The sequence below is a fragment of the Abrus precatorius genome, unplaced genomic scaffold (genome assembly GCF_003935025.1).
Source record: "Abrus precatorius isolate BTA unplaced genomic scaffold, Abrus_2018 Scaffold7, whole genome shotgun sequence".
Taxonomy (NCBI): Eukaryota; Viridiplantae; Streptophyta; class Magnoliopsida; order Fabales; family Fabaceae; genus Abrus; species Abrus precatorius.
Genome location: NW_020874417.1, coordinates 6136022 through 6208110, shown reverse-complemented (window position 1 = coordinate 6208110; position 72089 = coordinate 6136022). Strand labels below are relative to the sequence as shown.

Below are 72089 nucleotides of genomic sequence, written 5' to 3'. Positions count from 1 at the left end.
TTTTAGATAAATTGAATATTTAAAAATATAGGATTTTATAACAGATTATGGAATCAGTGTACGTTATTTGATGCACTAAATAATTGTTATGGGATAAAAATTTGCAAATCTTATCTTGTCTATTGTTATAAATTAACCAATTTTATGTACTTCCGACTCAGAAAGCCTAATAGTATCTCTCGCTTTCTACAATACCATCCCCTGTTTACAAATTTAAGAATCATCTGCTAAATCAACTACATAATTTCGAGCTTTATTCATTCTAAGAAAAGTAAGATCATATATTCTTTTATTATACTACCATCAATGTTTTCAAATCCACAAATTCATATAATATCGTTCATAAAAAAGAAAAATCTGAAACATATCAGTTCATATAAAAAATTCAGCCCACAAGATTATTCTGAAAAATTGGCTCATAATACACTAAACCTTTATCAACTGACCCATCTCTGAAAGCAACGATTTTCGATTCACGTTGTGGTGGATTACAGGTCCAACATCATGAGAAAATCCGCGTGCATCCTCATTTTCATACTCATAACCCTCATCCTTTCAATGGCATCCCTTATGGGCTATCTCTTTTGGTTCACCAGGCAGCCAAACATGATTAATTTCTCTGTCGTTGATGCTAATCTCAACCGATTCAATATCATAGACAAGACCCTTCAGTATAACTTCACCGTCAACGTCAGAATCTCCAACCTCAACAATAATGTTGACATACACTATAACTACATTGAAGCAGCTACGTTATACCATGATCTACCGTTCGGTTCCCAAACTTTAGGAACATTCTTCCAACCCCACGAGACCGCTACGTCGTTGACTGTTGTCTTTAAAGGTCAGGACATGATGCCTTTCGATGAAGACCAAATTTCTGAAGTGAACAAGGACAAGAGTTCTGGTGTTTACCCTGTTGATGTGGAATTTTTTCTTAAGGTTAGGTTTCACATTGTTCGGTTCGTAAGTAGAAAGGTGAAGCCCAAGGTTCATTGTCACCTGCTTGTTCCTCTTGTATCCCAGAATGAAACATCTCACGCTCGGGGGTTTAATCCGATCAAGTGCACATGGAATTATTAGTAGATGTTTTTGAATTAGTTTCAGTTACAATTTTTTTTTTTTTTTTAATCTTTCCTTATTGTTATTTTTCAGTAATAGTTTTAGGTGATTGATTCATATTTTCTTGAGCACACTTGTTCCTTGATTGGACCATACATAATCATGCTCTAAGTTTTTTATTGTTTATATTATGGATTTAATTTATTTATTTTATATCATTATTGCTCGCGTTTCTTTCTATTTTATATTTTATATTTTATATTTATTTAATTTATAAAATATCATTAATAAGTGTGTTCTGATATATTGATTAAAAAATAAATTATTTACTTTATTAAAAATATGCTCCATAATTATTTTTAGACAAAACTAGTATTTTTATTTTTTAACTTTAAAGTATATTTTTATTTTATTTTATTTTAATCTTTTAACTTTTAAAAAAAATAAATTTAAATTCTTTTCTATTAAAAATGTTAAGTATTGTTTATCTTTTCTGTCACATATATTGTTTTGTATTTTTAATTTCAAGTCTTTATACTGTTCATCTTTTTTTCTTCTCAATTTTTTAATTTTATTTTTCTTCTACTCACTTAAATTAATTTTCATTCAAAAGTTTATAAAGTTGTTTTCAGATTATTTTTTAAATACGCAAATCATTTGTTCAAGCCATTAAATTTCTAGTGCCATTACAATATCTATTCCCGGAAATCATTACATTAACCTTAATTCTATTTTTTTAGCATTTATATTAACACAAAATAAATACAAAACCATTAGAATAATATGAAATAATAATACATAGTAATATTAAAAAATTTAAGATATTAAAAAAAATTAACAACTCATTGTTCAGTTTTCTTCCTTTAATTTGTATATACACGCATCAAAATCCCGCGTTTGGATATTGACCTCATTATATAATTTTTCAGATAGGCCTCAATATCTATTAGAGGTGTAGTGAAATTAAAATAACTAAAATACTATGTTATTATTATAACAATATATGTGCAAGCATATGTTGGAAAGTAAAGTTTTAAGTCGGTGCTAAGTATTATATGCATTGCTCTGTAGATTGGATGGCGGGTTATAAATAATTTAGTTGACTAAAAGTGTTGCTTTCTTTTTTAGGGTTATTTTTTTATATGTGGGTTTTTTTTTACAATTTAAAAAATAAAGAATTTTTTATAAAATTACGGAAATATAATTTTTTTTAAAAATTTCCATTAACAATTTTTGGCTAAAAACTATATTGACGACTTTTGATGTATTTTTAAATATTTAATTATTTTTTAAAAATTGTTATTGACAACTTTTGATTTTTTTAAAAGTTTGTTAAATTTTTAAAATTTTATTACTTTTTTTTTTATTTATAAATTTTTTGTACTGCATTCAATGGCGATTTTTAACTCCATATTCTTGTAATTTTGTAAAAAATCTATATTTTTTATATTTTATAAAAAAACCATATAAAAAAAAGTAACCTTTTTTTATTAAATCCTTTTTCACTCAATTAAAATAAAATCTTGAAATTTGATTAAGCTTAATGATTGTACATTTTTTTATCTTATTGGCATCAAAATATGGCCAAAAATTTTAAAAATAATTAGTTAAAATTCATAACTTCTTTTAAATTTTGTCTTTAAAATTAATTTTTTTAAGTAATACATATTACTCGTGCCTTTTAACACCAAATTTAGTAGTTTCTTTGCATATACAACATCATGTGTTGACTCGTGTGCAACCTCTTGATCTCTTGAGCATTGTCTCAACTTTCCTCTTTCTAATTTGGGGGCACTATATTTTGGCCATGTAGCCAAACATGATTCATTTTTATGTCACCGACGCTAACCTCACCCAATTTTATATCATCGACAAGACCCTTCACTATAACCTCGTCCTCAACATCACAGTGTACAACCCTAACACGAGGGGTGCATGACATCTACTATGACTACATCGAAGCACTTGCATTGTATCATGATCTCAGGTTCGGTTCTCAATCCTTAGGAACATTCTTTGATAACAACAGCCTTATAAGTTTAGGCCCAAATGCTGATAAGTTAGATGGGGCAAGTAACACCAACGAAGGAAACATGAAGGAGAGGCCCAAAAGGGGATACAAGATGCCAAGTTACCTCCGTGACTATGTCACTAAGTAGAAATATCTCTAAGTAATTTAGCATTTCCTATTTTTTAGTATTCCTTATATTGCTAAGTTGTATTTTCTGTTATAGATTCCTTATGGTATGTAATATTTTCTGTTTACACAAATCACGGGTAGCCAATCATGGGTGACGTGAGGATTGTTAAATACCAAATGAATGAAATGAATGAACAAGAAGAAGTATTTTCACTTTCCTTCTCTGTTATTTCTAGGAGGCTCCTTGATCCTCGAAATTAAGGCAACTTATCCCTATCAATTTGGTGCTTTCATTTCACTCCTTCCCATGGCCGAACACAACACCCGCTCCAAAACCATCGATGATGCCATCCTTCACCTCACCCAAAACCAATCCCTCCTTACCACCTCACAAAATGAGCTTAACACCAAGCTCGACTCCATTCTCTCCCAACTTTCTCAGTTTGACTTCTCCAGCCCTCAACCTCCTTCCCCCAACTCCCACACTTCCACTTTCTCCAAACCCCATATGAAACTGGACGTTCCTCGATTCGATGGTCATGACGCTATCGGTTGGATTTTCAAGATCAACCAATTTTTCGAATACCACTCCACACCCGAAGACGATCGACTCAAGGTGGCTTCCTTCTACATGGATGGTGCCGCCCTAAGCTGGTTTCAGTGGATGCACAAAAATGGCATGATTTAGTCCTAGTCTGGTTTCCTCCAGGCCCTTCAAACCTGCTTTGCTCCGTCCTATTATAAAGATCATCGTGGCCTCCTTTTCAAGCTCACACAACGAGGTATGGTCAATGATTACCTTACCGAATTCGAGAGGTTAACTAGTCGTGTTGTGGGTCTTGCTCCTTCCTTTCTCTTAAGCTGCTTTGTTTCTGGTCTCCTTCCTGATATTAAACGGGAGGTTTTAGCTTTGCAACTACTAACCTTTACACAGGCTGCTGCGTTGGCCAAGTTGCAAGAGGATAAGTTCCATGACCTGCGAAAGGGCTCCCAGAATCGTTCTTTGTTTCTGCCATCGCTCTCCTCTACTCAATCGCCTTCACATGACCGCCCTCTTCCACCTCTACTCCCCACATCTGTCAAGACCAATTACAAGAAGCTCACCCATGAGGAAATGTTAGCTCATCGTGAGAAGGGTTTGTACTACTACTGCGACGAGAAGTTCCACCCTAGCCATAAGTGCAAAGCCCGTTTTTTCCTCTTGGTTGCAGAGGTACCAGAGGATGACACCGCCACTCCTTCTGAATCTCTAGGGGATCGCGACCCGGATCCTCTAATCTTGGATACTATGCATAACGAGCTCTCTTCAGCCCAAATCAGCTTCAATGCACTCTCTGGCCTGCCTGCACCCGAAGCCCTTCGTCTTTTGGGCCTCATCTCTAAGAAGCAAGTTACTATTCTTGTGGATGGTGGTAGCACGCATAATTTCATACAGGCCCGTGTGGCTAAATTCCTTAATCTGCCAATGCAACCCACTCCCACATTAAAAGTGATGGTTGGCAATGGTAGTGTTATTGAGTGTCACCAATTTTTCCCAGCTATTCCAGTTTCCATACAAGGTCACATTTTTGCCATCGATCTTAATGTTTTACCCATTAGTAGGGCGGATATAGTGTTAGGCATCCAATGGCTTAAACCCTTGGGCCCAATTGTTACTGACTATTCTAAGATGACCATGTGTTTCATTAAGGAGGGCCATATGGTTGAGTGGAAAGTCGATGCCCCCTCTGGGCCTCATGACATTTCAGCCCACCAACTCAAACTTATTTTCCAAACGAATTCAGGTGCTGCTTATTTCCACATACAGGTTTTACCTTCCTCACCCACATCTCAACCACCCACTGTTACTCCCCCTAATCCCCTCATCTCCTCATTGCTACACAAATATTAATCCCTTTTTCTTTCCTCTACCTCATTACCACTGCCACGCCTAACCGACCACCATATTCACTTTTTGCCCAACTCTTCCCCCGTCAATGTGCGACCATACCGTTACCTCCATTTTCAGAAATGTGAGATTGAGAAACAAATCGATGAGATGCTTCATGCTGGGTTGATCCAGCCAAGCCACAGTCCTTTTTCTTCCCCGGTGCTCCTTGTCAAAAAGAAGGATGGTAGTTGGAGGATCTGTGTAGATTTTCGGGCTCTCAATTCCATCTCTGTGAAGGATAGATTTCCCTTACCAACTATCGACGAACTTTTGGACGAATTGGGTGGTGCCAAATGGTTCTCCAAATTGGACCTTCGTCAGGGATTCCACCAAATCTGTATGCATGAGGCTGATGTTCACAAAACAGCCTTCCGCACCCACATGGTCCATTATGAGTGTAGGGTCATGCCTTTTGGCCTTTGCAACGCTCCATCTACTTTCCAAGCAACCATGAATGATTTGCTGAAACCTTTCCTTCACAAATTTGTCATTATTTTCTTCGATGATATCCTGGTTTATAGCACTTCCTTGGAAGCCCACTTGCATCATTTGGAGCGTACTTTTTAGACCTTGATTGAGGGTCAGTTTTTCCTCAAAGAGTCCAAATGCATTTTTGCCCAGCAGCAACTTAAATACTTGGGCCACATTGTTTCTACTCATGGGGTGGCAGCGAATCCTTCTAAAATACAGGCAATGGTGCAGTGGCCATCTCCCACCTCCATAAAAGCTTTACGTGGCTTCCTGGGATTGACAGGGTTTTATCGTCGCTTTATTAAGGGATATGCTTCGATTTCTGCCCCCTTGACTGTCCTATTGAAAAAAGATAATTTCATTTGGTGTCTTGCTGCCTAATCAGCCTTCGACTAGCTAAAAAAGCCAATGGCTGAAGCTCCGGTTCTGGCTCTTCCAGATTTCACGCTTCCCTTTCAACTTGAGACAAATGCATCAGGTTTTGCTATGGGTGCTATTCTAATGCAACACGACCATCCTATCACATTTTTTAGCACACCTTTCTGCCCTAGACTACTTCGTTCCTCCACTTACGTCCGTGAATTACATGCTATCACCTCTGCTGTGAAGAAATGGCGACAGTACTTATTGGGCCATTCCTTTGTTGTTCTCACGGATCATCGTAGTCTTAAGGAACTGATGTCCCAAGTGATTCAGACCCCCAAGCAGCAAGTATACATCTCCAAGTTGTTGGGTTATGACTATACTATACAGTATAAGGCAGGGAAACATAACATGGTTGCTGATGCCCTTTCTCGTCCTAATGACCCTGCCCAAGGACATTTCTTCATTCTCTCTATGCCTCGGTTTTTTTTCCTGGACAAGTTACGCAAATCCCTTCAGGATAGCTCTGAATTTGTCTCACTGTTGGCTGATGTGCGTGCCAATCCTGCTACTTTTCCCCTTTACAGCATTTACAATGATCTTTTATTGTATGATGGCAAGCTATGGTTGAATCAGGACAACCCTTTTATTCCTCTTCTTTTGGAGGAATACCACACTACACCCTTGGGTGGTCACATGGGTCTTTCAAAGACCTTGGCACGTATCCAGGGCAATTTCTTTTGGAAGGGCATGTGCACTACTGTTCATACTTATGTCTCTCAGTGTTCCACTTACCAAATGACTAAGTATGAAACTCAGAAACCAGCTGGATTACTACAGCCCCTCACAATTCCTTATGATACTTGGAAAGATCTTTCACTTAACTTCATTACTGGGTTGCCACCTTCGTTGGGCCATATGGTAATCCTCATTGTTGTTGATCGTTTCTCTAAGGGCGCTCACTTTGGTACCCTTCCTACCCATTTTACTGCCTTTAAAGTTGCTCAACTCTTCATGGAATGGTTTGCAAGCACCATGGTATCCCATGCAGCCTGGTTTCTGACCGTGACCCAATCTTTATTAGCAAATTCTGGCGCGAATTGTTTCGTTTATGTGATACTAAATTACACATGAGTACTTCTTACCATCCTGAAACAGATGGACAAACTGAAGTTCTTAATCGTACATTGGAGCAATATCTTTGTTCTTTTGTTCATGCTCAACCTTCGCACTGGGGTCGGTACAGTTCACTTGCTAAATGGTCTTATAATACTTCAATTCACTCGGCTACTAGAACCACTCCTTTCCAGATCACCTTTAGCAAACCTCCTCCTTCCATCCCTTTCTATTCGACGGGATCCTCTTCTGTGGGGTCGTGGATTCACTTCTTACCACTCGTCAGGATCTCATTGCTCAGTTGCGCAAGAAGCTCGAAAAAGCACAACTAACCATGAAATTGATTGCTGACCGTCAGCGCAGGGATGTCTCTTTTCAAGTTTGTGATTGGGTTTATATTCGCCTACGTCCCTACAAGCAACGTTCCCTGCATTCTCCTTCTTTCCCCAAATTGGCCAAGCATTTTTATGGTCCCTTCCCCATTATTACTCGCATTGGCCCTGTTACTTATCAGCTCGATCTTCCTTAGGGTTCCAAAATCCACCCTGTGTTTCACTGCTCCCTTTTGAAGCGGCACAAGGGACCAATTCCATCCACTTCACCTGACTTTCCTCTTCTTGCACAGGATAATATGCCCATCATCGAGCCACTTGTAATTCTGGCCACCAAAATGGACTCCTCTACTTCCCCACCTACCAAGCTTGCTTTGGTTCAATGGAAAGGTCTTGTGCTTGAAGACACAACTTGGGAACTTTGGACTGACCTTGTTTCTGACTATCACCTTGAGGACAAGGTGCCTTCCGCAGTGGTGGGTATTGATAACAACAGCCCTATAAGTTTAGGTTCAAATGCTGATAAGTTAGATGGGGCAAGTAACACCAACGAAGGAAACATGAAAGAGAGGCCCAAAAGAGGATACAAGATGCCAAGTTACCTCCGTGACTATGTCACCAAGTAGAAATATCTCTAAGTAATTTAGCATTTCCTATTTTTCAGTATTCCTTATATTGCTGAGTTGTATTTTCTGTTATAGATTTCCTTCGGTATGTAATATTTTTTGTTTACACAAATCACAGGTAGCCAATCATGGGTGACGTGAGGATTGTTAAATACCAAAGGAATGAAATGAATGAACAAAAAGAAGTATTTTCACTTTCCTTCTCTGTTATTTCTAGGAGGCTCTTTGATCCTTGAAATCAAGGTAACTTATTCCTATCATTCTTCCAACCCCATGATAGTAGTAGAGTGTTGAGCGTTGACCTCCAAGGTCAACACAAGATGCTTTTCATCACTCTAGACCAAATTTCTGAAGTGAATAACAACATTGCAGATACACTGGCTTCTCTTCCATTTCCTTTTTCTTTCCCTTCATTTTTATGGTTAATGAAAAAGAAAAAAACTAAAAAATTCCTACTCTAACTCACTCACTCTATTATTAACAACATTCATTGATAACAAAAATTTTATTTTTAACATGGAGCTTCTTCACCTCTTATTTTTCTGATTTTTTTCGACGAGAATGAAAGAGTAAGAAAAAAAATAAATAGCAAAAAAGGAGGAAAAAGAGACCTATTACTCAAGAGTAATTCTAATTAAGATAGACACTAAATTGATACTATTTAAGATTACTTCATGTAACAATTTTCATTTCTAGTTGTTGATTTAAATTTTTAAAATAAATATCGGTCCTTGTCAGACAATACTCGATTAAAAAAATAAAAAATCATTAGGGGATGATACTCATGCTATGTTTAAAAAATAACCTGTTTAAGTTTTTTTTTTTTTTAAATTAACCCTAAACAGGGGAAAAGCCCTACATCTTATGTAAAACTCGTGTGAAAAACGTGCAAAAGAAGATAAATAAAGAGGCCAGAGATTAGAAACGATGAGGCCCAAGCCCACTTACTCACAGGAATTAGATAATATTAGAAACGATTCTTAAAGCAAAAACAGTCACGACAAAAACCAAAAAGAAAAAACAGTTATTGACAATAAAATATGGACAAAAATAGTTAAGGAAAAAAACATAAACATAAACCAAAAGATGAAAAAAGGAAAAGCGTACGACACTTTTAATAAAGAGAAATGAATAAAGAGAAAACAAGAAGGACGTGACCGTTCAGTGGCGTCACCTTTTAACTCAGAAATCAGAAACACGGATTTGAAAGAACTTAATATAAAAATAAAAAATATTTATTTTAATCTCTCAAACTATAAATAAAGTTATTTTAATTTCTAATTTTTATAAAAAATACGTTAATTTAAATTTTAAAATAATTTATTTTAGTCATTTTCAGTTTTTTATTATCGTTCTATATAACAATTATAAAATAAATATATTTTATAACGTTAAATATCAAAGCAAATTTTTATAAAATTAAAAATATTCGATAAAAGATAAAACGGCTGAACTCGCCTTTAATGATTTAAATTAAACTTTTAACGTCCCCGGTTCTCTTGTTCGAATTTTTGCAGAGAAGAAAGGAACAACAATGAATAACCCTGACCCCGCAATTCAAACACAGTTTACAATTAAGCACTTTTCCTATTTTGCACAGACTCTTCCCTTCCACTTCAAGAGTCCAGAACCGCACGCATTGGATCCACTCCCTATTCTAAGTCTAATTACAATCTTAACATTCTAAATTAGTGGGAGAAAAAAAAATTAAAAAACTTAAATTATTACACTTCTTCACCAATCCAGAATGTGGAAACCCTTTCGTTCCGCAACACTGGGTCGTTCAATCATGACTAAGCGAGTGTGGCAGTGAAACTCTGTTATCACTCACGACGACTCATCCATTATCGCCGTTTTTATCTTTGTAACACGCCTCGCGACTCGGCGAAGCGTACGGTGTGTAATACGGGGGAGAAGCACACGGCGTCGAAAACGGCGTCGTTTCATTCAACAACCCTTCCACCACCACGGCCACCTCGTCCACCACCACGCGCTCGCTCAACTTCGTCACCGCCACGGCACTGCATTCCGCGGAGGTATCGTTCTCGGATTCTAACTCTTCTCTCTCTTCCTCCTTGATCGTGAAGAGCAACCTCGAAGGACCGTTAAGGCACTGCCACTTCATCACATGTTGCTCGAGCTCTAGCTCGAGCTCACGCTCACGCTCCCTATCGCCAGGAGAAGACGAAGAACACGGAAGAGAAGCTTCTTGTGGTTCCACGCGCACGCGTGGACGGAATCTCTGACGGCGTTGCCAAAGCACGTACACGATCTCGACGGCGAGTGCCGCAAGAGTAACGGCGGTTATCACCGTTATCGCTGTTCCGAGCTTGTTGAGACCCATCATGGTGACAACACCGTTGCGTGGGTTTTCTCTTTTGTGTGTTCGGTGGTTTGTCGTATCCTCGCGAAACGGAAAAAACCAAAACGAAAGGGCGAAATGGGAAATGGAGGTTTTAGGGAAAAATAAAAAAGTGAAAAATAAAAAAGAGGGAAAGAGAAATGGTTGTTTTGCTTTCTGAGGGTTAGGGGTTTAAAGGTGGGGAGATAGATAGGTGGATAGAAAACGATGTTTTTTTCTTGGAAATGTGGGTGATATTATTGCTGTGTGGCCTTTTGAAATTTTTTGGGTTATTAGGAAAACTAACTATGAAAGAGATATGAAACTGTTTCGTTTTTTGTGAGGGGAAAAGTGAAGTTGGTGATGGATGATGATGACCCCCAACACCATCCCGCAGTTGCTTTTCCTCAGTTATGTGGCTGTGGGACCATCGACAATGAGCATTCTCTGTTTCAATCTATGGACCCAACAACGATTCTCGCTTGTTACATATTTATCCAAGAAATAAAGACAATTAGGTTATACAATTAGTGGGGTTCATAATCATTACTAAGTAACTTCTCTCTAGTCTCTTCAATCAAATGTGCTACTTTCTGTACCATAAAATATCTACTTGAACCCTTAAACTAATTTTTATTTATTATATTAGTTTTTAATAAAACCTTTTTTATTCATTTATTTATTAACATATAATTCTTAATACACGTTAAAATATTCATTATTTGATATTGTTTATTAATGAAAATTTGATTTATATTTTAACAAAACAATTATATTTAATATTATCACATATTATTCATATTAAAATTATATACTTAAATATATTCTATTATATTTGGAATAAAATGCACTTTATTCTGATAAGAGAGAGAGAGAGAGAAAAAAAAGTCCAAATTCACCGATTTAGATGTAGGAAAATGAAGGAAGAAAAATCTTTTCTTAAGATGGGATTTTCCCACAAAACCTCTCTTCTTTATAGCTGAGATTTTGGACACATGAAAGGGGGAAAATATTATGAGATTTCTATCTATAACGTTTACTTACGATATATATATATATAGTTTTACTTATTCTTTTATTTATTTAAATAATATTGTTTTCTTTTATATTTGTTCAAATTCAAATGAGCAATTCTGAACTTTTATAATATCTAAAGAGTAAATTTACAACTTAATATAGTTGTGTATATTAATTATTTTTTAATTTAAATTGTCTTGTTAATCTCTTATGTAGTAAGTTGTTTAAATAGTTAGGTCCCTCACGTTAATTGATGACTAAAAATATTAAATTTTGTTGTTAAATAACATGTAATGCTAATATATGAAGTCAATAATTAATCTTATTAATTTTACATCACTGTCGTTGTTTCCATTCTCCCAACAACGATATTTTTAACTATCCTTACTACCTCTTGTTGCCTCTACAACTCTATCTCCTACGGCTACTATCATGCTCCAAAGTATTTGTCATCTCTCTCTCTCACACACACACACTGCAGGGTAAAAGAAGGATAAATAATTAAGGAAACATTCACTTTAATCCTAAAATATACACTATTAGTTAAATATATCTTTTAAAATTTAATTTTTAAATATTAATCTCCAGAATTAGCAATCACCAGTCAATTTAGTTCTTAATATTAAGAAATATTCAAAATAAGTAATAAAATACTGATTTATTACGTTAAATGACACAGAAATACACGCAGACTTCAAACGATATTGTAATTGTACGTTGTGTAAGGTTTAATTTTTTTCACTAAAATTAATCTCCTTTTTTTCCAAGCATTCTCTCTTCTCCTTCTCCACCTAACATCGAACGATCCAAGATACCATTTTTTACTCGTTTTTATTGCTAGCCACCAATCCAATTCGATGTGAATTTCCTTGTTCCTCGTCTGGGTATTCAAATTCAGTCTCAATTCGAGATGGATAGGTGTTGATCAATTTTTTGCAATGACATAGGTGTTGGAGAATTCATTGTCCACTACACTTCCCTTAATGGAAATTATTGCTCCAACCAATGAATTTGTACATGAGAATAAATATAGAGAATCAAAACTACAATGGAAATTTTTTTAAATTTACACTACTATGAAAAGATTTTACCAATAGATATATTTCAAACGATATCCACTTAATTAAATAATTCACTACAACAACGCAGTGTAAGACTTATGTTTTTGGTTAACCGAAAGATATATTGAAAAGGCCCAAAAGGCCCCGCCACAAGGCCTAGGAATAGAGGCTATAGAAAGATATGGATCCAAACCAGTGTAAGACTGAAATCTGAAACATATCATACAAACCCAATGTAAATAGAAAAGTATACTTTAAAGATGGGTCAGAAAGCCCAAAAGTGACTGCCAATTGTGGGCTTTCTAATTTTCCTTTCAAAGTCTAGTGGGTTTCTCTATTTGATTGCCTAACTATGTTTCACATACAGGCCTTGTATCGAGACTGACCATATATTTCTCTCCAACGCTACAACTACAACTTTCGCCCGGGCAAGGATACATACTTCAAAATAAAAAATAAAAAAATAAAGTTTCAACGATCTTATAATTAAAAAGTAATAATATTAAATTGAATATATGAAGGAATATAATTAAGTTTCTATTTGTAGATACTCAATGCTTACTTGTTTTGTTCCCAATCAATATGAAAAGTTGAGAAAATTCTGGTTATGATTCTTATGAATGTTCAACTACAACGATGATGGTGTTTATATTTTGCACAATTTTAAGTCATGTTTTCATTGTAAATTCAAGTGTGTTCTCCCTTAATCACTTAGAATTTAAGTTTATTCATAGAATGATTATCATTGGTTTTTTTGGGTGTAAATTATTGTTAATATTTTTTCCTAAAAATTATTTTAAGATACATGCAACTTGTAGTTTAAGAGGTAAACTTGATAAAATTTGGGCAGATATATTTTAGGTTAAGTTTCTTAGTAATTGCTTAAGTTCTTGACCAATGCAAGACCAGAAAACTTTAGTGATTGTTCAAAATCTAAAAGGTTATTATGACATGGGTAGTCCTCTCTGCTGGAAGGGGGGAAATTAATGCGGATACAACTTTGAGAAGCTTTTGTAAGTTTAAACTTTACCTTAAAGATACTGTCTAAATTACCGCATGAAATGAATGATAATATTTTAACCGAATTAATAAAATTAAAAAACTAAGTTAAATTCTATATTTTTTTATAGCTAAAATTTCATTAATTGATTCAATGAAGTTATTTATTTTTAAGGTAACTTAGACAATTCATGAGAAACATGTTTAAAATCATAATTTAATCACGTTAAAGAGGGAAATCACACAAGATGTTCGAAAATATGTTTAGAGGGAAGTAAGCTCTTTCTCATTCTCAAAAACAAACCACACACACATATGCGCTTGCTTTAGGAAAATGACCCAACAAACAAAAAAAGCAGAATTATTCGTGTGTGGAGATCTATTCCTCATAGACACACATTCTTGATTTAAGAATTCGCGTGTGCTATCTCCACCAGGTAGCACATGTAGTCTCTTTTGACCAAACCCTTTTATAAATTTCTACATCTAGAGAGAGACCACTTGCACACAGCGCCACCAAAAGCATGCAGCATATATGCATGGTGGTGGTTACAAATAGCTAGATAATGGTGGTACCTCCATAATCGTCATCACTGACACTATTAACTAAGTCTGAAACAACGGCACATGAAAGTACCTTGGATCCCTCAATCTCATCACTTTCAAATGATAAGTCCATGAAAAGCATATCCAAAGAAGACAAAGGAGAAGAATATGTGCGTTTACTCCGAAATCTATACATGATTCATCCATAAATAGTTTGTAGGATTTTGGATCCAAGACTTTCCCTTACTTTCATGCATGAAGTCACCCACAAAGACAAAAAGGAGGATAGAAAAAAATAAAAATAAAAATAAAGAGAGCAAGGTATAATGAGCTTTGGATAGTGACCTTAGGCAAAAGAACCAAATTTTATCTCCCTTTTCTTAAAGTCTGCGAAAGGCTCAAATGTGCGTGGAAACTTTGTCTCCATCCTAAATCTTTGTCTTTTGTAGATGCCAATACCCTTTTCTTTTGGTGGGTCTTAAGTAACAGTATCTTTAGAGGGTCCTGATCCATCTCTTGGCTTTTGTTCAAAACCGAGATGACTTGGTATTCTATGCCTTCTGTTCTTCACGTGGAATCATTTTTGTTTGACTAGTACTACTCAAAAAAATAGTTACGTATAGATATAGTCTTAGTCTTTTACCTTAATTAGCGTTGCAAATGCAGAGTTTCAGTCGACCTGCATGCATAAACCTCGATAATAAATAAATAAATCTTACGAGTGTTTCGATTTGTGAGATGGATATCATGTATTATTGTATCTGGATTTGGGTTTGAATGCCTAAAAAGTGAAAAGCAAGACCAAAGACTACAAAACATGATTTTGCAAACTAGAATAAAATCATTTTTGTTTGTGTTCTATTGTAATTAAGTTCGTTAAATGCAGGATTTAGTGAAAGTGATAAAACGTAAATTTTTCTATTTTTTTTTATAATAAAGGTTATAAAGCGTCTTTGGTTGATTTCTTACTATATATAAATAAAGTTCATCTATCTTTTCTTTTTTCAAGAAAGTTCACCTATATCTTTAGTTATAAGAAAAATGAAAAACGGATGACGATTCATTACTTTTGTTTGTAAATCAAAATTCATTTCTCCTTTTCCATTATACCTTAAATAAATGGGAAGTGACTTTGTTTTATATTTTTTCAATATATTTCAACCTTAAATTTTATATACCTGACTAATGTATTATCTTATTTAAAGAGAATTCCATTTTTATTAGTAATTTTATCATAAATATAAGTAACCAGATAATTAATAATAAATTGTTAACATATTATTTTCAATATATTTTTAGTTATTAAATAAAATTGTTAAAAATTATAAAAATTATGTGAGTTTTTTTTCTTTTTAATTTAATAATTTTCTTATATATTTATATTTTTTTAATAAATTTTAACTAATAATTAAAGTTGTGTTAAAAAGAGTGTATTTCTAATCCTCTTCTTTTAATCTGTCTCTGTAAATTTCTCCTGACATCGAGTATAATGCATTTATTAAGGATTAGGAATTTGGCAAACATATAAAGACATTTTGAATGCAATTAAACAAAAGGACAATAAATCAATAGCTTTTTTTTTTTGGAATTGCAAATGACGTGATAGATAAAATAAGTTTGTCACTGTTTATTATTATTATTATTATTATTATTATTATTATTATTATGTAAGCAACACTGCAGTAGGCATTAGGGAATGATCAGTTTGCTTGTTGTTTTGTCTCATGATTTAAGGGTATAATTAGATTAACAACGTAAGAATATAGTCAAATCTAATCAATCCTATTCAACTGCTACCACTTTATAAAGTTATATGCCTATATGTCACAAAGTTCAAAAAGAATATTTAAGAGAACTTTACGAGAAATAAGTGGCAGGAGATGGACAATTTGAAGAGCCGGCCAACATTATTTGAACAAGAAAAGCCAGATAGATAAAACCCATATCTTGAGAAAGATACATGATAGGAGTAGTTTCCAAAAAGTGATTTAGGTATTTCAATTTTATGGTGGTTTGAAAGAAAGGTTTCCAAAGTAAAGCGAAGCACAAGATGGCTCTTAAAGGCAGGGAAAGAAAAGAAATAAAGAAGAGATAAGAATAGAGTCATTGGCTCCAACAAAGTTTGGAGGGTCCTTGCTTTCCCTAATGAGTGTGTCTCTAATCCCACAAGGCTTATGGTTCAAGTTTAATCCATCATCTAGGGCCCTTGGTGACGCACCCCCTTTGTTAACGTCCTCCATTAAGACAATGGGTTGAGTAGTTGTCCTTATGCGACAAGCAGCTTGCTAGGGCTCCACCAACAAGGAGCATATCACCATTTTAATGGAACCATTGGGATCCATTATCCCCTTTTTAACCCACCTCTCTGCTTGCATGAGGGATGATCAGAAACATGCCCTACAAAAACAAAGATTTATACTTTTCATGTCTCAAATCAGACCCACATCAATTAAAGAACGAATTATCCCGTGATTTTCAATTTTTATGTTCTTCTTTCTTTTAAGCTAAGCCAAACCTACTACTGTATATATATTGACAAATCTGAGAAAAGTGAAGGCATGACTTGACCAAAAAAGGACTTTAATTAGTTCTATGATATGATAATGAAATCTTTAAACGAATTACTGGAAATAATGAGGAAATATTTTATATTTTTTATTGGGTCCATGAGGAAGTATTTACCATGAATAAATAGGAAAGATATACACGAACTACGCTCAAAAGAGGGTCCACGTCTGCACGATGGGTCTGGGCTCAGGCCCAAGTACCTTTCTTTCCATCGTGGTCTGGTCCCTCTCTATCTTCAAGAGATTTGGATCTGCCTAAAAAACACTATCACGTGGATTTTGCATGTCGTTATTGGCATGCGCTGCTTGCTCTTCCACATATCTATCTTTTGAATGTGATTTTTACTTCTGTTAAATCTACCCTATAATTCTACCATCCAACCAAATCCCTATATTTGTGATGCATTCAGCAATATGCATCCAAGATCAAATTGAAAAACTTCATAAAAAACTTGACATATTTGTATTCTATTTTTTGAAGTATTCTATCATGACTACTGATAAAATGTTAAATACAGATATACAACTGAGTCTTTAAAATATATCGCTTAATTCGTAAGCTCTCTTTAGTTCTCAAACTTGTTTATTTAACACTAGGAAGTTAGAACAATTTTTCAAAGGAAATGGAATGTTAGAACAATTTTTTAAAGGAAATGGACGGTTGTTTATGGTTGAATTCACACATGATCTAAATAAAATTTGTGCTCACGAAAATAAACAACATAGTGATAGTTCTAGAACATGCCCAGAATTATTATTTTAAGTATCTTTTAACCATTAATTCATGCGGCTAAAAAAACTGGCGGATCATTAACAGAATAAGATTGTAATTTTCACAAAAACTTCATTTTTAAATTGAATAACCACTTCACTTCATTTCTGGTACTTGATCCAAGTCCAACTAATGTATGTTTCTTAATTGTCTAAACTCTTAAAGCCTCTTCTCTGTACTCCTTTTAAGACTATTTTCCAAAAACACTTTCATCAAACTAAAACTTGAACTTTGTGTGCTTTATTGGCCATGTTTGTATGTTAACTAGGTCCTTTTAATCAATCATCAGCATGAGGATTAGGACCAACAAAAAGAAGCAATTAAATAATAAATGAAAAGTTGGTAACATAACTTGATGATTTATTTAGCAAAGTTTCATAATTGAAGAATATATTTGAATTTATTTGATTTATAATTGAAATTTAAAATTAAACATTGTTTACACTGTAAAGATTGATTCAGATTGATCAATTTTTTTTAACTTTTCAAACTTTCCCTTTTACTTTTGCATTTTCACCTATTTTACAATTATATATGTTTCTATAGTAATATGTCCCTCAATTACTTCTTTGATTGGTCATTATAGCTTTCAAAAATTTAATCACGTACGTACTTTAGTATGAAAAGTGAAAATAGTCCAGACTCGAGAGATATATTTGTCGGCAGATCTAAAATAGGTGAACGCAAACTCGACTTTTCCAATTTTTTGTATGCCCTTCACTGTTGTAACATACAACAGAAGCAAAAGAAGACATAGAGGAAAAGAACCAGCGTATATAAGATTTACAGCATGTATTTACTCAATAAAAAACACCAGAATTCTAATAAGTTTTTACTAATTATTGTTTATGATAAAGGGAATTAATAAAAGATCAAACAAAAAATAGGCCCTAAGGAAACTCACATCACTCTTATGTTGGCTCTAGAAGGAAAAAGTATAAACAAAAAGGAGGAAACTTCCACACATCTGCATTTAGATTTATTTTTTTACATTTGCTATTAAAACTATAAATTTGCATACCTAAAAGACTTGATTGTCATAATTATCAAGCTCTAAAATTAACTATTAATCAGCAAAAGAAAAAAACATATATTAATAGAAAGTATCAGAGATATTCTAATACAAACTTGCATTGTGTGTGTGTGTGTATATATATATATATATATATATATCAGAAAAATATAATTTTATTAATAAAAAGTACAAATTAAAAGGATACTCTAACCCTGAGAATAATACATATTTATCACTTCAAGATATACAATATAAGATTCTAAACATTGCACTGAATTAATACACCACTGAGAAAAAGGAAATAAATGCCCAATTTTTTTAGTTCAACCATGACAACACCTACATTTAAGAAAATAACGACTTAAACTTAGTAGAGAATTACACTACCATAAAAAAGGACATGATCTACTTAATTTAAAGTAAACCAAAACAAAAACTTAGCTTTAACTAGATTCATAATTGTACAATATAATTAATGTAATTCATTTACTTAGAGTCAATTTCAAATGTTCCAAATTCCAATATATAGCTTTTAAAATTATGCTAGTTATATTCTCACAAGTTGAGATTAGGAATAATTGAAAACCACTGCATAAACAATTAAATGACCCCAAAATGCGTTCCATGTTTGTTTCTTAGTGGCAAGAAGAAGCAAATTAGGCATATTTGTCAAACTACTTGTCAACCTTTCCACCATTATTTCCTCGCCACTAAGCTATCTTAGCACCGTTGCTTTCATTAATGTTTTTAATTATAAATATATCTTACTCTAGCAAAAGTAAGGAAAGCTTACTAACCATCCAAATTGTCCAAAAAGGTGCATGTATCAAAAATAACCCATGTAAGCAAGGGTTCAAAGAACAGCCACAACTGTAGAAAAAGAGAGCAGCTTTGTTGTAAAAGGGGCAACCACTTTCCACATTTATTCCCTTACTTTTATTTTTAATTTTGCATACTTAAGTATATAACAACCAGGTGCCAACTTTATCTTCCTGCTTTTGAGGAAAAATAGATTCCATTTCATCCCACCCTTTCATTTAATATAACAAAGGTATATCCGGCAAACATAAACATGAGTATAATCTAACTATTTCAAAGAACTAATCAATTAATTAGCTTCCTAGAAAATTCAAAGTGTAGAGGTAGAATCCGAATTTCTATCTTCAGAGAATCATTTTTTTTTTCATTTTAACAGATTTGAATATAGATTTTTTTATATTAATTTTTAAAACAAATAATAATAATAATTTCGACACCATTAATTGTATTACCCTATAAGCGACGAAAATTTAAGAAGCTAGCTTAAGATAATAACAGAAGATATATAATTATACAAAGCCTAAGATGATACATAGACTGAGGGTAAGATTACAAATGTCCCTTAAACATGTTAAAAGTTTGGTTCTTGGTTATAGATATGAAAAGTATTTTGTTATAAGAGACAAAACTCACTTCATTTATTTCCATGGTTTAAAGGAATTAGTTTTCAACTATGGTTGCGAAATAACTTCGGTAAACATAAAATAAAGAAAAAGAAACAGTAGAGATGAAATGAAATAAAACTGAAAACAATAGTAACTAAAGTAACGTTATTAACTTTTCCTTCTTTAAGATTTTTTTAAAAATAAAGCATATTAATGTTAACAAGTAATAATGCCAGCTGCCAGATCTTCTTAAACTTATTTGTTTCAAGTTGCTCTAAAAAATGGTGTTCCACTTTTTTCTTTTATTTTTTTATTTTCTTAATACACATTCAGATAAGAAAGAATAAAGTAAACTTTGGTTCTTTTTTTTTTCCATCTTGCAGAATTTTATTTTCTCTGATATCCAAATTAAATTTATTGGCTAAACTTTTATATTAGTTCCTAAAACAGTAAGTGTGAAATATTTTATTTCTTAATTTTTTTTTCAAATGTTAAGTTAGTCTCGTTAAAATAAAAGTTAAAAATTGACGTCATATTTCTAAAAATTTTAAGATTAAAATATCTAACCCTTGTTAATAATACGAAGGTTCAGTGTAAATTTATTTGATCACACGGTTGTTGTTGTTATTCAGTTCTCCTCCTCACCATTATGATCACTGATAAATAATCTCACGTATATCATATAATGGGCAATGGCAAATGTTTAGTGAAGCTCATCTCAACAAGAGTAATTGAAATAATTCAGCGACCACATATATGCGGTGTGCGCACCTGTGATCAAGATTCTTAGCGGTCTTTTCATAAACGTATAAGACATTATAACCCCTACTTTTATTTAATATTTGGTAAATTTGATAGAAGAAAAGAGGGATTTAGCTTGAATGGTGAGACAACAAATTGCATACCCTTTAGTTCTTTTTTGAAACTGCAGCAAATTCATTTCCGTACGTTGAGAAAGGATATCTTGTCCGAGAGAACTAATAATGTTATTGCCACCTAAATCACACAAGTGTCCACCAAGAAAGTTGAAGAAAAGAAGAAAAAGAAAAATTAACCGTAGACAATTTAAAGAGAAAACGGAGTAATTAAGATGGAGGCTTCCTCCTTTCACAGAGTGCAAAAAAGTGAAAAGGAAACATGTAAAAGGTATAGGGCATATAATACGTTAAGCTGGATTTGGTGTAAGGGTAAGAGAGAAAGCATTCATGGAAACCCCACTTTTGTCCTCCACAGACTACATTAATTCTTAAAGACCCTATCTTTTTAAAAGCCATATAAGCGACAAATTCTATACTTATGCTTAAGGGTTTTAATTAAAGTAGACAAGGTAATGATCTTTTAGCGATTCTAAAGTAGAAACATCTTTAAGGTTTTAAAGAAGAGATGCTTATCTATCTTTTTCTTAATACTTTTATTTTTAATCCTTAAATATAATTATATTTTTTGAACCCATATACCGCAACCTTTTCTTGCTTTCCAAAGATGAGAATGTTGGGTTACGAAAATCAAAAAAGTTAAGTTATTCTTTTACAAAATGCTTCACACAAAGCATAAAAAGTAGTGCTCTTTTGATATATCTTAGTGAAGATTTTACTTTTTTCTTCCGAAATAAAAAAGTTGCTTCTACTTTGCACAATCCTTACGCTATGGATCATACTTTAATCAATACTGTTAAACTCAGTTGAAAATTTGATTCAATTTTACATAATATGATCGATGCATTATGATATATTTACTTTTTACCTTTTTGGCACTGCACATAATTAGAATATCATGTACGTGAGAATGGATGAATAGATATTAATTATTAAATCTGATAAAAAAAAAGCTTTTAAAAGAATTTATGCAAAATTTATAAAAATAATTTATAAATTTTGTAATTTTTTATTTCAACAAGCCTTCTAATATAATTTATTAATTTTTTAAAAATATTTTAATAAATTTTATAATTAAATTTATGCCATAAAATTTTATATAATAAAAAATTATTTAATAAATACTTGATTAAATGGCTTACCTAAACATGCTCATAGTTAATATTTAAACATGAAAATCATTTTTTTCTTAAAAAATCATGTAAGTTTTTTGAGTGATTATATGATTTTAAATAACTTTTTTTTATCATCCAGTGTGGTTGTATGATTTAAATTTATTTCTCTCACTTTTACTGTGGAATAAAAATAGTCCTCTTGCTAGGTATAAAATCAAATTATATTGTTATAAATTACCCATTTTATAAATTTTTCCACAAATATTTTTGTACATAATTTTATTTTGAAACTCGTACCTATAGTTAAAATTTTATAGTATAAATTATATTTATAAAATTTTAAATAAATTTAAAATCATTTAATATTTAATTAATATATATTAATTAAATATAATATATTTTTAAAAATATATAAATAAAATATATTTGATTATACTTTAATAATTAAATAATTGACATAACTTATAATAATATATTTAATATAATTGCTACGTAAGTTACACAAATTTTTATATTAATACTAATTTTATATAAAGTATAGTTTTTATTAATTTATAAGTATATATTATCCATGTTAAAATTTTGTCAAAATTTAATAATTATAAAACTATAATTAATTAGTCTTTACTTTTATATATTTAAAAATATATACTATATTAATTTTAACTTACATAAATAAAAAATTAAATAATTTTGAGAAGAGTTAACTTTGTTTTATAAAATATTAAAAATTCATATTTTGAATAAAAAAACAAGTCTAGACGAATAAATTTTTTCTAGCCATATGTAAGCAAGTTTAGAGTAATACATTCTTCACCCATCAAGGGACCAACCCACGTATCTTGCTATTTATATTAAATTAACTTGCTATAGTATATTTAATAACTCAAATTGTAATTCTTTCTTCATAAGAAAAATAAGGTTCGATTTCTTTTATTCCTATAATGTGGTATATACATAATTTTCGTTTTTTTAATAATTTTTGAATTAATTAAGTTCCTTTAATTTTAAAATCGTGCAAGTTTAGTCTTTTTTTAATTGTTGATTTTCTTCTATCTAAAATACTCAAATACCTATTATTTTTTACTCAAAATTTTAATAAATTAAATTATTAAATCATTTTAAAGTTTTTTTTCTCCAAAACACATGATATTTAAATATCAAATTTTAATTAGAATGTAAAAAAATTATTTTAAAAAATTCTTTAAATCCAAATCTCACATCTTAAAAATTTTCAAATTTTGTTAAAATATTACTATTTTTTTCAATTTTAAATGTTTAAAAATATTTTATATAACAAATTTATCATAGATTTCTAAAATATTTAGAAAAAAGTAATAATTTGAACATTTTACGGAGAATAAAATCAATGACGAGACGGAATTTGCACAATTTAAAAAGTATGACTTAATTAACAAAAAAAAAATGGAAACCGAAACTGTACACAAACTGGAATTAAAGGAATTAAAAATAAAAATAAATCAAAACTTAAGAGGTAATAGCAAGTTAGTAATATTTTTTCTTATCTACTAAAAAATGTTTGATATTATAAAATTTGTATTTTCAATAATTTTTTTCGAATTAGGCCTTTAAAAATAATATCAGTACTTTCTAATACTGTTTATTAATTTATTTTTATTAATATTGAATAGTATTTTCTCTATTCTAATTTTAAAATGTTACAATTAAGATTGTTTGTCGTTTATTGTATACTACTTTAATATTTTCTGAAATAATCAACAAAAATTGTTTTAGAATTTTTTTTTTGCTATTTTTATTTTTTTAATATTAATAATTTTAGAATGTTGTTTGTTAAAATTAAAGCATCATTATTTTATGACAATAATTGTAATATACTCCTACATTATTAGTTTAGTTTACTCCTATGTTGTAAAACTATTCTCATTCCCATTTTAGTAGTTATTCTCATTAAGTCACCTGGTCTTTCTTGTATTAATTATTTAATTTTATTTTTGATTAAATCTTATTCTATTTAATTATTATTTTTTAATTTTAATGTAATCAGAATTTTAATATATTATATCAAATTGAATATATTTTTTTAAAATGATCTAAATTATAAAGTTGATGGATCTTAACTACTCTTAATTTGAATATAATTTTTAAAATTTGATATATCATTAATTTAATGGCTTAATTAGTTATTGTTAAAAAATAGGTATTAAACAAATAATTAGAGTTATAAGCCACTAAATATGTAAATTAACTGGTAAAAGTTATTTTAATATAACTTATGATCTCAAGTTCAAGTTTCAATAAATGTAACTCTTATAATTAAAATAAATAAATAAAGCAATAAAAATTGACTTGCAAGCCATAGTTAGCATTCATCTTAAGTTTATAATTCCACTGTAATTAGGTCAACGATAAACAGTGGCTATCATAGGTGAGATGGATAGTGTCATCATTATTGTTAGAAAACTATATTGATAAAATAATATTTTTATATTCACATATAAAATTCATTAGTATAAAATGATTAAAATTTTGTATCAAAAACTAAAAATATAAAACTACTAATTTTCCCCCTTATTAACGGAAAATGAAATAAACAAAATTATATAATACTTATTTAAAACATGGTAGATGTTGTGACACTTTTCAGTTGTTATATTCAAGTTAGCATATAGAACTTTCAAAAATATCATTCATTTAATTTCTTCTGCACATAATATATACAATTGGTAAGATAAGTATTTGTAAAAGGTAAAATTAAAAAGTAAAATAAAAATTTCTTAGAAGTTATAGCATTTAATAACATTTATAAGTTAAGATAAGTTTATTTTATTTTTTAACAAGTATTTATTTTATAAAAAAAAAAAACTCAAACTAGTTTGATACATGATTGATTTCATCTAGCGCTGCTTTCAAATCAAAGAGGAAACTATCTTTTAATAAACTCTTACTCGATTAACTTTTTGAGGCTAGAAAGGACTCCAACTTATCCCAAGTTGGAAGCATGCTGATTGTGCTTTTTCCTTTCTTACCATACACTTATTTGATTCATTCCAAGAAACACAAACCGGTAGGCCCCATGCATGCCTCTAACACAAATTTATAGTATATAGAAAGTGGAGTCATTATTTTGTGAGACTAATAACGCGTATGATGATGGAAGAAAGTGATAGACCTGTATCACTCACACTTAATGGTATAAATAGTTACAATGTAACTAACAATCATGAAGTGATAATTACCAACCACAGTTTAGGTCCTAGGCATTTCTTACTTGAATATTGAATCACAAAAGGAAAACACGCTTTATCTTACGTTTCTTGTGCTACAAAAATTTATTCCATGATTAAGAAAAGGAAATATATGATAGAATATCACAGAGTGATACAATCACATGTATATAGGCTAGCACCACTACAGTCATACGCTCCTGGGTCAAACACTTAAGCTCGCTTAGTGACTAAGATTATAATTCATTTTGTTGTGAATGTAAAATCAAATCAATTGAAAATTTATTACAACAATAAATATTACGCTAGCTTTAAGTATTCTTTTAAAAATGTTACAAGATTATGAAAATGTTTGACGGTATCAAATGATCTAAACTAAACTCGTATTGTTGGAGGACGCGCTAGCGTGAAGAGATGATAAGCTAAATTGCAAGTAAAAGTATATGGCTATGATTCCAAAAGATCAAGTTCCAACAGTAGCTTAGAGCCACTTAATCTAAAAGTTTTGTACTTCAAATTTATGCTTTTAGGAATGGATTTTGAAAAAAAAATATTCATTTTTTATTTTTTCAATACTCACTTTCTTCCTCTCACTTATTTTACACCCCATTACCGAGTGTGAACCTTTGAAGATTTAAACTTACATGAATTAACAGGACAAAGTTAAATTGATGAAAAGTCGTCCCAAATTCCTGTAACAGATAGTTGGATATATTTGGTAATATACATATGTAGTTACATAATAAAATCAAGGGGCACGCAATTTCTCTCACCCTAGCCCTAGAAAATGCCTAATTAGAATACAAACACATGATGAATAAAGAGAATTAAAAGAAGCCTAAATTAAAAAAAAAAAAAAAAAAAAAAAAAAGAGTAAGTGTTCTTGAAATTCTTCTCACAATTCCTGAATGTTGAAGATAACCTTTCTGTCTACGGATTCAAGAAGGCCAATGTCATCCACCGACCGATCCTCATCGTTTTCATCATCAATGGAAATATTCAAATCCAAAGAAAGAAAAGGGCTTGTCTCCTCCAAAGTAGCAACCTCGTCATTCTTTTCTCCTTCAGTCAACGATTTTTGTTTGACCGAAGGAGAACAAGCCCTTGACCTTGAACTGAAACTCTCGCAGCTTAGAATGATGATAGCGTCACAAAGTGCAACCTCTTCACCATTTGAACCCTTAATTCTTCCTCTCTCAATGGCCCTTTTGAAACCAACATGAGAACAATAATCTGCTTGCTCAATATCTTCAACTAGAAACACCCTATGAGGATTATTACAAATTGCATCAGCGAACTTCTCAATGTAACTGCAACTTGTTTCTTCTCTTGATCTTTTGTTCCGACAATAATCCTCAGTTGAATCTGCTCTTGTTGACGAAAAACTGCTCAGTGCTATGGAAACGACGTCGTTTTGGGACCCAAAAACAAGCCGAGCCAATTCTCTTGCTATTTTCTCTTTGGCTTTCACATCAACACCTTGGAAAAACAACCACGTTTCTTCTTTTATCTCGTTGCTTCTCACTTTCCCTTTTCTTCTTACCGTGCCAGAACGGCATTGCAACACGGTGCTTGCAATTTCTGGCACTATATCTTTCTGCCATGGCACCTTTTTCTCCAAAGCATTGCACATAGTTTTCAAGTTCTCTGAGTTGAGCTCTTTGAACCTGCTCACGTGATCTGTTTCCATGATGTCACTAGAAGAAGCGGAGTTAGGGTTGGAACTTGGATTCGATGATGAGAGTGGTTGTGGTTGCTTAGTGTCCTTGTTCTCTGGGACGTACACTCGCAAAGTGGGTTCATTAGGGTGGCTACCATTGTTAGAGATCCAGAAATGGTGGTTGTACAGTGACTCTTTTGGTGATGCCACTGGCCACTCATGATGGGTTTGGTGCAAATTAGGGTGTTGTTGTTCGTATGAGAAGCCAGAAGTTGATGAAGAAGGTGATACTGAGGATAATGTGAGGGTTTTGTCTGAAGGATAAGGTTGATTTTGAATTGAACTGCACATAGAGTTCCACTTTTTGCATAGCTCTCCTACTGGGACGCAATTCTGTTTGAATATACAAAAAAAGTTAATTTTCATTTCATTTGATACGAATATACTATATATATATATTATACACTATACATACAAATATAGAGGAGTAAATTGTGACATAAATGTGTATAACATAACATATAATGGATGATAATATTTCATAATAATTAATAAAATTGACAATAAGAAAAGACAACATTATTGTTTAATGACGTCATTTTTTTTTTATCGGGAAAGAGATAAGAAACGGAGACGTGTCATTTCGATCCAAATGTAATATAATATGAATGTAACTTAGAAAGATGAATGTGATAATGAAGACCTGATCATTATAGGTGATTCCTTTATTCTCATTTTTGTACTGTTGGAGCCATGCAGGAAGGGTTGAAGTTGAGGAATCACTATTACAAGCACTGCTTTGCAAGCTTCGAACTTCGGTCTCAATCTTGGTGGAAGGTTCCGCGAAGCATGCTGGTTGTTTCTGATCATCTCCCACTCCTTCGAGTAATAGCCAGCTAGTTCTATTGTCAGCTTTCTTGTTGGTGGGCTGGTTTTGTATCTCACTGTGGAAAAAGATAAAATGATAAGAGTATCAATTACTGGCTTCATTTATTTTAGGTCATGTTCCACCTTCAAAGCCAGTCAGAATAGTGATCATAAAATGGAAAAGGGGTCCAAAAGAGAAACTGATTATCACTGTTAATTGAATGAAAGAAAAAGAAAAAAAAAAACTGTGTCCTAGTTAGTTCTAATCAACAAAGAAAGTAACACTATAATGACTGACATGTTGCTCATTTCAGAGTATACACTTTTAACCAAATTTTTTTTGTCACTATATTTTTTTTCATCTGATATACAGTAATAACTAGTTGAGAAAACAAGTGGGAAAGCAAGAAGTTTAAAAAAAGAAAAAAAACCAGTTTTTCCCTGTTTTGTTTAGCATGAATTTCTTCCAACCCAACTTTTCCTTTCAAGGTTAACCTTTAAAAAGCAAAAGACAACTCCATTTTTCTTTTTTCTTTTTTCTTTTTTTTTCGTTGTCCTTTCCTTTTGCGATGCCCGTTTTCAGCTAATCAACCATTGATCCAAAGAAGGAATAGTTTTGGAGATTGGATAGTAAAGATTGATTCAAAGCCATACAATAACAATTATATCCAACTTTACCAAAACTGCTTTACCTGTCAGTGATGAGACTCAAGCGCAAGCTTCCTGCAGGGATAGTAATAGGATGAAGACCCCAAATAGTTTCCAATGATGGCTGGCCATTTTTGCATCTCATGTAAGCTTGAAAAGTGGCAACACCCATCATCCAAAACCTTCCACCATTCTCTCCAACACCACTCACCAGCTTCCCGATCTCCATTACCATGTGATCCACAGGACAATAACACGCTCTCCCTTGGGATCCCCGGGCCCTATGATCAAACACCCACTTAAGATCTCCCAAATACAAAACATACCCTTTGTTATGAGAGGTTCCCTTTGCAAGACCCTTTAGCTCTTCAACCTTTTGCTCAACCTCCAATCTCGAAACATGGCCAAAAGAAGAAAGAGAAAGAGATATAAACTTAACTCCCCTAAGACACTCACCAACATCCCCTTTATCAACCTTTTCCATCACACCCTTGACTACACCCTCGAGACTAATCGCACACTCTCCCACAATCACAATACTCCTCCTTCTTTGATTCCCCAAATTATCTATAACACTAGCAATATCCTCACCCCTAATCTGATCCAACACCAACCCTTTGTTGGATACGTTCTCTCCACCTTGATGATGAGAGAGAGTGAGGTTACTATTATTCTCCTTCCCCTTATTATTATTATTATTACTATTACTATTACTATTACTATTATTATTCTGAGAGCATATTTCCAAAGACACGGTTTGTTCAACGTTGCTTTTCACTTGAGTACTAGAAAAACCAGCCTCTCTCATGACTCTACTAACACTAGGATCATCCAAGATGGAAATAATGAGTTGCTCCAGTTCAATCTTCACTGCCAAAAGAGGTTGTTGCTGATTCTCGATGGATCCACGTCGTTGGTGAGCTTGAGCACGTTTGAAGGCAGCGACCAAAGCGTTTGAAATAGAAGGACATGGCTGAGAGTGGTGGTAGTGAGAGCCTTGCAACATGGGACTCGAAGAAGTTGAAGCTGGTAAGCGATTCAGCGCAACGTTGAAGCAAAGCTCCAAGGCCTTGCACTGAAGAGGGTGAGAATTGGATTGAAGACACGCGTTTCTAAGAAGCCCGTTTGTGACGGCGAGCATGGTGTTTGCCACGTGGAGGGGTGTGACTTGCGCGTGGCCACGACGCTTCGCGAGTGTCACTGCTTGTTTCACTATGCTTGCAGCCTCTGGGGTTAGACCTTGTTGCACGGCGCAGCTTCCTGTTCTCATGTTGGAGGATGCTAAAAGGAAGAGTGAAAAGGAAAGTATAAGATTAGTGGTGAGTTTGATCAAGGTGTTGTTGGCATCATGGTGTTAATAATTTGTAGGAGTAGGGTGGAAACTAGGTTTTGAGGGGTATATAGATAGAGAATGTGAAGATGCTAATTAGTGCCAAGGAACTTGTTGGTTAATTTTGTACACTTTGAGAGGGTGTGGAATATTGAGTGAAAAATGAGATGGTGGATTGGTCTAAAAGACTATGTAGGTAGGTTGAAGGGAGAGATAAGAAAACGAGAAAGGGAGGGGATGAAGAAGAGGAGGATATCAAATTTATGGGGTGTGTGGGCTGTGCTTTTCTTGTGGGTGAGGTAAATTTGGGGTCCAAAGTCGATTTTGTTGTAGAAAGTGGATTGCATGTGCTGACAAGCAGGACTAATGCACCAGTATCAAAGGCAACTCAGCTTTGCTCTCTCTCTCTCTCTCTCTCTCTCATACGCACACATATACACCAAATTTCGTAAATAAGTTTCGGTATCTGTAAGTGGGGGCACTTTCTCTTTTATGCATAGGTTAACTACTCATAATATTTTTTCTTCTTTTCGAGAGGGAGGAAAATTAAGCCACGGAAGGTACCAATAAATTTTGAATCTTGATGAGTCTCTAAGCACGCATGTAAACTATGCTTGGTACATATATATTGGTCTTTAATTACCATAATGGTATTGGTAGACATTCTTATATTTTTAGAAAAAAAATAAGAATTGGAAAGAGAGAAATAATAGATTTAATAAGTAGTATAATTTAATTTAAAAAAAGAATTAACGAGAGATAAATGTGTTAAATAAATAATAATATTAGTAAAGTGTTTGTAAATTAGAATGATAAAATGCTCTATTTTTTTAGAAGCGGAGTGTCATCAACAACTTAAAGAGTAAAGGTATGATTATATAAGAAGATTGATTAAATATTTATTTAATAAAAAAACTATAACATGAATTTAAGAATTTGTCTAAATTATTCAATAAAATGATTTATAACAAAGCTATGACATTACATTGAAATTATATTAATTTTACTTAAAATAGAGTTATTTATTTTATAAAATAATGTAAATAAATATAAAATTTATTAAAATATATGAAAAATCATTAACTCTTCACAATTTATTCCAAAAGGGTGTTTAAATGCAGAATTAAAGAAGAAGAAAAAGATGAGGCTCCTTCAATGGTAATTTTTGGTATGAGGGGGAGAGAGAGAGAGGAAACATCTTAGCATGAGAGTCTGCCAAAATCGAGGACCTGAAAAGAGAATGGGGTCTATACTCTTATATGTGGGCGAAGGAATCGGGAACTGTGTACGATTTTCTTCCGAACCCAAAGACAATGGAATAAAGTGTTAAGAGTCTCTTCTCTTCCTTATTTTTTATACATTAAAACATAAAATGCTACTAAACTAACTATTGACGCCTTTGAGAGCGCATCATTCGGCATGGGGATCAAAACCAACATTCCCTTCCCCGCCTGTGTTACTCCCACTCACTCTCTCTCTCCATTTATTTCATAAAGTTCATTTCTTTTGCCCCTTAATATTTCATTAACATAAATACAATGTACACGCATAGTCATCAGTTTGATCAGTACACAGCTTTCAAACTTGCATATTTATATCATTCAAATTTTTTATACAGATTAAATTTTTATTAAATTAATTAATTTTATAAAAATAAATTTATTAAGTACTTAATTATATTATTTTATTTCAACAAATAACATATTTTTAAAATATAAATAAATATAAAATTTTAGATGATATAATTACAAATGTCTAAATTGTATGAAATTTGACATATATATCAAGAAAATAATAAATAATTAAATGGTTGAATTAATAATTTTAAATTTTATAAAAAATTATTGTTCTATAGGATGGTTAGATGGCTCCTCACTTGTTTAGTGTGATAAAAAGTATTTGATGATCTTGCATATATTCTAATAGTGTTTTCACACCTTAACACCTAAATTAGAAAGGTGATTTCAAGTTATAATATGAATTAGGATAGAGATAATATCTGAAAGATTTATTCTTTATACTAGTTCAGTAATTTTATTATTTAGTGTACCTCTCACAGGTTATTAAAGGTGAGATGTCATTATGTAATGACACACAACAACACGCCAAATAAAACTAGTGTTATAATGCATTTGTATAGTCGTGTGTAACAATTTAGTTACCCTAATTATGATGTGCAAAAAGTAATTTAGGTAATTGTGATATAAGGTGGTGTGATATTACTAATGGTGTATTTCAAGTCATTAAAACATATTTAAGATGCTTAACTGTGATTATTAATTATTTAAGTTTGATGTTTAATATCATATATATATATATATATATATATATATATATATATATAAATGAAACTCTTATAAAACGTGGAAATTTAAAGTATATTTTAATAAAAATATTTTTAGAATAATTTTAGAAACATTTTGAGTGTAAGTATTAAATAGATCTATAAAAAAAATTATAATTCCACCTATATAATTAATTTTTATATTTAAATATCATAACTGATCTTAAAACCGTTATTTAAAAGAAGATTTTACTAAATCACTACCCCTAACTTAATGAATTGATCTCACTGTTAAAATGTACCCCAAAAAAAGCAGAAGAAAGAACAGGACATTGAATAAGTGTCGGTAAAGAATGAATAAAGAGGTAGATGTGCGTAACGAGGTAAACACCCACTTTGCGTTTTAATGGTGCAAAAGCAAAAGTTCATTTAAGTTTATGTGGCAATCGATTTCATTAAACGCCACAACATGTCTGTCAAAAATGGAATGCTACCTAAATATGATAGCAATGTTTAACTCCACTTTATTAAACCAACATGCTTTTGAACTCTCAAATCCAAAACAGATCGACGACCACTTAAAAGTTAAATTTGTATATTTTTATCTTCGGTTTAAAATTATTTCCATTTATTATTGAGTAAAATTAATGTATAACCTTCCACCAGAAAATTAATATCTTTGAAAACAAAATATCGGGTGATGAACTATGTATGATTAATTCCTTGGCTTTAATTCTCAAATATTAATGAAAATAAAGATCAGATTTACATAAAATGAAAAAAAAAATCAATTGTATTAATGAGATATGATGCTTATATTTGAATTATACTCACCCCAGATCATCAAATGTCAAAAAATTGAACATCGAAATTTTTTCTCTTGAATGCTACCTTGGCATCATTAATAGCTTACACGCTTGGTTATTCTGCTACTGCTGCATGGTTGACGGATATGCATATGCTACTGAGGTTTAATTGCATTGATTTAGATTCTTAGTTAGTGTCAGTTTCATTCACTTCCAATCATGCGGACAAAAAATGCTTTAATATCATTGTTCATTCACGAGTGAATTCAATCTGATGAAGATAACTGGAGAGAGATCAATTATAGAATGAGACTAGTATCATATATATTCTGTGCGTATTTAAGAGGGGAGGCTGAGTATATTTGTAACTTCAGGAATGTACATTAATACAAGGGAAATAGCGAAAATACAAATTTTCTGATTATACCAAATAATAATCCATTCTATTCATGATAATTACGCTAACATTCTTTCTCAAACTCAAGTGGATGCCAAGGAAGAGCATTGAAAACTAGAAATGGAAGCATCTGGTAGTTGAGTGGGTGAAGATATGATATATCAACTGACTAGTCAAGGGCTCGATGGAGTGACCCATAAAAAATATGGGGATTAATAATAATAATAAATTTTAATGTGTTTAGAGCATTTATAAAAGATATCTAATAAAAAAATTGTTGTATATCCTAAATTTATACTATATTTTAAAAATATTTATGATATTAAATAGTCAAATTAGTGATTATATATTAAAAAAGATATTTATTTATTAATATGTATAAATAGTAAACCTGTCATTAATATAATTTTTATATTATACAATAATGTAAAAAGAATTAATAATTTGTAAATTTAAAAATAGATATTATTTTTTATAATTAGAAGAATACTAATAATTATTATTATTTTTTAATAAAAAGGATCAAACTTGAGTAGCATTATTGTTGTCACTGGTGGAATGGAGAAATAAGTGAGTGAGTTGCATTCAATTCAAAGGGTCTTGACAAATTTTCTTCTTGTAAAGCAATAATTAAGAGAATCAACAGAAAAGTGCAACAGCAGTAGTTCATTAATAATGGTCCAAAGGGTTTATTAACCCAATTCATTTCTAAATAAATGAAACTCACAAAATTAGGAGATAGTCTACAGAAAATTAGAGACCATGAAAAATGTACTAATTTTAATATAGCAAATAATGCAAATTAAGAACAGCATAGTGTGTCTGGAGTGAGGGGCATCTGTAAACTAACTAAATGAACAGTATAGGAGATAAGGATGGCAATATTCCTTGAATCTTGGTGGTTGGGATTTTAGTGGGGACTATTTCATTTCGAACCTTAAGTTTGGGAAATTTTTCCCTCCTGGGATGGGAATGAGAACAAAGATCATACTTTTTGCCTCGTGTAGATTTCTTACAGTGAAAATATTTTTTTATTTTACTGAAATTTTTTAATTTAAAGATTGTGAAATCGGCAAGTAGTCTCATGTGATCACTTAGAAAAAATGTGTGAATTTATATCCTTTAATGTTGACTATTTAAATAAAATCTCATAATTAATCTATATTATTCTCATTCTCCTAATAACTAAGTGTTCACTTTTGATATGTTTCTTATGTGTATATAAATGATCTTTAATTTTTCTTTAATAATTAATATATAAATTTATTTTAGTACTTTGTTTAACATAATTTAGTGTTTTCATCTTCATTTTATAATTTTAACTTTGTTAAAGATGCTTGAACTTCATACTTTTTTTTTTTTTAAGTTCATCTATTTATTTATTTTACAATGTTAGGGACCTATGAGAATTTGTGGGGGATCGTGAAATGGGGATAGGGGGACAAAATTATCTTAAGGCAAAGAAAGGGAATGGAGATATGAGGAATATGACTTTCAAGCTGAACTTCATGTCGTGATGATCACGACATGGGAATAGAAAGGAATTTATATATTTTATTCAGTACGTTATTTAAAGGAGGGTAACACATATTTATAACCATAAGAATGTAATAATAAACACAAAAATAAGGGGGGGAAATAATTTTGATTAACCTATGGTAATTATGCTAAGAGTATATATCAATGTGTGCAATGTTAGTTTGGTGTGGTTTATCTCAAACCTAAATATAAATCAAATGTACCTTGTACGATTCACAATTTTTAAACCCAACCAAAGATAATATGGTGTAACCAAACCAAATCGGAACCAAGTTGAGTTTTTGGTTCAGTGACCAGAGAAGAAAATAAAATTCATTTCTTTACAATGCACTGTTTCAGAAGAATATTCACGTATTATATTCTTGAAATTTTGTTAAATCTTTTATATTAAACGGAGATTTTGCTTTATATGTATTTTATAAAATTATTCATAGCTATATGTATGTCTTAAATCATTCTAGCTAAAAGGACGAAACTACGTGTCCTTGTAAAACATCAATTGATATGTAATGAAAAGAACTGCATAAGATCTCTTGGTTCAGCTAATTGGATTCGGTTCATGATGAAATAGTTCCAGCAAAACGGAGAACAAAGCAGAAATTTTGTGCACGTGTGGCCGAGTTCCCATTTCCTCTACCAAATACAATAAATATAATGATTTATTCTGACGTGATTGACTTCAATTTTCCGAGCCGTGTTAATGTACTGAAGTTAATATTTATTATGGGAGACTTTGACTGATCAATATTATTTGGAATAGAAGGACCACTCCACTATATAAAGCTCTGTGATTCTCTTTATGTGCATATATATGCATGTACTTAGTCATACACATTATAGAAATATTTTATTAAGTATCGTCAACAGAAACAAAATGCACCAAAAAATATTATAGAATAGAATGTGCATGTCCCATAATGCAAGTGTTTCTGGGTGTAAAATAAATCAACGGCCAATTAGATTTTTCTAAATTACCACTTTAATCCCTTACGTTGTATAATTGTTTTTTACTTTCATCTTTAGTTTAATAAATTTTCATTTTAGTCTCTAGCATGCTAATAACTAATAAATTTATTTGTCTGATGCTAAATTTTAATTTAATATATTTAACGCTATGAATGTCACACCTCAAAAGACATTATGTAAATCTTAAGAACAATTATTAAAATTTATATTCTTTCATAAAATTTTAAAATTGTCACCGTTTTCGTTATTTGTCTTAAATTTTTATTACTGTATATCGCCTCACATTTAATATTAGTCTAATTAATAATTAACATGTCCAATTATCATTACATGTTATATAAATATTTTTGTTAAATGTTATTTTTTGCTAATTACAAAGATTAAATATGATAAACATTTTAGCAATTTAGAAATTAAAATGAGGTCTTTATTTTATTAAACGAGAAAAGAACTTATACAATTAAGAACTAAAAGCTCTAGATTTAATTCTTCAGGCTTCACTATCAGTAAGTGATTATATAGTTCGGAGGTTTCTTAGATAGTGGCGTGCATTTTAGGTTTGGGGTATAAATTTTCAACTCTTCAATGTTGCCTTTGCATAGAAAGCAGAGCAGGCACATATATCACCCACTCAGTGCTTCCCTTCCATCTATCTAGGTGTTCACGAAAAAGAATTGCATAAAGAAATCGGAGAATATTTTCGAATGCAGATATCTCCCTTTCACTCCTCAATCATCTTCTCCACTTTTACTTGTTTTGTGCAATGACCCATGACGTATCATTAATGTGTGAATCAACCAGTTACAATTTCAGTGCATGTCATCTTGAAAGAAAGAAGTTAAATAAAACATACTAAGGAACATAACAAGAGAGAAAAAAGGCCCAAATGATCTAACAATCATAGATGAAAGTGAGTGATATAATGGATAACTAGTTGATGAGCCATCAATGAGAGAAACTAAATAGTGCTGTCCCACTCAAATAATTAACCACGGGAATGTCTTTTCTATATATATATATATATATATATATATATATATATGAGAATTTCACAGGACGTTTTGACACGACCAAAATACATAACTTCGTGTACGGGGATCGCTAACACCATTGACCGCAATTGAATTAACCACGTATAAAACTATAATTTGTACAAATTAATTAAAGTGGTCTAAATTGATCAAAACCTTTTTTTTTCTTTTGCTCCCTTCTCATGATGTTTGGTTTTATTCTCTGAGGCATGAAAATTGTTTGCATAACACGTGACTAGAGCACACCCACAAGATATTATAGGACCCAAAATGAATCTTTTAACAGTAATCCAAATTTAGAAACTGTTTATAAATTACTTTGTGGTTTTGGTTTGGGTAAGCGATGAGCACAAGCATTCACTGTAGCAAGGTAGCTAGCCCAGGCTTCCAGTCAAAAAGTCTCTTCTATCTTTGTTGGCCTAAAAAGACTTACAAAGGGCACCAAATTATTTGAACACAAAGCACTGTGCTGTGCTAGCTAGAAAAGGAGTGTTTGAACGAAAGAGGGGAATATATACACTTCCAACACAACCTATCACTTCTCTCTCTCCCCCACCAATAACGGTTTAGCTTTTATTTTTTAATACAAAGGAAGGATAATTGTTGTTGTTATATATGTATACGAAAAAAGTTACCCTAACTGTTGATCTTTAAATCTGTTAGGGCACCATGAGATTTGAGGCAAAGTGAAAGGTACAGGACTATCTTTTCTCTTCTTTCACTATCAAACCCCCCTCTTGATTTTCCTTCAAACACATTTTATTAGAGCTCCAATTTTAATATACCCTCTATCTTTTGCTTAAAGTAAAGCGCTCTATCATAAAGCAATATTAAAAGTAAAATATGGCATTATCTACTCAAAAGGGACGCTCATTTTATGCTTTTGAGCTTCAAATAAGCATCTTCGACCTCTACGTGGCCATGTGGCTGAAAGCAATATCCAAGGGAAGAGAGGGAAAACGAAACTGAGGAGAGAGAGAGAGAGAGAGAGAGGGAAAAAGATTAGTTAATAGTATTGGGCAGAATGGGCAGCTTTAAAGGCTAGAACGGGGAGGAAAAAGTTGCTCTAATTTTGACATGACAGCCTTGTTAATGTAAAGGTGATGGAATTACGTACCATACACTCACTCTTTTTCTCCCCCAAAAGTTTCTCATTATTTTATGCTTAATATCTGATGTGCACTAAATAAACTTGTGTTCATCATGAACTAAAGAAGGGCACAGTATAATTTGGAAAACAAATGATTACCCTACCTCGTGTTATCTGCGCACAACCCCAGAAGTCGAAGCAATTATAGGCATTTCATGGCAGCTTGTGTATGTATAGAGATAAAGTATTGTGTAATGGGTTCGTAGTGGGTGAATCTGCAAGTGCCCATTGTGACAGTCTACGTATAAACCCAAACATTCATTTTTTAGCTTTTTATTTTAGAAGTTTGATTAATGTTAAGGAAAATTAGTTGCATCTTTTAATTTATATTAAATAAATTAATAGAAATATACAATACATTTAATGATTGTTTGACTCAATTGTTTTTTAAAATAATCACTTGTTTTTATTAACATTTCAAGAAAAACTTAAATAATTTCTTTTTTGAAAAAATGTTCTTTCTCAGCATGCACTTGAAGATAGTGTAATGGCGATTAAAATCGCCACCCTACTGAGTTCTGAGTTCTGAGTTCTTCACATTAAACCTTGCATTAAAGCCTTAGCGGCCTTTTAATGTCAATGCCATGCCATGTCCTCCTTTGTAACAAAAGGTAAATGAGACAAATGCTTATTAAAACCAGATTAAACCTCAATAATATATAGAAAATGTTATATTCTTATGTTATTTAAGCCTGTACACCTTTTTACTCCCAAAAAAGTGATATTTTTAAAATAATATATATTAGTTAGCATTTTTTTTTACCTTTTTTCTCTATATAAGACATGTATTATTTGTATATGAATAAAAAAGTTATAAGCTGAAATATTAAAAATAAATAATATTTCTCTATTATTGATTGCCAGATAGATTTTCACATAAATTCTGGTATTTATGTAGAAAAAAAATTGTCAATAACATACTTTTGCAAACACATTATTTGACATTCTCTTTATAATTAATATGATTTTTGTAGAAAAGTCACTCAGTGTATTTTGTCACTTCAATTTATTTATTTATTTACAATATATCTTTACTATTGAAATGATTATATAGAGAAAAAAAATTCTTCTAAACAAAAATCATTTAAAAGAGATTAAACGTAAACATATAGTCGTGACAATAAATATATCTAAAAAGTTGAAGTACTTACTTCATAAATTAATATTTTTAAAAATTATTAAATTTTTAAAAAACTGACCACTCATTGAAAATGTGAATGTATCCAGAAAAGCACATTGCTAAAATCCTCCGTATTGAAACGTGTTCTTGCATTAAAGAAAATGACACTTTTTGCTTAAAATATATAGTTATAAAAATAATTAGAGAGATAACAAAACGAGTTAGACCTGTATGTCAACCCATTTAACTTGAACAATTCCATATAATTTTGAGTGTTAATAAAGAACTCAAGCTCAAAATTTGTTGCCTTCCTAGAAGGTTAGAATTAGTTTAGATAAATTTTTCAATTATACTTATAAAATAAAAAATAAATTTTTTGTATAAATTAAAATTAACTAATATATACTCACCTTTTTAATTAAAAACTTTTATATCTAACTTTTTAAAAAATCATATGCGTAAGTTAATTTTAATTAATAAAAAAATTATTCTTTTATCTTTTTATTTTCTTCTATTATAAATATTTGTTGATAAATTTATTTAAATTAAGGTTAGACATATTTTGGTTGAGCAAGCAAAAGGTGAGAAAGGGTAAGGAAAAAGGCAAAAAATAAAAGGTAAAAATAATTTTCAACCAAAATTTGATCATAAAAATGAATCTATTTAACTTTGACTAGTTAAACACACACATGTATATAGAAAGAGAGAGGGAAGAGCGTATCAAATGAAAAAATAAATACTTTCACAGTAATAAGAAAAATAAATCTGATTCTTATCATAAATAATAGATGAAAATACAAAATTCATAGAAATTCACGTACCTTTTAAAGTCAATTATAAAAAATTAATTAACTCTTAATCATAATCATATTAGATTTAAAATTTATAACTGTAGGATTCAAATTATTTACTTCTGTTCTCATATGAACATTACTGTCTCACTAAATGTGTCTCGTGAGTCTGTGTAACTTTAAATAAAGTATAATTCTGGAGTTGTGAATGTTACTTGAATTAATTATTAGATCATGAATTCAAACATCAGCCTTAAATAAAATTGCCATAATATTTGTACTTCATATGTTAAGAAACCATTTCAACCCATTAACTCGATTCCAATTCAATTTAATTATTACCAATTTAATTGTATAACCGATCTTATAACTCACCCTTCAAAGCATCGTTTCCTCCTCAAAATTTTATCTTGGTACAGAGATTTTCTTTTACTGAAAAGGAAAAAAAAACAAAACAAAACAAGCAAAGCGAAAATCTAATTACGCAGATATAAAACTTCAAGAGGATCAGCCAGCTAATAAAGGCCCAAAGCGGCATGAGAAATGGCTCCATAGAGAGAGAAGACTTTGATCGTTGGGGCATTTATTTTTACGCCCCTCGTATTTTATTTAGAAATTTAACTATAAAATACTCTTCTAGAAATTAAATTTCAAAAATAATTTATAAAATTTTTTTTGAAAAATATTAAACTTTCTTCCAAAAATTCAATTTAAAAAACAATGTACAAATTACTTTGAAATTTTAATTTTCAGAATAACAAAAGGATTTAAGCGGTTGTAAGTAGAAAAAATTGGAAGATGCGAAAAGAAATTCCCTTGCTGTTGGCACCAAACTATGCTGGGTTGGTCGCACACATGTTGGCCTCAAAGCACATATTCAATCTTCAGTCCAGTCTTGCTTAAGTGCTTTATTTTTAACAGCATTGGCCACCTCATATAAAAAAGATGCAAGTTGTTGTAAGCCTAAGATGGGTTGGATAAAAGTTTGATTAATCCTATACCTGCTTATAATGTTGTCTGCTTTCTACACAAAAATAGTGCAAAATTCCCACCTCTATATTTAGTAATTTATGCCTCAGTCTATGGTAATTTGTTATTTTGTATTGAAACGTTTTCATCAATGTTTAAATGTTTGATTGCTAACATATATTTAAAGTTATTGAGACAAAATATAGAAGTTACTATTATTAAGTGTAGAATAAGTTACTATCTACCACAGCAAATTACTGACACGTAGTAGGGAGTTTGTAAGATATTATGTACTGTTTTTATCCTTCTCTTTAGACAATGAAATTCATTTTCAAAATCTTTTACTTCAGCATATACACATTCCCAGTGAAGTTATACACTCATTATTTTTTAAGGTTAAATATATTTTAAATTCATGTAAAATTTATCATGTTTTAATCCAAAAAAAAATTAGAATTAGTCCTTATAATTACTCAATTTTTGTTAATCACTTATTTGACCAACAAAATTTTATGTTCTGAATATGTTTTTAATTTTCATTAAATTGTTAAATTTACTTTAGTGCCGATAAAAAATTCTCTACTTAATTTAAACATTATATATATATATATAGCTAATAAAAAAAATTAATCTAAAAAATTAAATTTAAAAACGGTCATCTAATAAATTTAGTAAAAATATTTTAAAAAGGATATTCATCTTTAATTATTCATTCAAATCAACTTAAATTGGAGAGCTGATATTAAAAGTTAAAATTTTATCATTATTTAAAGTAAATGAATGCTTATTTGAAATAACAGTCATATAAACTTAAAAATATTAATATGTTATTATATTTAATTTTAATATTTTTAAATTTTACATAGTAATTTTAAAAAATATTATTCAAAATTTTATATTTATCATTTATTTAATTAATATGAATTAGTAAAGTAAATAGGGGTATAAAAATATTTATGACCATTTTTACTAAATTAGTAAAGTAAATATTTATTTATTTAATTAAAATATTTTTACTAAATTTATTAGATGACCGTTTTTAAATTTAATTTTTTAGATTAATTATTTTTATAAAAATTAGATTTTTTAACTAAACACATTAACTATTAAGAATGGAAATGTAAAAACAGAATTATTTATTAATTTTATAAAAAAATACAAAATACAAAATATCAAATAATAAAAATACTAAATTATAACTTACAAAAACATAAAATTCCAAAAATTCATTTGATATATCAAGCAATACAGATGGTTTCACATTTAACTTGACAAAAAGAAAACCTTTAATTTTAGAAATTATTTTGAAAACAAAATTTCTTGGAGAAAGATAGGAAAAAATTTATAAATATGCAATAAATGTAACGAGTGATGTAGTATAATATGGTGTTAAATCAATATTGATATTGTGAATATTTATATATTAAAGTTATAGGTTTTATATGTTACCAAATGTATGTATTCTATTTTTGCTATTTAAGTAATTTTTTTCTTTTAATATATGAAAATTTGATATTATATATAAAATTACATATTTTTTATATTTGTAGTATAAATGATTTTAATAATAATTTTTAAAAAAATTATATATAATATTTTATTTTAAAATTAAGTTAAAATTAAAAAAAATTTACAAGAACTAAAAATAAATTTCGATAATTTTACAGGGACTGCAATTATATTTAGCCTTTTTGAACAAATTGATGACAGGAAGTTTCATTAATCAAATTAACGATTAAGAAAAATTGAGTAACCATAGGAATTAATTATGAATATTTTACATTAATTTCTTTAAGTAAATTTCAATAATTTTATAGGAACTACAACCATATTTAATCATATTTTTCGTTACCTGAATTCTGCATTTCTAATCGTTAGTTGAAGATCCAACATAACAACCACTCAATGACTAAGTCAAATTGAGATGCAAGAATCAAAATCTATCCTAGCATTAACATGGTGAAGTAAACATAAAGTGCGTAAAAATAGCTGCCAGTAATCCATAAGGAATTAAAATAACAATCAAAATTAAATGAATTAGAGAACTATGTGTCATGTATCACAAACGATCACATTGCTACATGAAATCAGACATACATATATTACTATTTACTACCTAGACATACTATAAGCTTTAATATTAATTATTACATTCAGTATGCTTCAAAAGTTCGCTTGTTGGCAGTAATAGTATAAAATAATGTACCCTAATAATATACAAAGCTACCTTATTCTATTAATAAAACCAAAATATAAAGAAAAGAAACAATAAAACAAGTAAAACAAAGGAAAGGGGAAATACAATAATTGAAAGAGGGAAAAATGCGAACTAACCAACAGTAACTCATTGCTACAACATTACCTACCTCAGCTTTCAGCTAATTCAAGATCATACTGAAGTAACGGAGCCAGCATGTACTCCACGGCTGACCTCTGCTTGGTAATTTCATTCAGAATCGCTAATTGAGCTTCCTCACAAGCTTTTGCATTTGGGAAACCAAGGGTCCATCTCCCATCTGCCAATTGATCAGGCATGCTCAAGTGGTTTCTTCTGGCTTTGATTGTATAAAACTGTGGGTCAAACTCTCTAATTCGAAGATGCAACCATGAGGGGTGGTCCTCATCTATCTTAGGCTGTATCAAGCAGGTATAAGAGGTTAATGAAATCGAAACACGATGAATTGATCAAAATATATCAAACCCCCCTCCCCCACACTAAATGGCTAAAGTTAGACTTTTTTCTATGTTTTCTATTTAAGTTTTAAAAAGGAAAAATCTGACATGGCAAAAATTAAGTTGTTAAACTGTTGATAGATTTTCCTCTTTTGGTTTAAATTTTAGTACAGTTGATAGTTCAGCAAACCTATCCAAAGCCCAAGTGCACACATCCAAACAAACACACAAAAGAGTGAATATCAACAGGATCCATAATGCAAGACTGCACTCTATTTGCATATATCTCTCTGCCTGAGATATATTTAAGACATGTATTGCGTGGCAGAAGAGTATAGAGCATTGTATTCATGAGACTATCATGAAACATTCGAGGATAAGAAGCAGCAGTTTTGAAAACCAAGCAATAAAAAACAAGACCATAATTAGTATCTTCACATGATTATTTTTCTGAGATAATCAGACTAACATCATAAAATCCTACAAAGCTAAGTCTAAGCTGCAAAAAGTCACTTCAACATCAACTTACACATAACCCAGCCAATGGAGCAATTGCAATTACAACTCCATGTCGACTGCGAAATGGGTGTTTCTCTGCGAGAAGAAATTTTCCAATTATTCCACTTGCCACTGGTATCACATATATATCCCTAATTTCAGAATTTGAAAAAGCAATTCCACAAGGGATTCCAGATTCTGCAAAGGTTATATAGGATTAGAAATTTAAAAAAAAAATTTTGCCAGAGTCACAACCAAGTATAAATATAATGATGCCTACCCAAAGAAATATTGGACCCAAAGCTAGCAGATGAAACGTCTGAAGCACAGATAGCTCCACAACCATTGGTAGAACTGGCAATCATGTTTAATAATGGCTTCTCAAGCAATACATCTTCGAAAATAAATGTCTTCAACTGGAAGTGGAGAATAAAAGCCTGAATAAATAGCTGGTATTAGAAGTATGCTTTTTCAGGAGTATTAAAGAAGAAGCAACAAAAAGCATGAAATAGTTAACAGTGGCAACTGAAATAATCATGAAAAAAATATAACGTTTTGGTTAAACAAGAAAGGTCATCAATTGATTAAACCCCCACCAAAACTGCAAAAACTTCAGCTGTAAAGATAATGATGTATAACAAAACGAGAAAAAGAAAAGTGCAGGAGCCAAATACATAACACTATATTTAAGTTCCGTAGATCTTGCAATGGAATACACAAAGAAAAGGAGGTGATACGAAGTTTATCAAGTCAACTTTAAAGTAACAAGGGTGTGACATGTTGTCATATTGCACACCATTTGACAGTCAGAAGAACAAACATTTAAGCTATTATAACAATAATCGATCCTTATGTCACTTACTCTTGTTGGCACTTTTCATGCCTATCACATTGTAATATAGACCCAAAGATGCCTGCATTATGTAACGTGATGTGACAATCTCTAATTTTCACCTCTAAATCATAGTTAAGTCATGTCTTGTTGGACTTGCATTAAGTATTTCAAGCTTCTCTCCAGAAACTTAAGCTTAGAATGTCTCCTTTGTTTTGAATAATCAACTATTACGCACTATATCTCATTCACAAAAACGTGCATAGAGCACTAGCTCTTAGATGTACTTGTAAATATGTCCAACACTAACAAAGTACAATTTCTCTTAAACTTCTTATCCTCATATTGAAAATGAACATCCAGCTCAGTGCATTATAGAAACTAAAAAGAGATCATAACAAAATATTATGACTAATCTGAATGGAAATTGGAAAGAACAAATGACAATACCTTCACTGTATCAACCATCCTTTTCCAGGCAAAAGATGGAGATGTTTCACCTGTCATAGACAGTCATTTACTTTTAATGAAATCACAAATAGCACTTGGTGTCATTCAATGTTAAGAGAAAAATACTAATCCATTGAAGAAGAGGCCATTTGTTCGTGTAAAGATGAGTACATGACAATACCATTGCTGGATTGTTGGTGAAGAAGAAGCTCTAACATAAACAATGGATCTTTATATTGGGAAGATTGCTCAAGAGCTGCAAGCAACACGAGAGATGAGCATTAGAGAAAACAAAAATAGAAACTGTTAAGACAACTTCATATTTGTAGTGCAACAATAATAACCACAACCAATCCTGGTCCCAACAAATGGGCTTAGCTACCTAGATCAAACGAAGCCACTAGACTCTATCAAAAACCAAAATTTCAATGATTCAACAAGAATTTAACCATCCTGATTTTTCCTATTTTTTAATTACAAAATTTGTGCTTTGTTCATCCATGTTGACCATATATGACACTTACTTTTAACTGTTCAAAAACCAAGTTACCGAATAGAGACATATTTTGTTCAATCTCAAACTGAACAAAGTAATAAATACCTCTTTTACAGCTTGTCCATTCTGTTCTTAGAGTATCTGGAATATGATCAAACCAAACTCCATCAATTTCCTTCAGAAAGTTTACACGGGACCGATCATATGAAGTCTGCCGATGAAAACTAGAAATTATAAAATTTTAGAAAATTTGAATACATTTATGCAATTTCGTAATTGGTACTATTAAACTTATAATAACATGGATAAATCAATCTTTACTTCCAAAACTAAAGATGTATAAGTCAACCACATATCTACAACAAAATAATCCATTACCATGTCAAGCATAGCTCAACAATCCTTTTATTTTCATTTTTTTTATTGTACTAGTCACTAAAAGACATGTATACCATAATTCTTTTATAAATATAAGAGATGTAACATAAGACCATTAAAGTGTGATCACCTAACATGGTATATGAGATGACTTTCGTTCACCTATTTCTATATTGCTATTGCTACATCCCAATCATCGGCTGGATATTAAGAAGGGTTTCCTTCGTAGTGATCTTAAAGAAGTTTATATGGAATAAATCCTAGAATGTGTTTCTCAGGGTGAGTTGGTTGTCATGGTTTATGTGATTTTCACAAATCTTGGTACAACCTTAAGCAATCTCTTGAGTTTGGCTTGACTTATTTAACATTGTAGTTCAATGTGACCAAGTGGAGGTGATGACTATCTTTTATTGTCATTCAGCACAAGCTTGTATAACTTGATTGTGTTTGCATTGTCAACAACAATTAGAGAAAAAAAAAAAAAGTATACTGGTCATCACTTTAAGACCAAAGACCTTGGCAAGTTTTGATAATTTTTGAAAATAAAGGTAGCACAACCCAAGAATAACATAATTTTACAGAGGAAGTATATCATGGACATTCTTGAAGAACCTAGTCCTTTAGTGAAAAGTCAATTATCATTCCCACAGATCCAAATACTAAACTCCTAACACCTTAAGGGGGGCCCTTTCATATCCAAGAAGAAATAGGTTAGCTGTAAAACTGAACTATCTAACAACTACTCATCTAGATATCTAATTTGCAACAAATGTAGTAAGTCAATTCCTCAATATGCCTCATGAAGAACTTTGGAATGCACTTATTTGTATCTCACAATATGTCAAAGGAGCTTCAAAAAAAGACCTTATCAATGAAGATAAAGGTCAAATTCAAAGAGTTGTGTTAAGATGTCCCAAATTGACTAAGAATAGAACTAAAATACTTCTTGTAAGGGCACTAAGCATATTGAGGTGGATTGCTATTTTATTTGTGAGGTCTTTGAAAATCATGTTATCAGTCTTCCCCATCTCACTTTACAAATTCAGCTTACAAATATTTTTACCAATGCTATTCCTTGTCCATGTCATCAAATCGATGCTTCTTGTTTACCTCATCAATTTAAGGCGGAATGTTAATCAGGGAATTTATTATTACATTTGTTATTACTTTTTTTCCTATTATGTGTTATATCAATTAGAAATGGAATCAGCCTATTAATTATATATATTTAAAATTCCTAATTTAGGTTGTATAAATAAAGAATTAGATTTAATTTGTCATTAATTATTGTAAATGTATTTGTATTATACATGAAATAGATCAGAACCAAATAAATCAGAAAAATGAAATTTTCTTGACATCTATGACCAAGTGGTGTAAAGTTTGATTCTTGGCACTCTCATTCTTTCAATAAAAAATTGCATTTCAGCACAAGATAGGTGTGTCTCTGCATTGCCCACATTTCAACCCCAAAGGACATTTGCAATGCTAGTAATATAAAAGAATTCATGCATTTTTCTTTTATCAATTTGAGCTTTAGGAAAAAATGGTTCATGACAATAACTTTTACAAAATTTGAAGGCAATCCTATCTTAATTTATGTACTGTTCAGTATCATTCTAGAATTATTAAGTAATTAAAAACCTACACAACATTCACACACACAGACATAGCAACATGCATAATAATAACCTGTAGGCACCAGCAGAACCTATAGTCCTAAAATATTGGGAGAATTTTTTTTATCTTGCAACTTAAATGATTTTATAATCTGGTCATGACTTTGATGATACACTTCTTTTACATAATTACTATGATAAGATGCCCGGATAGTATTCAAGACTTTACTATAGACAGTAATGAATAAATTATCCTGAGCTAAACCTTCAGACAGAAAAATAATCAAAAGGTAAGCAAGCATAAAAAATCAATACATCTTAAAATGTAGGACATTAATTTCTTCACTTGGCCACACTTTTGACATGAAAAACACATCTCCACACAGGCAGATATCCACTTGTAATAGTGTGTTCGAAAATTAGCTGAAGCTGTTGAATACTTACAGTAAAAAGGAGAAGATTATCACTGTTAAGTCTCTCTTTATGGAAGTTAAGTAGCTTTTGCAAGCACCACCCAGCATGCCATAGCATCATTATAGAAAGGGATTGCTCGAAGGCTAAAACATTTAGCAGGGCATTTAAAATCTGTCAAATTTAAAAGGAGATAGTAATTTTGGTATCATTCCAAATGCTATATGGAACCTGATTCTACTAAATTGACACAACAAAACAATAATAAAGGATAATTTGATCGAGCCAATCAAAAACTATGTTACATATACCTCATGCATAAATCTAATGAAGATACTTTCATTCACAGACTTAGAAGTTGATGCATCATTAGTCTGCAACTGAAACAGATAGAGAGAAAGAAAGGAAAAGAAATTATACGGCATATAATGCATCCAAAACCAACAGGTTTCAACTAAATAATCGAGAGAAAATAACTGGAAATGCAACTAGGTAAAAATGTATTAAGTTTAGGAATAATTAATCACTCAACTGATTACCAATGTTTGAGGTGTTGTTAATGAGTAATCAGTTATTCTTAACCACTTAAGTAGTTACATGTTACTAAACAACAAATATTTTTGCTCGAGATTCCTTTTTTTCAATTTTCCTACCAATAAATCCATGTGGTCTTCAAAACTGGTTTTAAAGCAAAATAAAAAGAACAACAGCTTATCAACCTCAAGCCTATCAACATGGAAGTAAGTAGTAACAGCAGGCATCAATTCAAGGATTAATGGAGGCAAGCTCATGATTCTATATTATAGGCATTAGGGCACAGTTAAAGTGTGGAGAAGACTTGTAGAACCATGAATAAAAAGAGTATATCAAATGAAAGGTCATCCTATTGCTAGAGATAAAGGAAGACCAAAATTATAGGCAAAACCATTAAGAAAGATTTAGAGATGAATGATTTGTCAATAGACATGATACAGAATAAAAGTATAGAACACTATGGCATTGTTTGATCCACATAGATCACACCACCTAGTATTGAGAAAAAGGTTTGGTGGTTCTTCTATTCCAGCACGGTTAAAGAACTCCAGCAATTTTTGAGAAAAAAAAATATTTTGTTTCTAGAATAAACTATTCTATGTTATGGTAGTAGATGTGCTACAATATATGCCATTCTGAAAATTGATCCTCTTCAATTTAAATCAATGTGATCATCATTACTTACCATGACATCCCCCATCTCATATAGCCCCGACATTGGAGATAAGAGACAATCAAGATCTGCAAAACTTGCATGACAAAGAAACAAACAACAAATAATTCAATGACTTACTAAAAGACAACTATAAGGCTACATAAATGAACTGAACAATGCTACCTTTACTTTCGGTCAGAATAAGCAAGAGAAATATGAAAGCTAACAATAGGTTGTGATCCTCGCAGAAAACAAAAGCAAGCATTCCATTCCTGCAACAACAGAAATTTCATGATGTGTACATTTATATACAACAGGATCACATGAATGATCTCCCTTGATAGATGCTTCCTACCGATGTCAGGAGCTGCATTGCAAACCCTTCTTATTAAAGAACGTGGACTTTATGAAGATATAAAAGCATTAAATCACCATGCAAAAAGAAAATCACATCGTTAAATATACAATATTCAACTATTTTGGGATCTAGTTTTCTCATGCATATATATCTATCATTGCATCAAAACTCTAACAAAACATGAAGCTTATAAGAAAAGGAGGAAAAACAGAATGCATCCCAAAAGCATAATTACATAATCATATATTAACATGTTGAATCGTTGATGATCAAATAATTCAAGACTTAATCAATGGACACCAGAAGCCAAAAATTAAGACAAACTATGAAATCAATCAGCTACATTTTTTCTATAACATTGCTTTTAATCTTGCAAATTCATTTATCAACAATTATTATCCACCCTGTAACCTGATCCTTCTAATAGCACATATGGTTTCTCCTTTTATCTCCTGCACCACCCGGGTCTTTCTACTAGCATATAGATAGAATCATAGAAACCAAAGGTGGACAACAGAGAAGATAGAACAAAAGTGTCTCAACACTAAATCTATGATGAAAGTTACAAATAAAAGATAATGACAGAATATGATAAATTACCAACCTTTTGGAACAAATTTCACCATTTGAGCTGTTAATATTGAAACTAGACATGAAACATTCCCAACCACCACTTAAATAGGTCCTATTGATACTCTCTGATCCATTTGATTCAGAAGCATTACATATAATTCTTTCCACTTCATATAAGCAATTTGAAAAGGGCTTAACATCATCATGGACATCAGAAGCATCATTCCCTTCACTCAGAACTCTCACATTTATGTTCAGAAAATAATACAGGATAACACCAGCCACATTGTTAATTATGCTTCTTCCACCAACAACTTGAAGAAGGCGTGATATGATATATAGTGAAGTAATAGCAGACAAATCATATCCCTGGGGCAAAGAATATGTTCTTTTAATGAGTACATCATGTAGGAAAAAAAAATTGGAATAAAATGCATGTGTTATGACAAGCAACTGAAATGCAAGAGTTTCCACCAAGAATTTTTTTTTCATATTTCTTTCCTTTCATAACATATTCTTGTTCAATATTCTTATTAGCAAACTATAAGAAGCATGAAAAATACAAGCAGGGGGGGGGGGGTTAAATATGATGGTGTGACAGTTCTCTCTTTTCAAATTTAAAAACTGAATGAACTACTTAAAAGTAAGAAGTGGAACATTTTGGTTAATTTAAAATGATGATTTTCTCCTCTCTTTGCAATTACAAGAAAAACAAAACACAGGGATTTTAGAAAAATAAGGATTGAATACCAAGTGGGGAAATTCCCATTCTATCATACTCTAAAGATAAAATATTGGATTGAGGTCCTCTAAAGAGAGAAGGTGAATAAAGAGAGAAAGTAGGGATGCATTCACCTTAATTTTAATTAAAGTACCTAATACACTTAACACATTTCAATCAAAGGTGGATACACTCTTAGTTTCTAACATTACACATCTCCTCAGATTAGAGGAGCCAAATCCTGAAATATTCATGAATTGGAGGGAACTACCCTATCATAATTAACAGACTTGAACATTAAAATCAATATAGGGATGATACAAAGCAAAGAGCAATTAAAATTAATGGTCAGGAAATCTTCTCATCTCACAATTTTATTTTTTGAAGCCAGTAATGAGAATAGTACAGGAAACACCAGTCCATTCAGAAGATTTTCCGTAACCAATCTAGACAGTCGTGGCTCGCCAACACTAAGAATGTCTTTAAAGAAATACATTTCATCCACAATTTTATCAGATTCAAGCATCAGCCCATTTCTTCTTTTTTGAGTGTCCATCTTCCTGCTTCAACGAAGAGCAGTTAGCTCAGTAGAAGTTAGAATTACTCAAGTACCCCAACAATTATATTTGATAAAAATATAACAGTGAGCATACCCTTTGTCACAGACAAAAGCATCTAAGCGAAAGCATAGATCTTTTAATCTAAGAACTAGATCAGAGAAATATTCTGAAACTGGAGGAGTCGATATAAATTGATAGACCATGTCATCACTAACTGTAGAACCAAGATAAAAATGTTGCAAACTTCAAAAAAAATATTTCATTAAAGCAGGTTATAACTTCTAAGCAATTCAAAGACCAGAAGCATACCATTGTAGATGTTGAGAACTATTGCCCGAATAGCTGTCTGAATCATTTTTTCTTCATGCTGAGCAAATCTTAGAGCTTCAGTGTACAAGGGAAAGGAGACTACATCATCCTGCAGTTGAATGTTGAAAAAAAAGAGAACCTTAAAATACTTCTGCTGAATTCTGCTGGACAAAAAGAACCAACCTTGCATATCCAACAAATTAACTTATGATAATGATTTGTTCCCCCCCACCCCCTCTTCATTCTGCATTCACATGTGGTAACAGGTTTCTCAAACCACCAATATAATGCAGGAAGCAAGTATCTAACTTTATCCAACATCTTTCCCAACTAAGATAATATTACATTATCTTTGCTAATGAGATTATTGATTTGCTGAAATAAAATGCCTATTAGTGTAAGTTAAACAACTGTTGCCTAGTAAGTGGAACACAAAATCAGAAGATAATGGTTTTGATTTAACAGATAGGAGTTGACCTATACATACATTTATATGTTTTTAACTTACCCTTTGAACCTTCACAAGAAGGCAAAGTGTGTCTCTGTTGATTTTACCGCTAATTGCCCTGAATGAACAAAAAAACAAAGAAGTCACTTTGTTCTGTAAATTATTATAGCAGAAAAGAAAGAACTATGTGAAACAAAATTTCCACTCTTCCCGTGTTATTTAAAATAAAGAAGGAAAAAGGAGGAAAGAAATGTAGAACATATAACTGCATGTCTTCAATCAGCAAGGAAACATGCAACAAATGTTGAGAGATAAAGAGAGATTCAAAGGAAAGGAAGAAAGGATTCTAACCTTAGGAAAGAAACATAATATGGAGCAAGGTCTCCCCCATCAAAATTGTAGGGATATGAAATAATGCTGTTGATATAACCATTGCTGAAGCAATAGTCTGCACCATGCAAATATGATACACATATTAAGTACCAGTACTAAGCCAAGGAGGCAAGGAGGCAAGGAGACAAGGATCAAAGAGTAGCACTGTGTTTTGTATATGAATATTTCGTACAGATATATATTAAGTATGCATAACCAGGTAAAACCATGAAGTCAGTGAGCGTAACCAAACACATAGGTAAGAATTAACCATCTTACAAATTCCATGTTCACTATCCATGTTTTGAATCATTATGCTCAGATACTGAAGCAGTGGTGCCTCAATTTTTGAATCTTGACTGATCTTCAGTATGCGAACAAATTCCGCCAGCACTTGGTGTTCCATGAAACATCTAAATATTTAAAACCAGTCACAACAATCAAATTTACATCCAGAAAATAAGAGCAACACCAGAAAAATGAAATTTCCACGATAGATTCATACTCAAAAATGAACGGATCTTGTCTATCACCATAAGTTACAATCTCAACAATAGACTGCAATAAATCCATCACAAACTCCTGCGAGATTTCTTATGCATAAGTACATTGCGAATTTTTCCAAGGAAAAGAGGACACACAAACAAAATGACTCATGTTACCCTGTTATGCTCATGCACAACTTTGATTTGCTGCAGTTCATTTATTACATATCTGTAACCACATCAACGTCAAAAAAAATCCGTGAGCACCGCAAAAATTCAAATCATTACTGAAAAGAAACAATTCCACGCTCTGAAAACAAGAAAAACCTCAAAAGGAACGCTAGAAATTCAATTTGTCCACAAAATTTACCAATAATTAAGTAGGTAATGAAAAAAAAAACATAAAATCTCACATCAAATCCTCACGAAGAAAATCCGGAGGAAGCAATGAGGAGAGAACCGATTAAGAACTTACTTGAAGTGTTGAACGGAGAAGCGATCGATGGATCGCCAGAGAGAGCGCCACATGGCGACGGTTAGAAATGAAATGAGAAGGAAGAGAGTGATGAGATGTCGCTGTGGAATGTGAAGATTGAGAAGCGTGGGGAAGAAGCAGTGTTGGCGCTTTGCATTGTAGAATGAAAACAATTGGTGCAATTTGCATTGGTTTTGGTTTGGCCGTTTGGTGATGTGTTGTTGCAGGAACAACCACCCAACAACCTTTCAACGTGTGAAACTTTCAACTCAGTCTTCAAAATCTAACCAACCATGCAGAGCTACGTCTTTCGGAAAGCTGAAAAGACTGTGAATTGTGAATTATAGTGGCCTTGCCTGGAAGAGCAAGGAGGATTCTATTTTAGCCTTTAACCTCTTAAATTGTATGTTCTTTTACATTGCATCTTTCGGCTTCGACATAAATAAATAAAATAAATTTTCATTTTACTAAAACTGTGTTTCTCTTATACATTTATGTTTTAAAGTTATAAAAATATAATAATAATTTTTTTAATAAAATTTTATTATTATTAATTGTTTATTTTTAATTTTAAAGACTGAATTTAAACATGCACATATAAAAAAATTTAAGAAAAACGAACCTTTTTTATAATTATTCCAAACCTCGGGAGATGTTTTACCTGTGTATATTGCAAACACTCATCAGCATTTTAAGGAATTAATTAATAAAACAAAATAATTTTTTTATTAAAAATATTTATCATATCAAAATTATATAATAATATTATTAAATTATTCAAAATTATTTAAGTTCGTTTTTATCAATATCCGTAATTTATTAGACAGTTGCCACGTCTTTTTTTATAGAGATTTTGAGTTTTCGGCTCTTTCGAAATGGGCCCAAAAACTCTCCTTTTTATTTGAGCCTTGTAAAAGGTTGAACTTTAATTCGACGCTTAAATGTCCTTATTTTCACCAAAAAAAATATTCTACACTTAAATATATTGAACCGGCCTAAAACTCAATTAAAAAAAAACTTGAATATGTCAGATAAAAATATTTAACATTAATTCAAGCCTAAAATTTAAAGATTAAATTTAAATATTTATTAAGCTTAATCAGGTCAGCCTTTTTTTTTTGTCAGCTCAAATAATTCATATATTGAGTAAAATATTATTAACATGTGTTCCGTTTACTGGCATTTTTAAAATTTTAAATAATATTTATAAAAATACATATTTATTATATTAAATAAGATTAAATTAAAGATATAAAAATTTAAATTAACAATAAAATTATTAAAACAAATATTAAAATCAAATAAAACATCTTTATGAATAATATAGTTTGTTAAAAATTAAAATTTATAAAACAATTTTATCAAACTAATATTAAATAAATATGATATATATATATATATAATAACAATAATAATACAAATAAATCTATTATTGGAAGGAAAAATAATAGTGACTCAATTAAAAATAAATACATATTACCATTTGGTTAAATAAAAAAAACTAGTTTTCAAATAAATTGATGATTTAATTAAGTAATTAGTTCCTCAAAATATCATTAATTTTAATTTTAATTCTTATGAAAATGTTATCCAATTTTAATCTATGAATAATAATTAAAGAAGAACCTCATGGTTTTAGTTCCTAATAAAAGACTAAAATTGAATTTTTTTTAAATATAAAAGTTAAAATTACCTAAAAAAATTTATACGAACTAAAATTAAAAAAATGAAATTTTTAAATATTAATTACCTAACTAAGTTTAAAATAATTTTAAAATTAAGAAATAAATTTCATAAAATCGGCAAAAAACCAATACCATAACTTATTGGTCTGTGGCCTAATAAACAGCCCAATAACCTTCAAGTCAAGCCCCTTCTACACCTTCTGCACTGCTGTGGCTGCGCGCAAGCTTTTGCGTTTTTCTTTTTTATTGAATTATTTTTACTCGATCAAAAAATAACTTTGATTTTTTCACCTTCATGATTTCATATAATTAGAAAGTAACTGAAGATTGAAGAAGAAGGATAAGAGCACGTTAAAAGCTATTTGTCAACTTCTATTCTTTCATTTATTCTTCGAAGTTTTGTTAAGCTAGTTGCTTACCCTCTGTGCAATTAAGAGGATAGTCAAAAGCTGTTATATATTGTTCAATCTTTATACATCTTTAACTGATATTAATTTTTTTTATTACTTTTTGACACTAAGGGATGTGTGATAAGCTTGAAAAGGCTTAGTAAAAAAATATGTAAGTCGTGAGTCTGAAAATAAAAACATAAAATAATACTTTGAAAGTAAGGTGAACCAAAAAGGTTTTTTCCCTGGATGTAACTCTCCAGTGAAAAATAAGGGTAAGCTTGGTTCACAAAAATGGGATAAGAAATCAGAACACACAAAAATGCAAACCAATTGAATCTAATGGGACAGGAGAAGAGTAGGTACAATCTCTCTCATGGCCACATGCAAAAGCAATCAAAGCACTGTCTCTTCTCCTTTCTTGAGCATATTTAGAAACTACTCAATCATCATTCTTTCTTCACCAACTTCACCTCCCCAGAATCATATCGCAGCATCTACTTACTTATACAGTGTAGCCAAATATAGGGCATGCGTAAATCGTCATTGACCATGGCCTTGCCTTACCCTATTATGCCCACTTTCTTCACACCACTTTTACTGCATGTTATTATAGTGACATAATTATGGTTTTTATGTCACTCTCGTTTTATGTTCCTTTACAATGTCTGTCTGGTAGTTATTACAGCAACAAAATTATAAGGTATGTTTCAGAGTAAAATTTTAAAAGAAAAACGACAGATATTAATTATTTTATTTTAAAAAATATATTAATAATGTAAAAGTTTCTATATTTTTATTTAATAAAAAATTATATTTGTTACTTTTTGAAAACATTATTTAAATAACCATATCTTAGCTTATTTTTAATTAGTTGATAATATAAAAATTATACTAATAATATTAAAACTAATATTCAATTAAGAGATTTATAATATTTATGATAATTTATATATATTATTTTTATTTTAAATATTTCTAAAAATTTATTAAAAATAAATTATTTATCTTCTTACCTGAACAATGTAATGTCCATACCTTGGTATTTTCACTTAACTATGTCAAAATGATAATTGAAAGCAGTTCAACTTGTTAGATAATAAAGTCCAATGTTAATGGTCAATAATAACGGTATATAAGTAAAAATATAATAAAATTAAATTATTAAAATATTTTAAATAAATAAATTATTCAAATTTAAATTTAATTACTTTCTCTCGTATTCTATTTAGACTTAAACTCAAATTCTAATATAATATTTTAAAATATAAACTACAAAAATAAGTCTAATAATAATAAGAAGAAGAAGATTTGATAGATGTCCAAATTTAAAATATCTGTTAAATATTTAAATTTAAAATTAATATCAACTCTAAATATTAAAATAAATACAGTGACAAAATTTATTTAAAAAAACATTTATTACTTTAGAAATATATGATATATTAAATATTGTTGTTCAGTTAAAAATTATTTTAAAATACTTAAATTCAAGTCTAAAAGTTGAAATGATTAAAATCATATTGTAAATTATAGCTCACTGTTTGCAAGAAATCGAAATTTAATGAAAATAAAAACCGTGTTATTGTTTTTTTCCTGGCGGCATTTGCCACCTGACATGAATAAAGGATACATTAGTTGAAGTGTTTAACCAACGCTATGGAATTCTAATTGAAGTGTTCAAAAACTTAGATCTTAAGCAACGAGACTATCAATAAGCGATGATGACTTTGGTGACGCATCATGTCACTGACACTCACTACTCTCTCTTCAGTGCACTCTTTAGTGTAGTCCAAATGAAGCTCACAAGTTCAGTAGTTTCACAGCACCCTCCAACTTTTGGAACCCACCAAAAGTCCAAAACACACTTTTGGTCCTATTCAATAACACGTGTGATCCGTCCTTCGTTTTCCCTCCCCTCATTTTTTGCACAATTTTAGACCCTTTTCTTGTTAAGACTGAAATCATCGGAATCTTTCACTTTCAACGCTTTTTCCTTTTTTCTAGCATGGATTTGAGTGCAATTATTTTCTTGAAAGCAATTTAGTGAAACTCAGTTCCCAGCATCCCTTCGTGTTTTACCAACCAATTAGATCTGACGCTGACATCCCACCATAGCGCAATAAATCCAACTCAACATCTTGCTACCACAACACAATAGGATTGGAGATATCTTCGTTACTTTCCCAACCTTAAAAATTCATTCTTCCAATCTAGGGTAATGCAATTGCCTATTTTCAGTTGAACTGGGAGAACATGAAGATAATTAATAAAAAAAATTCACTTTTTATATTAAAACAAACTTGTAAATATAAACTATATAAATGCTGCTCAGTGGTTAAATTTAATTCAATGAAAATTTTAGTAGAAAATCAGTATATGGATTATGGGTATATTTAAAGATATGCTGAAAATTATATAAATATAAATTTGAAGTAAAACTAATAACTAACAATATTAAAATAGACATAAAGTTGACAGAAGTAATAATAAAAATTATAATAATGTAAACATAAATTTAAACACACACCGTAAATTTCAATTTGTTTAAAAACAAAAAATATCCAACCTTTTTATCTAATGGACTAAACTTTGAAGACAAAATTACATAATAGCTAAAGAAATATCTGCGTCTACACATGGAGTATTGCCTACTACGAGAATCACCTAAGGAATAGTTTCCAAAGAAGCAAGACAGATGAAAACTTGGGAAATGAGAAGGAATTTTGAATACAGTTATAATACTCATGTTGGAGATTCTTAACATGTTATTGTTTCTCTCGCGCGGAATATTTAACTACTATCTTGCAATATTGAGAGGATCAATAATTTTTCAAAACTATTAGTATATTAACTTTAAAATATATATATATATATATATATATATATATATACTACTGTTTATTTTTTTAAGTTCAAGATACATTTTCAAAAGTAAATATTGTCACGACTACAAACTAGTGAAAAATGAATCGGCAATTTGATATACATTACATTATTGTTGGTGAGATCATGCACAAGCACAAAATGATATTACCTTTGGCCTACATGCATCAAATAAGTGGGGTTGGTTCTTTGAGTGCTAGAGGAACGCCAGAAAAGAAAAATAATGCAAAAGGGAACAAAGAATAAAGATAACCTAATGCTTTACCTCCCCATCCTTGAAAGAAAACTTTCCGAAAGAACATTAAATTAGGAATCGATCCCTTTTGGAAAGAAGCCCCCTTTTTTTACTCGCATGAGTAAAGGAAGAAGAAATTAGTGATTAAGGAATTAATATAATTGCGCATAGAGAACAAATAAAGCACTCTAGGAATCATATGCAAATCATAGACGAAACCATTAAAGCAAAGATCTTGATAAATTAAGCACTCTACAGAGAACATGACAACGAAGTGTTTGATAAACTTAAATTATATTTTTCCTAAAACCGCATATGTGATAACACATTATATCTTTCACTAGAGATTTTGATCCTCTCGTGTTTTTTTTTCTCATTACTTTTCTCAACATCAATATCAAGATTGACAATGAATTCTGATATATATATAACCTTATCATTTTCAGGGTTAATCTTTTACGAACAGATGCTCAATAAATTAAATTATAAGAATCGATTGTTCATAAAAGGAAAAGGTACAACTTAATTTGCATTAGATGATTCTTATAGGAATACGCCAAACAATTAATATTTTTAGTGTATAACTATATGACTTTTTAAAAAATTTGCCCTTATCTTGTAATTTATGCGGGTTTCTTTTTTCACATAACAGTTGCCAAAACTTATCGTTACTGTATTATCATGATTTGAGTTCTAAGTTACTGATTAAAATAGAGTAATTCCTAATCGATGAATTGATTTCCATGTTCAGTGATACACTTCTAAAAACTATGGTAGGAAAAATTAGAAGAGGAGAATAAATAAGTGATATGGTTAAAAAATATAAAAGTAGCCTTTATACTATGTTTTTGAGACTTTTTGACATTAGTGTAGTATTTATTAATCTTGAGAAATTCAATTCAATCTAATAGAAGTAAAAACAAGCAGTGCGAACTACTAAACCGAATCCTAATAATTAAAATCCTAAACGCTTGTTTTGCAGCCCTGAGTCCGAAACCCAAACCTCTGGTTTTCCAAGTCGAACTCCACGTAGAAATTCTGCTGCTGATAGTTCCCCAATATCACAGCCGGTCCACCCGCCACGCCGGGACCCGCCACGTCATCAGACACGATGGTCAAACACGCCACGTCAGATTTCTCCACCAATGAAAAATAATTGGTTGCCGGCAACCTCATCTTGGCGCCACCCCTGAACTGAAAAGTGAGTCCCGGAAACGACGCCGTTTCTCCTCCAGACACCACAAAACACGGACTCAACCCCGATTCCTTCTCCACCTCCCTAGCCCTTGTGTAATTCACTTGCTTCTCAAACTCTTGGGCCACCAAATCGAAAATGGGCCTCTCCATGAACGTGAAGGTTGAGCCCGAGTCCACAATGGACCCACCGTTACCGTTGACATCTATCTCCAATAACCTCCTCGGAACCCTCACTCGCTTCTCTCCAACCACGATCTTCTTAACGGTAAGGTAGTAGTAAACCTCAAAAGCTGGATTCTTCGTCGATGACGGGTTTTTCTCCAACGGCGTGTAGCTGACGCCGTTAGTTTTTCCGTCGCCGGAGGACCCAATTCGCAAGACGAGGTCGCTGCTCTCCGACGAGTCGTCAAACCGGTGAGACGGTAAACAGTAGGAGAATCTCGTGAGATTCATCTGCGACGGCACCGACTCAGGGCCACGACCAAACCCGGCGATTCCGGCGGGTTGGTAAATGGACACGATGGAGCAGCCGAGGAGAAAATCGGCGACGGTTTTCCCGGGAAAATTGAGATTTTCCGAGAGTAAGAAACCGGCGGTTGAGCCCATGCCGTATTGGACGGTGTAAGGAGGGCAAGTTCGGGAGTTTTGGGTTTGGCAACGCGATTGAACGTTGGGGCCGAAAACCCACGCGCATTTGGGGTTGGTGCAACCTACGAGCTTCGAAGATGAAGAGTTTTTGGGGATGAAATTGGGCGTTGTGTTTGGGAAGGAGTTGCATTTGGAGCATAGGTAGTGAGAGGAGCATGGGAGCCAAACGAGGGTGCTTCCAGTGTCCAAAACGAAAGAGGAGGTTTGTGGGGGGGTTCCGAATTTGAGGTCAATGGAGTATCCTCCATAACTTTTTGGGTGAAGTGAGGTTTTGAGGACGTGGGATTTGTGGTTTTTGAGGTTATGTGCTCTGGTTATAGAGTTAGAAGCTAGGAGTTTGAGGGTTTCGAATGGGTCTGAAGAAGGGTGTTTGGTGGATAGAGGAGAGAGAGGAATGGTTATGGTGTTGGGGTTGGATGATGAAGTGAAGGTGATGGTAGAGAGGAGACAGAGTAGAGGCAATATGTGAAGAGAAGTCATTTTGGGAATAACACAACCACGATTTCTAGTGTGAAGGTGAGATGAATGGACTATGAATTTGAAAGTTTCGGTTTTGGTTGGTTATTTATAACCCACGTAGCAGCTCCAACAGGTGGGTGCGACTCGAGAGAATCGTGCTTAATTCGAGGGATAATATACGCTCAAATATGTTTTTTCGTACATCTCAATTGTACTATTTTTGTGTATTCTTTAGACATGTGTATATATAATTTGATATATTAATTATGTTGATTCTTAGTAATTTCAATGTCGAAACTATATGTATTTGACCATGAGAAGCAGAGAATTTCACAAAACTTTACGACCCTCGGAAGCAAGATTTCTAAGGTGGCAGTTTGGAGACTTAACTACTGACGGTGACATTATTTTGGGTTGCTTATCTTGTGCATGGCTAAAACTAATCCCTTCTTTTCATTTGTATCAAATTTACATGTGAATCCGAGTGGCACGCCGTTTCTTTTTTGTGCCTAAATTCGAAAAGGCAGGGTTGTCATTGCTGGTGCTTACTTTGTCATCGTCAATTATTTGTCTACAAAGGCATGCTTTATTGAAACAAACAAGAAAAGGATATAGCTAAAAGATGAAATATATTTGTCACTTGCTTTTAAACTAATCAAATTTTTTAAGGTACATGTAATAGCAAGCAATAAGATTTGTATTAATTGCATCAAAGTTTTGTTTAGTAAAATCAAATAAGAAATTATAACTTGTAATTATAGTAAGCTAAAAGCTTATCATTTATATTTGAACACTTATAGTAAACTCTAAGTAACTGATTGAATTGGAATTAGAATTTTTCGGTAAGATTAGTTAAAATATATTAAATAAATAAAAATATATGTAATATTATATTAACATAATATTAAAATTAAATAAAAAATATGATATTAGATATATAATTAATTTTAAGGAATAAAAGTTAAAATAAGATAAAATTATTAACAGCTGTAAGTTTTAAGTTTGGAGCATGTTTAGAAGTGTTTATAAACAATTTATTTTCATAATTTATTCATCTTATTTTAATAAGTTTCTTAATATACACACACGTGTATATATATATAATTTATCTAAATGCATCCTTTTATTTAAAATTTATAAGTCATTATCGTTTTAATGTTAATTTAACATGTTTTTTAAAATTTATAAATTCATTTTATATTATGGTTACTAAACCATTCTATTAGCTTATTTAAAAAATAAATAAATTATTAAATTTGTGTTATCAAACATAGCTTTAAATACTATAATTTTAAATAAAATGTTTTATTTATTAATTTTGTATTATGTAGTGTTTTAGACACAACTTAGAAAACCTTAAGGATAAATTTAACTAAAAATTATGATACCACTCGTGACCGAGTTAAATTCGAGTATTTGGGTAAGTTAAATGAGGAGCATGATTTTCGTAAAAAAGAAAGGGATGAGGAAGAATGTCAGATTATGAATAATAACTGAGTGCAGACATGTGAATCTAAATTCTCATGTCGATTTGACAAATAACGATGCAAAAGAACATTATTTATTACATGAATTTGAGTCTCCATGCTGCCTTTGATAATGTGATGCGCAGCAATAGAATTCGGTATTTTGGCTGATGTGAATGACTGTTGGGGATAATGAAAATTTTTTAAGTTAAAAATCATCTTGAGGGAAATTATATTTTAACAAGTTTTGAAAGTTAAGAAAGAGACAAAAAAATAAAACTAAACATAAGAGAATATTGAAAGATTATCCAAGACTTTTAGTTTTATTAAAAGGGACATATTTCGAATTATTTTAGGAAATTTTTATCATAGTGTTGATTTTTCTCTAAACTGCTTGAAAGACAAGAAAATATTTTAAGTCCACAAAACTAAAGTCTTTTTCGAGTAGTTTTGAGGAGTTTTCAAGTCACTGACACCCAAAACTGCTCGAAAAGCAGGACTAACAAGAAAAAATTCTAAGTCTACAAAACTAAGGGCTTTTTTGAGGAGTTTCCAAGTCACTGACACTCAAAACTGCTCGAAAAACAGGACTGACAAGAAAATATTCTAAGTCCACAAAAACTTATGGCTTTTCAAGGCGTTTTGAGGAGTTTTCGAGTCCCTAATACCCAAAACTGCTCGAAAAACAGGAAATGGTCAGAAAATATTTTAAGTCCACAAACCTGGTTGAGCTCCAAAGTCCCTCTAGAATTGCTCGAAAAACAGGAAGTGGTCAGAAAATATTCTAAGTCCACAAACATGGCTGAGCTCCAGTCCCTCCAGAAATGCTCGAGAAACAGAAATGAGCAAAGAAAATATTCTAAGTCTACAAGACCAAGATAAGCTCTCAAAACCCCAGAATTGCTCGAAAAGAGAAGTCAAGAAGAAATTATTCTAAGGTCATAACACTAAATGAGTCTCTTAGATTTCTCCCAAAAATACTCGAAAGATAGAAAAATAAGAATCTTGATAGGTCAAGTCATTACAAAATCCAAAAGCGGTTACCAGCAATTATCAACATACACCACTACACAAAGGAGATCGTGGACGATAACGATTAAGAAAAAAGCCCCAACCAACAAACACGATCACAAACAATCGTGGATAATGGGTATCAACAGTTGAAGGAAGTTACTAAGAAGTGCCCGTAAAAGGAGGAGAATGGTGGTGGTCTTCATGTCTATAAATCCTGCACCGCGCCATACACCAGCTACAAGGAGACCGACGGTGGTCGTTGTTCGCTGTTGTGAGGAGTCGTACGTTTACATTCCAGCATATTTACATTCCTGCACATTTACCTTTTTGCAATTTATTTCCAGCTTCTTTGTTTGCTTTTGTTCCTTTTTTCTGCAATTTTGGTCTTATTTCACACTTTTCTGTAAAGAACCTCTACGTTTGATTCAATTTTGCACGTTTACTATTCCCTATTATTGCTTAATACTCTTTTTACGCCGTTAGTTTGAGCATCACGTTAACAACACACTTAAAAGAACCCAAAAGAGGACCTAATCCAGTCTCCAGATTGATCTTTGGATTATTTGTTTACAATTGTCATTTTTCACCGTAAACAAATTGGCACGCCCAGTGGGACCATATATTGTGTGTTTTGAATGATTGATTGCTTTGTTGCATGATATTACGTAACAGTGTTGTGTTATGGCTAATAGAGGAAGAAATAATGATTCTAGTTCTGGGAATGGCAATTCTAGAAGTGACGATAGTGATACCAACCCAGACAATGTAAGTGGCGGTGCTAACACTACCGCACAACCCACATCAACGATGGCGTTACCTACGTCGTCATCTCCCGTAGTTAGCCAATTTATGGCTACTATGCCACCAACCAATCCCAGCATAAATCCTGACCCAAGGCCAAGGCTGGGTGATCATCCATTTGGCTTACCTCCTATGTTTATGCCGCCTATCTTTGGAGTACCAACCTACTCCAATCCTGTGGTGACAACCGTGCCACCCCAGAGTCACATCATTCCACCGAGAATGGGTATACTTCATACTATTCCACTGAGAATGGGTACGATTGGCGGAGTACCTGGAACGCAATTTGCGTTTGGAGCTTCAAGCGGGGATTCACTTCTTGCTAGCTCGTTTTCGAATGTTGTCTTACATTCCATGAGGCAACAAATGGATGAAAGCAATCACGAGATGGTCAATATGCTGACCCATCAGATGACCACTGTGTTGAATCCCATAGTGGAAACGACTAATACCAGCTATCAAGTTTTGGCTGAACAAATGCATCAAATTGCTGACGTTTTTTGGGCACCTCAAGTCCCTATAAGGCAAGGGCAAAATTGTGTCCAAACACCTAATCGAGATGCCACAAATCTTGGTTGAAATGGTCAAATTTTTTAGCAAAATAGACCAAATTTTGGTCCAAATCTTCTGAGACAAAAAGAGAAAAATTTCCAGATGGACCAACCCCCAGTTTTTGCTCGAAATCCAAATGCTCCACTTGAGCAAATTGGTCAAAATTTTGACCAAAACCTTCCGAGACAAAATGAGGGTAATTTTCAGGGAAATCAACTCTTTATTATTGCTCGAAATCAGAATGCTGATGAAATACTCGAGCAAATTAGACAAAATAATGTAGGGGGCATCAAATTCAACATCTAAACAACCTGAATCCCCAAAATATCGCTAATGTTATCGAGCAAGTATTGAACCAACATGGGTTCGATGTAGGGTATGCAAATAGACCCTATTTTGTCTCAGCATTTTCTGAGGCAATCTTGCAGGCTGAACTGCCTCGGGGCTAGAAAGTCCCGAAATTCACTAAATTTGTCGGAGATTCCGGTGAATCAACGGTAGAACATATAGCTAGATATGTCATAGAATGTGGAGATTTAGCTCGAAATGAAGATTTAAAGTTGAAGTACTTTCCTAGTTCTTTGACTAAGGGGGCCTTTACTTGGTTCACAACCTTACCCCCGAATTCAATTCATAATTGGAATCAATTAGAAAGAAGGTTTCATGAACAGTTCTTTCGTGGTGAAGAAAAAGTTAGCTTAATGGACTTAGTCAATATAAAAAGAATGCATAATGAATTCATTGATGATTATCTGAGTAGATTTCAACAAATGAGGTCAAGATGTTTTACCCAAATTCCAGAATATGAACTAGTCCAAATGGCTGTAGGTGGATTAGAGTACTCGATTAGAAAGAAACTGATTAATCAGCAGCTAAGAGATATGTCTCAATTAGAGACGAAAGTAAGGCAAATCGAGCAACTTAAGGCTGAAAAATCGGTTCCTAGGAAAATAGAGAAATTTCCTTGAAAAGACAAAGTGGCTTACATAGGTCTCGCTGAAGGAGAAATAGGAAGCGAGAATGATCTCGACGAAGAAGATGTCGATTTAGGGGTAAATGAAGTAAATGTAGCTGAATTAAAACCAGGACCTCCTTATGTTTGCCAATCTTTAAAACCACTCGAAATTAAAGATAAAACTCGGCCTAATAAAAGTTATGCCTTTGATGTCTCTAAAGCTTATCATATTTTCGATATTTTATTGAAAGGGTCAAAAATATTGTAAGTTTCATCATGTTTATGGTCATTGGACTAATAACTGTGTTCGTTTCAGGGATCTGATTCAAGACGCTATTAAGCAAGGATGATTGAAATTCGAGCAAAAAACCAAAATGTCGATGAAAATCGATTCTGATCTCATGCAAGTAGAAGCTAATTTCGTGGAACCTATCGACATACTGATGGTCGATGTTGTTGAAAAACAGGGGTCATTTGATTGAGCTGTGGAAGAAATAGAGGGAAAAGACTCTTTGAATGACACCCTTGAAGCTTTCAAGAAGGAAGAAGCCGAAATCTTCCCAAGAGCAGGAGATTCACTGTTGGATTTCTTAACTCAAAAGAAAGAAGTTGCTTGTGAAGTCATGCTTTACCCAAGGTGTAGCGCCGTATTCGACAAAGCGGTGACTAAAGCCTTCGAGCAATCAGAGATGAAGAAACACTATCAGGTGATCACCAAAAATAAAGGTGTTCAAACGCAGAATGCCTCGATCACTATAAGGGATCCTCAAATGGTACAAAACAAGACCTTTGTACCTGCCCAAAATGTTCCGAGCAACACATGGGTCTGAAACATACTGCACCCATCATTAACTCGACCAAAATTGCAAATGGTCAAAATGGGAGGACCGTCACATCCGACGGTCATGCCGCAGCAAGTTTTCTCACAACCTAAGTTTTTCGCTCAAACTGGGTTCCATAGTCCATCAGGGAGTCATTTTCAGTCGAAAAAGCCTTATTATAAGGCCCCTATGACTAAAACCCAGTGGCGAAGGGCTCAAAGAATCAAGAAAGTTGAGTATGAAGCACAAGCCTTGGCTCAAGCTCAAGCCCGAATCCAAGCCCAAATTCGAGCTCAAAATCAAGTCCAACCTACTTAGGGAAATGCCGTTAGAAATACGCGGCGTACTCTAGTTAGTATCGAAGTCAAAACGAATCAAGAAAGAGCACCAGCAGTGCAAAAGGATTTGAAGATGAAGAGACCAAAGATTGAGTACGATGCGGATGATAAATTGATCACCGACGTGTTCGAATCAGGCTTCGAGGATGATCTCGAGGATATACTTGGGGTCGTATCTATGCTACCTGCTGAATACGCCGAAGGAATCAGCGAAGGGGATGAAGAAGATTTTTACGCTGACGACGAGCCCGACAATAATCCATGGGGAGCCGGCTACTTTCGAGAAGCCGACACGAGAAATGAAGAGTCATATGAAGCCGCTATACATTGCGGCTCGAATTGATGAGAAATTTTGAGTGAACAAAGTCCTCGTGGATTTTGGGGCAGCAATCAATATTATGCCAAGTTTTTTACTGAAAAAGATTGGAAAATCCGAAGAGGATTTGCTCCCCCACAACTTGGTACTCACGGACTATGAAGGGAAATCTTCGAGTTCCAAAGGGGCCCTAATTGTCAACTTACGGGTTGGATCTGTCTCTCGAGCAACAATTTTCATGGTAGTAACGTCTAAAGCAAGCTATAACTTACTGCTCGGAGAGAATGGATTCCTGGAGTTGGAGCAGTACCTTCGTCGCTACACCAAAAGTTGTGTCTTTGGAACAACGATGGAGTCTTAGAATATATCGACGGGGATCAGAGTTACTTCAAAGCTGAAGTTCATGTAAGCAGCCTCGATAGTAAAACATTCGACAAAACTTTTGCTAACATCGCCCCACTTCGTATAGAAGATGTGGGCGGTCCCCATTTTGGTCGAAACCCTCACTTACCAAACATTCCCGAAATTCGATACCAAATTCGCCTAGACCCTTCGGTAGGTTTTTATGGCTTCCAAGAACTAGTGGAGGCCAAAAAGAATGAAAATGAAGAACCTTGAAGAGAGCCTTCTGGCTCGAATTTCGGCTTACATAGCCGAAAATAAAATAAAGACGGCTCTTGAAGCTGTAGATACTTTAGAGGCCGATTAATCTAGTTCGGCCATAAAATCACAAAAATTTGAAGAAAGCTCGTCGCAAACCCAATCCAATACCATGCAGATATCAACATGGTCGAAAGTTTGACTTATCTAGCCGAAAGAAGAAAAACGGCCCTTAAAGCAGTTGAAGGATGGGTGGTCGATCCACCATATTCGGCCATTAAGACAAATTCGGCTTATCTAGCCGAACAGAGGCACACAGTACTCAAAACATGCGTGGTTCAACAAGATTCAGTACCAGAGACCGAAGGCAATGAAGTTTGACTTGATTGCATCTATGATGATGCACCGATTGGTTTCAAGAAAGATTCAACTCTAAAAGGTCCAAAAATGGAGGCACAAGATCCCTTAGAAGAAGTAAACCTTGGGGATACATTTATCAGTAAATTGGTTGATAAAGAAGTAAAAGACCAATTAATCAAGCTATTAAGGGAATTCAAGGATTGCTTTGCCTGGGATTATGACCAGATGTCAGGCCTTTCGAGGGAACTAGTCGAACATCGACTCCCAATTCGACCAGAAAAGAGGCCAGTAAAGCAACCACCTAGGAGATTTGCGCCAGAAATTTTGCCAAAAATCAAGGAAAAGATCGAAAGGCTCCTTAGAGCCAAGTTTATTTGAACAGCCAGGTATGTTGACTGGATCTCAAACATAGTCCCTGTGATTCAAAAAAATGGATCTCTTAAAGTTTGCATTGATTTTCGAAATCTAAATACTGCTACACCGAAAGACGAATACCCTATGCCAATAGCCGATATGTTAGTAGATTCGGCAGCAGAAAATGAAATCCTTAGTCTTTTAGATGGGTATTCGGGGTATAATTAAATCTTTATCGCTAAAGAGGATATATCGAAAACAGCTTTTCGATGCCCAGGGGCTCTAGGAACTTATGAATGGGTAGTAATGCCATTCGGATTAAAAAATGCTGGAGCCACATATCAGAGGGCAATGAACACTATTTTTCATGACATAATAGGCAAATTTATGCAAGTTTATATTGATGATATTGTTGTGAAATCTAAGTGTAAAAATGACCATGTTAGTCATCTTTGATAAGCATTTGAAAGAATGCGAAAATATGGCTTGAAGATGAATCCTCTAAAGTGTGCTTTTGGTGTTACTGCAGGGCAGTTTCTTGGCTTTATTGTTCACCAGAAAGGAATTGAAATCGACAAGAATAAGGCCAAAGCAATATCTGAGACACAAGCACCTTCGACTAAAAAACAGCTGCAATCATTGTTGGAGAAGATAAATTTTCTACGAAGATTCATTTCCAACGTTTTTGGCAAGGTTAAAATTTTATCACCCCTATTGAAGTTAAAGAAAGAAGAAGAGTTTCGATAGGAAGCGAAGCATCAAACCGTGTTCAAAGAGATTAAACGGTATTTGACAAAATTACCAGTAATGGTTCCACCAACGATGGGATTTCCTTTGAAGTTGTACATTTCGGCATCAAACGAGACTATCGGGAGCATGCTAGCTCAAGAAGACAAAAATGGTGTCAAAAGAGTTGTTTATTATCTTAGTCGAATGTTAATAGGAGGAGAATCTCGATATAGTCCAATCGAGAAATTATGTTTGTGTCTATATTTTTCTTGTAAGAAATTGAAATATTACATTAGGCCTTTTGACGTACATTTTTTATTCACATCATGATATAATAAAATATTTCTTGTCGAAACCTATTCTTCATGGTAGAGTTAGAAAATGGGCGTTAGCTCTAACAGAGTACTCCTTAATTTATAAACCATTGAAATCTGTAAAAGGCCAAGTTATTGCTGATTTCGTTGTTGATCATTCTATTCTAATTAAAGAAGTTGATTTTATAAATTTAAAGCCATGGAAATTATACTTTGATGGTTCAAGCCACAAAAATGGAATAGGAATCGGAATACTAATAATCTCTCCCGATGAAATCCCCACTAAATTACTCTTCGAGATAAAGTCAGCTTGTTCAAACAATGAGGCTGAATACGAAGCTTTAGTAGCTGGACTTGAAATACTATTTAATTTTGGGGCGAGAAATGTAATCATTCGAGGAGATTCTGAGTTAGTAATAAAACAACTAACCAAATGTCTAAGGAGAAACCTCGTCTAATATTGGGTAAAAGCGAACAAGTTGTTACAAAAATTTGACGAAGTCATTCTAGAACATATTCCTCAAAACAAAAACCAAGAAGCCAATGAATTAGCCCAAATTGCCTCGAAATATAGAATTCCGAGTGAAAACCTGGCAAAATTAACAGAGATAAGAGAGAAGTTAGGGTCAACAAACCTTGAGATCCTAAATATAAATGACTTAACTGACCAAGATTAAAGGAAACCTCTAGTCAATTATCTCAAGGACCTCAACATTCCAACTGATCAGAGAACAAAATTTTGAGCAGTTAATTATATAATTCTGGTTGATGAATTATATAAAAGGGGTGTTGATGAAACTCTACTTCGATGTCTCAACGAACATGAGGCTTATAATGCCTTGGCAGAAATCCACGAAGGGATCTGTGGAGTCCATCAAGCTGGAGAAAGAATGAAATGGATGTTGCTTTGAGAAGGATTGTACTGGCCCTCGATGGTTAAAGATTGCTTTGAATATGCAAAATCTTGTGAAGAATGTCAAAAGCATGGTAATATCCAACACGTTCCAACCTCAAAATTACATTCAATAATTAAGCCATGGCCTTTCGAGGCTAGGCTTTAGACTTAATTGGTCAAATCTATCCTCCTTCGACAAAAGGCCATAAATACATCATTGTAGCTGTCGACTATTTTACAAAGTGGGCTGAGGCAGTTCCATTGAAAGAAGTTACTCAAAGTGATGTTAATTTTATCAACGAATACATAATTCATCGATTTAGTATACCAGAAACATTGACGATAGATCAAGGAACTTTTTTTGTAGGTCAAAAAGTAACTCAATATGCAGAGTCCTTGAATATAAAAATGATAACTTCCACCCCATATTATGCCCAGGCCAACGGACAAGTGGAGGCAGTAAATAAAATTTTGATCAAGTTGATTAAAAAACACATTGGATCAAAGCCAAGAAATTGGCATGAAACTCTAATTCAAGTGTTATGGGCATACAGGAATTCCACAAAGGAAGCTACAGGGACAACTCTATTCTGACTTGTTTATAGCCATAAAGTCGTTTTACCTGTTGAGGTGAATCTACAATTGATTAGATTACAACGGTAGTTCGAGCTACTAAGTGAAGAATATTGGCCTTAATGTTCAATGAATTAAATGCCTTAGATGAAATTCGTTTAAGTGCCTTAAAAAAAATGATTCGACAAAAAGAAAGAATTTCGAGGTCATACAACAAAAAGGTACAAGACAGGTTTTTTAATGCTGGTGAATTAGTGTGGAAAGTAATTTTACCGTTCGACAAAAAATCAAGAAAATTTGGAAAGTAGTCACCCAATTGGGAAGGCCCCTTCGAGATTGAAAATGTGTTTTCAAATAACGCGTATTCAATTCGAGAACTTGGAACTAATAGTCGAGTCATGTCGATTAACGGTAAATACTTAAAACCATATAAACCAGAAATGCATAAAGTAAAAATAACTTGATTGAAATAAACAAAGGCAGACTCGAACAATGAAAGGTCAAATAAACAAATTGTATTCAAAATAGAATATTTACAAAAAGGCCCTAACTACAAGAAGTTAAAGAAAAATACATTAAAAAAAATCAAAAAGGAGGCTTCGAGCGCATTTCAGTGTAGACGGCTCTCAAATTTTGATATTTGGTTTCGAGAGTCGTACATTATGCATCCAAACTCAAAATATCCTCCACAACTAGAGCCCTCTCAATAGTTAGGGTCTTTACACTTGCTATGAAATTCTGCCGCTTCTTCTCACAAGCCGCACCAGCCTTTTTTAACATTTCTGCTTCTTTTCGAGCTCTTTCGAGTTGCTTCTCTAGATCAGCGATCATGGCCTCGACTTCTTTCACCTTAATATCAGCATTAGTAGTCGATTCCTTTAGCTTGACTAGTCCAATTCGAGCTTCTCTTAATTTATTAGAAGCTGAGTCCTGAACTGCTTGAGCTTGATCTTTTCGAGATCTGACTACAGTAATTTGGTCAATAATGGCCAGAGAGTCAATAAAAAGAGACTCGAAACGCTGGAGCCCTTTAGGGAATGAAGAAAGTTGAGTCTTTAATGAAGAAAGCAGTCCTTTGATCTTAACAACCAAGTCCTTATCAGTTGGAAGGTTCTTCAT

The 72089-nt window shown here is 32.2% G+C and overlaps 5 protein-coding genes across 8 annotated transcripts; 1 reads left to right on the top strand and 4 right to left on the bottom strand.

The window, feature by feature from the left end:
- Nucleotides 1-3986: 3986 nt before the first annotated feature.
- Nucleotides 3987-5699, top strand: LOC113871373. The gene is made up of 2 exons (XM_027508464.1): nt 3987-5009; nt 5211-5699. Exons 1-2 carry the CDS (start codon nt 3987-3989, stop codon nt 5697-5699), a joined length of 1512 nt encoding a protein of 503 aa, XP_027364265.1.
- A 4115-nt stretch (nt 5700-9814) lies between these two features.
- On the bottom strand, nt 9815-10505 carry LOC113873638. Its single transcript, XM_027511848.1, has one exon. The coding sequence runs from the start codon at nt 10385-10387 to the stop codon at nt 9878-9880; it is 510 nt and encodes a 169-aa protein (XP_027367649.1). The 5' UTR covers nt 10388-10505; the 3' UTR covers nt 9815-9877.
- A 15268-nt stretch (nt 10506-25773) lies between these two features.
- Nucleotides 25774-29543, bottom strand: LOC113873076 (protein SMAX1-LIKE 3). Of its 2 annotated transcripts, XM_027511049.1 has the most exons (4): nt 28874-29543; nt 28198-28786; nt 27342-27582; nt 25774-27031 (listed from the first exon to the last, which is right to left on the bottom strand). In XM_027511049.1, the coding sequence occupies exons 1-4, from the start codon at nt 29421-29423 to the stop codon at nt 25874-25876; spliced, it is 2538 nt and encodes an 845-aa protein (XP_027366850.1). In that variant the 5' UTR covers nt 29424-29543; the 3' UTR covers nt 25774-25873. The 2 variants fall into 2 exon arrangements, with proteins under 2 accessions (XP_027366850.1, XP_027366849.1); XM_027511048.1 differs by having other exon boundaries at nt 28198-29543.
- Nucleotides 29544-42854: 13311 nt separating this feature from the next.
- On the bottom strand, nt 42855-53597 carry LOC113873274 (protein TRANSPARENT TESTA 9-like). 3 transcript variants are annotated; one of them, XM_027511324.1, is made up of 20 exons: nt 53384-53597; nt 53086-53137; nt 52929-53005; nt 52703-52836; nt 52403-52499; nt 52112-52169; nt 51604-51712; nt 51388-51508; nt 51105-51294; nt 50045-50382; nt 49266-49354; nt 49113-49168; nt 48205-48273; nt 47927-48067; nt 45591-45696; nt 45171-45245; nt 44990-45039; nt 43988-44144; nt 43739-43905; nt 42855-43170 (listed from the first exon to the last, which is right to left on the bottom strand). In XM_027511324.1, the coding sequence occupies exons 1-20, from the start codon at nt 53434-53436 to the stop codon at nt 42904-42906; spliced, it is 2406 nt and encodes an 801-aa protein (XP_027367125.1). In that variant the 5' UTR covers nt 53437-53597; the 3' UTR covers nt 42855-42903. The 3 variants fall into 3 exon arrangements, with proteins under 3 accessions (XP_027367125.1, XP_027367127.1, XP_027367126.1); XM_027511326.1 differs by having other exon boundaries at nt 43739-43803; XM_027511325.1 differs by having other exon boundaries at nt 43988-44123.
- Nucleotides 53598-59541: 5944 nt separating this feature from the next.
- On the bottom strand, nt 59542-60941 carry LOC113871371 (probable aspartyl protease At4g16563). Its single transcript, XM_027508463.1, has one exon. It carries the CDS (start codon nt 60901-60903, stop codon nt 59542-59544), a length of 1362 nt encoding a protein of 453 aa, XP_027364264.1. The 5' UTR covers nt 60904-60941.
- Nucleotides 60942-72089: the final 11148 nt, after the last annotated feature.

Bases quoted from the DNA above. Each gene is read 5' to 3' on its own strand.
- LOC113871373 (XM_027508464.1), top strand. From the start codon at position 3,987: ATGGTCAATGATTACCTTACCGAATTCGAGAGGTTAACTAGTCGTGTT. The intron at 5,010-5,210 runs GTTTTACCTTCC...CTCCATTTTCAG, and splicing joins CTGCTTATTTCCACATACAG to AAATGTGAGATTGAGAAACA.
- LOC113873638 (XM_027511848.1), bottom strand. From the start codon at position 10,387: ATGATGGGTCTCAACAAGCTCGGAACAGCGATAACGGTGATAACCGCC.
- LOC113873076 (XM_027511048.1), bottom strand. From the start codon at position 29,423: ATGAGAACAGGAAGCTGCGCCGTGCAACAAGGTCTAACCCCAGAGGCT. The intron at 27,583-28,197 runs GTAAAGCAGTTT...CTTTTTCCACAG, and splicing joins TTGAGTCTCATCACTGACAG to TGAGATACAAAACCAGCCCA. The intron at 27,032-27,341 runs GTCTTCATTATC...ATATTCAAACAG, and splicing joins GAATCACCTATAATGATCAG to AATTGCGTCCCAGTAGGAGA.
- LOC113873274 (XM_027511324.1), bottom strand. From the start codon at position 53,436: ATGTGGCGCTCTCTCTGGCGATCCATCGATCGCTTCTCCGTTCAACAC. The intron at 51,713-52,111 runs GTAAGTTAAAAA...ATTCAACTGCAG, and splicing joins TTCTTGTGAAGGTTCAAAGG to GATGATGTAGTCTCCTTTCC. The intron at 45,246-45,590 runs GTATTTATTACT...TGTTGCTTGCAG, and splicing joins ATGGACAAGCTGTAAAAGAG to CTCTTGAGCAATCTTCCCAA.
- LOC113871371 (XM_027508463.1), bottom strand. From the start codon at position 60,903: ATGACTTCTCTTCACATATTGCCTCTACTCTGTCTCCTCTCTACCATC.